Source organism: Myxocyprinus asiaticus, chromosome 28 (assembly GCF_019703515.2).
Source record: "Myxocyprinus asiaticus isolate MX2 ecotype Aquarium Trade chromosome 28, UBuf_Myxa_2, whole genome shotgun sequence".
Lineage (NCBI taxonomy): Eukaryota > Metazoa > Chordata > Actinopteri > Cypriniformes > Catostomidae > Myxocyprinus > Myxocyprinus asiaticus.
This window is the reverse complement of record NC_059371.1, coordinates 2,300,906-2,372,994: the sequence shown is the minus strand read 5'-3', so window position 1 is coordinate 2,372,994 and position 72,089 is coordinate 2,300,906. Positions and strand designations below refer to the sequence as shown.

Here is a 72,089-nt window from a genome sequence, read left to right as displayed (position 1 = left end):
TTCCCTGCCATGTCGGGAGCACGGTGTCTGAATCCTGACTTCGTGTCTGGTTCGGTTTCGGTCTGTGTCGGGATCTGGACACTCGTACTCCATGTCTGTCTGTTATTGACGTGGGTGCATCACACTTATGTCATCTTGGCACATGCACACACATCAATAATTTGTCTGTCTCGCAGTGGTGTGCACCAAAGAATAGCAGACTGAGCAGGAGATAGCCCCGATGGCTAGTAAAGTGTCTACTAATCAGTTCTAGATTGACGACAGACCATTCCAGCTTTAAATTAAAACGTTGAATACAAAAACCTGCTTTGGCTGAAAATGTCTTGTGATGTTCATAAAGGGTGAAACAGAGATTGTAGCTAAATAATTATCTACCTCAGAACGCCTCTCTGGAAAGGTCTCGCATATAGTGTCTCTATAAATGCAGAAAACAACATTAAACTCTGCCAGTGACAAACTCTTAGACAAGCTTGGGTTGCATTCTTTTAAAACCACAGAAATAACACCACAAACCACGATGTGCTTGTCTACAGTTCCTTAAAAGCAGAGCAAAATGTTCACCAAATTGATGTCATTACATGCAATAATCTGGTTTCTCAAACCTGGTGGAATAGCTGCTGCTAGTGCAATGAACAGAGCTCTGTTGACTGAGGCCGGAACCACTGTAGCCAGAGAATGATGTGGTGTGACGTCATATAAGGTGGCCTCCAGGTGATCTTGTGAGAGAGTAGAGGTGGAAATGTGGGTGGCAGCCAGGTTGTCCTGAAAGCCACAATTCTGCTGTCCAACTTGCTAATGGACTCTTGTAAATCCAGGAGCAAACAACATCAAAAAGTCTTCCAGATGTAAATACACACATCAAATAGATATCTGTGCAATGTAGGTGTGCTATAAGCCTAATTATAATTGTAATATCCATTCATCTGTATTTATTGTTATTACATATTCAAAACAGCATGATGTCATTTTGTTGTTCTGATTGGTTGGAGAAATGTTGTTGTTCTAGAGCAGTCATGAAGAGCGTGAGGCTGTAAAATGAGCGATGGCACTGGAAGTGCATGTCAGTTCACATCGCTCTGCCTCTGTTGGGTTCAAAGCCTCCAGGGACTAAAGCATTTTTTCACATAATTACAGCAAACCTGCCTGACGAGCTCTCTGTGCTGAAAAAGATGAATTTGAGTTTCTTTCCATTGTACATGAGAGAATCCACTCAAAACACAATTGTTTAATGGATGTTTGTAAGCTATCTGTAGAGTTTTCAACAACACCAATTAATCTATATAACATCTATTTACTTATATAAAAAATGCCATGGGATTAACCACAAAAATAATACCATGGTGTTTTAAACATGTACCATGATAATAAAATCATATTTTTTGGACATCTACCATCTACTAATATCATGGTATTTTTAGTACCTTGTACCTTGGAATTCCATGTAAATATCATAGATGGTAATACAGAATTGTGATAATTTAATACCATGCTATGAATCAAAGTACAATGGTATTACTATCTAAAATCATCACTGTACCATGTTACTGTAACATCACAATAAATCAGCAGACATCAGCATAGCCAAAAAAGTGTACGAGTGATGTTCAAACATCTCAGGAATTAAAGATCCCCCTGATGTGAGCAGCAACACAGTGAATCTGTGATTCTGCCTTTTCAAGCTAATTTTGTTTTTTGTTTTTCAGTATCTGCATATTTGAAACAGCATACATTACTTATTCTAATGGACATACATTGGCTTACCAAAGCATCTGTGCTAGTTAGTAACTTAAGCCAAAAGTATACTTTACACTGTAACACTACATAAAAAGGATGCATATCGCTCTGTCCCTAGAGCAGTTTGGGACTCTCTGATCACTGTCTGGTTCATCTTCTTCCAACCTACAGACAGAAACTAAAATCAGCTAAACCTGTAGTTAAGACTGTTAAGAGATGGACCAAAGAAGCAGAGCTGGAAATACAAGCCTGCTTTGACTGCACTGATTGGAGTGTTTTTGAAGCTGCAGCCACCGACCTGGATGAGCTCACAGATACTGTGATATATATCAGTTTCTGTGAGGATTTGTGCATTCCTACTACGACTTACAGTATTTAACATAAAGCAATGACAAACCATGGTTTACAGCAAAACTCAGGCTGCTTCGTCAGGCCAAAGAGGTTACTTACAGAAGTGGGGATAATAAAATCTTGTATAATCAGGCCAAAAACACACTGACAAAGGAGATTAGAGATTAGGAGATTATCTGGAAAAACACTTTTCAGATAATGACCATGCATGTGTCGGAGTGGCCTGAAAGACATTACCAACTACAAGACACCATCCCCCAACACTGTAGGGAATCAACAACTGGCTGACAACCTGACAGTGTTCAGGTACTGCAGATTTGAAAAGCCCAGTCTCACACCCCGCACCCACTCTGACCTTCACTTCACACAAACACAAACACCTGCAACCCCCATCCTCCCCCTCTTACTACTCAAAATGCACTTAAGATCTGTGAAGAGGATGTGTGCCGGGTCTTCCAGAAACAGAATACAAGGAAAGCACAGGGCCCAGATGGTGTTTCACCCACTTGTCTAAAAGCCTGTGCTAACCAGCTGGCCCCCATCTTCACACATATTTTCAACACATCACTGGAGCAATGAGAAGTTCCCAGCTGCTTCAAATGCTCCACCATCATCCCTGTCCCAAAGAAACCCAAGATTGCAGGACTTAATGACTACAGACCTGTCACCCTGACGTCTGTGGTCATGAAGTCATTTGGGAGACTGGTGTTGGACCACCTGAAGGACATCACTGGACCCTTTCTGGATCACTTGCAGTTTGCCTATTGAGCTAACAGGTCGGTGGATTATGCAGTCAATATGAGACTGCATTACATACTGCAACATCTAGACAGATTTGAAAAGCCCAGACTTATGCAGGGATCCTATTTATGGACTTCACTTTGGCTTTCAACACCATCATCCCTGCTCTCCTATGGAATAAATTACTATACACAAACGACTGCACTGCCAAGGACCCCTCTGTCAAGCTCCTGGAGTTTGCAGACAACACTACAGTCATCGGCCTCATCCAAGATGATGACAAGTCTGCTTACAGAAGGGAGGTTGAATGGCTGGCTCACTGGTGCAGTCAAAACAACCTGGAGCTGAACATGCTCGAAACAGTGGAGATGATAGTGGACATTAGGAGGAACACCCCATCATCAACCCCGCTCACCATTCTAAACAGCACTGTGGCAGCTCCTTAAATTCCGCTCCTTTAATTCTTCATCAGCCTGCAAGTTTTCTGAGGCATATAATTACTCTATGCTAGCTCAAACTACAGAGTTTTCACAATTTAGTCTGGGGATAGATGAGTTGGTGTCCTGTTTTAACTGTGTGTGCAGTGATATCTTGGGCTATATTGCTCCTTTTAAAACTGTAAATCCCAAAGTTAGATCTCAACCATGGCTCAATACGGACAGTCAGACACTTAGACAGAAATGGAGAAAAGCAGAGAGGAGGTGGCAAAAAGATAGGTTTCAGATATCTTATGATATGTTTGAAGTATATATGATTTCTTACCAACATTATGTCAAAGCAGCTAAGCTCAATATTTTTCAGAATTCTCATAGGTCATAAAGTTTTATTTCGAACAATAAATACAGTTCTAAATCCTACTCTTGCCACATTTCCTGATGAATCAATGTGAACATTTTTCTTTTTTCAAATGAACATTGTTCCTTTTTTTTTTTTAAGGAGAAAATCGATACTATTAGATCTAGCATCCCCACTTTTAATCTTGGTCTCAGCCATGATCAAGCTCTTCTTGGTTCCTCTAGTTCTGCCTATCTTGGTAAGTTAGTGCCTGGCACTCTCTCTTATCTGGTGTCCATTGTCCAACATCTGAAGCCTCCTTACTGTTCTCTAGATGTTATTCCCCCTCGCTTTTTGAGACAGGTTTTTGATGTCGTTGGTTCAAGTCTTTTGTCAATAGTGAACAATAGCTTAATAAATGGTAAAGTCCCGTCTTATTTTAAGCATGCCGTGGTGCAACCCCTTCTTAAAAAGTCTAGTCTGGACCCTTCTGTTTTAGATAATTACAGGCCGATTTCGAAATTACCTTTTTTATCGAAAATTCTGGAGAAGGTTGTGTATAATCAGATTTCTACATTTTAAAATGACAATAAGATCTTTGATAAATTTCAGTCAGGTTTTAGACCAAAACATAGTACTGAATCTGCACTTCTTAAAGCAGGGGTTGGCAACCTTTTTCACATGGAGTGCCATTTTTTATTTTCCTGGTCAATGGCTGTGCCAACCCCAAATGAATATTAATATGAATGGAATATAAATATGAATGAATAGTTGAATATGCACATGATTGTATTGCCACAATGGAGAGTATTGGGGCAGTTTTAACTGTTCATGAGATGGATAGCCTGAGGGAAAAAAATGTTCCTGTGCCTGATGGTTCTGGTGCTCAGAGCTCTGTAGCATTGGCCAGAAGGCAACAGCTCAAAAAGTTAGTGGGCAGGGTGAGTGGGGTCCAGAGTGCTTTTTGCAGCCTTTTTTCCTCAATCTGGAAGGGTACAGTTCTTGAAGGGAGGGCAGGGGGCAACCAATAATCCTCTCAGCAGTCCAGTTTGGTGAGCTATGAAATCAGATATCAGAAGACTACAAAGACTACAAAGAAGACTACCAAACCAGACAATTATTGAAGTGCAGAGGACAGACTCAATGACTGCTGAGTAGAACTGTAACAGCAGCGCCTGTGGCAGGTTGAACTTCCTCAACTGGCAAAGTACAATACTAGGCGAGAAGGAAGGTCAATATTAGGTCAAAAATGGCAATAAAGAAACAGCTTTCTATAGAAACTCGTCAGTCAATCATTGTTTTGAGGAATGAAGGCTATACAATGCTTGAAATTGCAAAAGAACTGAAGATTTCATACAAAGGTGTACACTACAGTCTTCAAAGACAAAGGACAACTGACTCTAACAAGGACAGAAAAAGACGTGAAGGCCAGATGTACAACTAAACAAGAGGATAAGTACATCAGAGTGTCTAGTTTGAGAAATAGATGCCTCACATGTCCTCAGCTGACAGCTTCATTGAATTCTACCCGCTCAACACCAGTTTCATGTACAACAGTAAAGAGAAGACTCAGGGGTGCAGGCCTTATGGGAAGAATTGCAAAGAAAAAGCCACTTTTGAAACAGAAGAACAAAAAGAAAAGGTTAGAGTGGGCAAAGAAACACAGACACTGGACAACAGATAATTAGAAAAGAGTGTTATGGATCTTAACCCCATTGAGCTTTTGTGGGATCAGCTAGACTGTAAGGTGTGTGAGAAGTGCCCGACAAGACAGCCACATCTATGGCAAGTGCTACAGGAAGTGTGGGGTGAAATGTCACCTGAGTATCTGGACAAACTGACAGTTAGAATGTCAAGGATCTGCAAAGCTGTCATTGCTCCACATGGAGGATTTTTTGATGAGAACTCTTTGAAGTAGTTTAAGTTCTGAATTTTTTTTCAAAATTGTAATAGTAATTTTTCACGTTATTAATGTTCTGGCAATACATTGTGATCAGTTGAATGTGACTTTGGTGAATAAAAGTACCAATTTCTTTCCATAAGAGCAAAATCTATAAATTATTTCAAACTTTCTCACAAAATGAGAGTAGGAAAAGTAAACATATTTGAGCTGATGCAAAAATGTTTGATGGGAAATGGAGCTTGTCCGTGAGTCGGAATTATGTGGCAGTAATCTCACGTTCTTCTCTCAGTTGAGACATCCAGGATAAGCACACAATCGCACCATTGTGAGTAAACAAACAGATACTAGGGATGGGATGATAAGGTTATCTCACGATTCAGTTTGATATACAATATGAGGTATATGATTCAATATTATCTTGATTCAATATGATAACACTTAAATGACAAAGTATGGCAGAAAATTTTAGTTATTTTTTTGAAAAATGTTTGCGCAAAATGCACATTAAATTATTAATTATTATTAAAATATTTGTCATCAAAATAAAGTTCTTTAATACACAATATAAATCTTCAGTGTTTAAATAATAAGAGTTTCTCATATAAGCCTTCAAAAATAGTGTACTACTTTCAGGCTGATCAGGTGCAGAACAAGCAATACAACTGAACAGAACCTGTCCTGAAAAATATGTGACAGTGTATATATGTATATTATAAATTTGTTTGTCTTGATTATTATAATCAAATTTTAACTTTTAAAAAATATATAAATTCTACTTTCTATCAGTTAATATTATTTCTTGAAATTGTTTATATAATAATGATACGAGTGGCCAATGTTTGAAGTAATGTGGTCAATTTAGTAATAACATTAAGTTTACATTTATTTGTATAACACGCGCTATAATGATACTGTCTCTTTAAGAGTTTAACTCGCATCTCACAAGCTGGGATTCCATCCAACTATTTTTATGCACATTTTGAAATTGCGCATAAGAAATCCTTAATAGATAAATTAGTTTAAAATTTAATGCGCTAGGAGGAGGTGGATTTTCTAGAGTTTCACATTAGTTAAAATGCACATTAAGGTGATGGAAAGAGTTTATTTGCAAAACAATGATGTGTTTTGAACATTCGTGCATGCATGGGCGCCTGCAGGATTTCATCTGCGAAATCTGCCTTGTCCAACTTTATATCTAAGGGAGTCTGGGGGCATGCTGCCCGGGAGATTTTTTTTGCATAAACAACACCAAAGCATTAAAATCTGGTGACTTTGAGAAAGCATATTTTTTTTCTCGAGTTCATGTAACTATTGGCTAAAGCATTTCTTCCAGTAACCGTTCAGAACAGACGTGTTCTCGTGCTAAAAAACAAAACACACCACAATGAATAGAGCAGAACGCAGGTGTCTCGAGACGTGTTTTTATCAGTTGAAGTTCTTTTTTTTTTTTTTTTTTTTTTTTAACTTAAAGCGGCTTCTAAAAATGCAGCGTTCCCGTGAGAGAACCTAAAAACAGTGAAACGTGACGCAGTTGTCAAAAGACATCCATCCAGCGAATGTTTACATGGAAAACGATTGAAAAACAGTGTGAGCGGACGTTCAGTGTCAGTTTGAACAGCCCCTTGATCACATCACATCACTATCTGAAGTTACCTCTCAAAAAAAGACAGCCTCTTGTCTCAGTTGATTGTAGGTAAATTTCCACTGTATTCGTAAATACCCTGATACTGTTTTACTGTGCGAGACACCGCTCCAAATGATTTTGTGAGAGAGCGGACCAAACGAATTGTACTGAATCACGAATCGATTCAGACAGTTTTGTAAGCCTTTTTGGCCAATTCACTGAAAAGAACCGACTCAAAAGAATAATTCATTCGCAAATTGGTCATCGCTAATTCTTTTAAACAGCCATGGGGCACACTTCATGATTGATGAAATATTCCGAGAGTAAATATTTCTCATGTCAGTCGGAGCGCTCATGGTACGCACAGTGCGTACGGCCATACAGCTGCAGGTGCCACTGCGTGCATGCAATAGCTTGATGTGACTGGCCCACCGAAAGGTACGACCTTGGCACACAGTTCTTTGAACACAGCGCTTGACTTTCGGAAGTGTTTAACCCACAGCTGGTTGATAAAGTGGGTCCTCACAATCCGGCAGGTATGCAGAGACTGGCGACGTGTGCGAATCGCTGCTATTTCAACCCCATTATATCAAATATTACACTTATTCTGTGAAGTCTCCTGGCAGCATTTAATAAAACAAGGTACAATTGTTCCAATCCTGCAACTCTCCACGAAGCAAAGGACGTCAGTCAGATTTTCCATCATGACAAGGCAATCTCCCTCAAGTTAATGCGCATTACATAGTGGATGGAAACGCACAACGATTCGTATTTTCTTAAGTAGAATTTTTTTTAATGTGCTTAAAAAACTTAAAAAATGTCGATGGAAACCCAGGTACTGACTCATACAGGTGTTGAGGTTATTTTATTAACGAGAAATAAGTCTCTTTCTTTCTTTTTTCTTTTTGCGTATCCATGCTATTTGTGATCAAAATTAATATTTATTTTTACTTTTTTATCTGACTGTAAAGAACAGAAAGGATGTTAATAGACACATTATTCAACAAAAGTGGAGTGCGGGATCTCCTCTTTGATGGACACACATAACACGGAAGAAATGGTTAGTTTTAATCTCACGCACTTTTTAACAAACGAGGCGATTTTCCAGGTATTCCAGTACGTCAATTTTTAAGAGCTTAATTCAACACTTTAAGCACTTCACCTTGTGCGAACCCTGTAAACGGTGTAGGAAAAAAGTGCAGTAGGGGTAAAATCAAGCAATAGAGAGATTATGATTTTTGATATTTATAAATATCGATCGTTTTGCCTCGATATGGATCGACATTTTTTTTTTGTTTTTTTTTTGGTTCACGATATATCAAAATTCAATAAATTGTCCCATCCCTAACAGATACAAATACAGATCTAAATCAAAACCAACGAGTTTCTGAACAGCGTTCCTCCTACTCAGTTGTAAACACTGCTGCTGTTATTAGCTGAATGGGAGACTAAACACTATTGAATTGTGGCAAGACTCACGCTGCACCTGCAAGCCATTCGCGCATCATAAGCCAATCAACTATTTAGCCCTTTTCCGTGAATCGCACCTGCAAAATCCTAAAACTTTATTTCCAGGTTTAATTTATATTTTGAATAGACTCAGATTTTGAACCCACGATGTGGGTTTATATTTTCTCTTTTAATCGTTTAATGTAATTTTGAGTGTGACCATGGTTTAAGGAGGGTGTATGTGTAAATATGAGGGCTTAAATACTTGGACATGGGAGAACAAACCAATGAACAAACAGAACTTTAAACAAGATAATCAAACGAAGAACCAATGAAAACAAGACACATGTACATGGAGGGAAAACAGGACATCACATGACTAGGGAACACATGACATGAAACAGGAACTAGAATTACAAAATAAAATATATGATATACATGAACACACACATTAAACATTACAGTCAAACATGCAACCTGACTGAAGCAAAGCGGGCACATTTACTCACACGATCAACAGAAAGTGAAGCACTTGCATGCGCTGCACAAGTCTGTTGGGTATACTGCAGTCTCGTCACATTTTAACTCTCTCACCGTTGCTGGCGTGCCAGTGATTATCCCTCCATATGCCATAGGTTGCCGACCTCTGGTGTATAGTATCAAAATAATGTTTGTACATAATTTATGATGTTTACATTGCAAAATTATTCTTAATAATAATTAAGTGATGTACAGCAGGCGTCTGCAACCTTTTTGACATGAAGTGCCATTTTTCATTTTCCTTCTTAATCACTGTGCCATATCCCCTCCAAAAGAGACAGACAGACCCTCTCCATGTCAAAGAATTGTTTTTTTATAAGGTTACTGGTATGGCTGGTGTCTTGCTGTTTGTTTCAAAATTACTGTTCATTACTGTTCATTTGCTTCTGTTAACTAACTGTTGATATTTATCAACCTACATCTTCTGAACTATTTGACAAATCAAAATGATTTTTATATCTTTTTGTCATGAGGGTCTCAAACTTTTGGGCAAGTAAGACCAATATTCTAGGAGTTCAAAAAAGTTTTTGTGTGTGTGTGTGTGTAAAACTCAAAATGGCAGAAAAACGTACAAGTGCTTAATATAGCGCCAACTAGGGTCAGATAGGTGTGTGGTGTGTGTGTGTGGGGGGGGGGGGGGGGGTACTTGAATAGATTTGGTAATTGAGAAAGTATCCTGGAACAACATAGTGCAAGTTCCTTGACACCACCGACATCAAGGTCCATCAACATCACCTCACCTACAACACGTACCATTACCAAAATTAAGCAGCAAACCACATATCGTCGTGTAAAAACACGTATCTCCACTTTTGGCAATTTAGAATTTTTACCATTTATGGAATGTGCCAAATGACCTCTTCCTACTGTTTGAATTGAGCATCAAAATGACCAATGAAAAGATGTTTAATCAGGCTATCTGTTTAACAAATATATCCACTGGCCTTGAGACGTGTCCATCAAAACCGCATATGTCCCGCCCTCAACTGTCCGGCTCAAGTGAAGAGAAGAGATTGCCTACATCGCACTGGCTCTGTGATTGCTCTGACAACCAAAGCCATTCATGCATGCACAATGTCAGGTGGCTTTAAAAAGTAGACTATACCAGCTATATACGGTTGCCAGATTACCATCTTCACGAAACCGCGAGTGAAAGCTAATTGTGACAGACAATTTTTGCGTTGGACCTGGAAAACGCATCTCGAAACCAAACTTTTCCATGTTCTTGAAAAATTTATTTTTCATCAGACACTGACGATATGCTATGTTTAATTTTGTGCAAGTGAGAGAATCGGCTCTCTCTTTGCTCACTGAAAAGACCAGCATACACTGCATTTTTGGGTGCTGATCACCATCATGTGATGCTGGTTTGCTGGTGTCCACACTAGGTTTCTTAACTAGCTTGACCAGCAAGAGTTTCTTTGTCAACCAGCTTTATCAGAAAGGCCATGCTAGTTGACCAGCATTTTTGCACCAAAGCAGCATTAACCAGCATAAACCAGACTGAAGTAACATGAAGAGCAACATGTAAAGAACTTAAAATGAAAGACACATCACACATGTGTGGTGTAGTGGTTAAATCTCAGGGCCAGTGAGTGGAAGGTGGCTGGTTTAAGGCCCACAAGGCTTGATAAATGCACGTCACAGTTATGTTAATGATCAAGACACTGAACCTCAGGTCACTCCAAGGTGATTGTCCTCATAATAACTGTATAACACTTTGGATAAAAGCATCTGCTAAATTATTACTTGCATAATTTTGACTTAAAAGAGATGAGACTTTCAAGACAATGTGCAGTTGTGTTGTTTTTACTGGGTAAAAATAAACAGCGTTATAATTGTAGTGTGAATGGGTTAATGACATGAATCCAAAAGCTGTCTATGTAACATCCTGCTGCTGTTTTTATGGCATGCAAATTTGTTTCTCTTTCAGGCAGGGGCATAGCACAGAATGTCTTGGTTACTGATGTAACCTCTGTTCCCTGATGGAGGGAACGAGACATTGTGTCGATGTAGTGACACTAGGGGTTCACTCTTGAGAGCCCCAATCACCTTTGCTTTATTCAGAAAAGGCCAATGAAAATTGGCGAGTGGAATTTGCATGCCACTCTCAGCCCTGGACATACGGGTATAAAAGGAGATGGCATGCACCACTCATTCAGAGTTGTGCTGAGGAGCCAAGAGAGAGTCCCAGCCATGTCAGCGGTCGGTTCAGCGCCACGGCAGGAGGGACACAACGTCTTGTTCCCTCCATCAGGGAACAGAGGTTACATCGGTAACCAAGACGTTCCCTGTCTGTCACTCACTCGACGTTGTGTCGATGTAGTGACACTAGGGATTCCTATATGAAACGCCGCAGGCACTGAACCATGTCACGAGGTACAGAGGAGCGGAAAGCTGGTGCGTGCCTCCCAGTGAGTTAGCTAAGGCATCTCCCTCGTTCCGATAAGGGTGGGAGGAGGCACTTACCCGAGGAAGCTACAGGCGGTGGCCTTTCCTGATTTTTGTATTAAGCAATTTTCCGCCGAGCACCTGCTAGAATAGCGCTGGGGAAGTGCTCTTCCCTCTCCAGGAGGGAGATCACTATGGAGACCACATCCTACCGAAGGGAGGTTAATATGTGGAGAATACCTCACATGGACTTACCGACGGGGAAGTTCAAATATGGAATGATGCCACTGGGGAGGACCTTATCTACGGTGAGGGTACACAGCAACAGTGGCCGAGGCAGAGCTCTGACGAGGGGAAACCGAACAGTAGGAACTCATCATACAGGATTACCAAGGGGGAAAATCACCTCATATGGAGCACTGAGCCCAAGTACGCGGGCTCACCTGAAAAGGGGCATACCATGAGTACTGGGCCTAGTGGCGTTACTCCTCCACCAAATTCGCCACCGAATAGTGCTTAAGGAATTAAAGAGGCATCCAGTGTTCACCAGTTGCGGGGAACTGTTGTGGACAAGATAGCGCACATTATCACCTTAAAAGGGGAAAGGCGCAAATACAAGCGATACACCCGACCGGCTGCCCGGCCTACCTGTTTTTACCCTGTAACACTCGGGTCGAAACTGGTTCTATGCGCAGGTTGTAGAACCTCGCAAAGGTATTAGGTGTAGCCCAACCCGCTGCTCTGCATATGTCTGTTAGAGAGGTGCCCCTCACCAGTGCCAAAGTGGATGCAACACCTCTAGTGGAGTGCGCCCGGACTCCCAAAAGGCACAGCAGGTTTTGTGATTGGTAAGCCAGAGAAATGGCATCCACAATCCAATGGGCCAACCTCTGTTTGGAGACAGCTTTCCCCTTCTGCTGCCCTCCAAAGCAGACAAAGAGCTGCTCCAAACATCTAAAGCTCTGTGTGCGATCCAGATAGATGCGCAGGGCATGAACTGGACACAGCAATGACAAGGCCGTGTCTTCCTCCTCTGAAGGGAGCGCTTGCAGTTTCACTACCTGATCCCAGAAGGGAGTGGTGGGAACTTTGGGCACATAACTGGGCCAGGGTCTCAAGATCACATGAGAGTGTGCCAGCCTGAACTCCAGGCAGTTGCTGCGCCTGCAGGTCCCAAACCCTCTTGATAGAAGTGAGCGCCACTAGGAGGGCCATCTTCAGCGACAAAAAGTAAAGCGACAAAGTGCTTTAGCTTGGCCTGCTCCAAAGGCTCAAAGGGGCCTCTCTGTAAGGCAGGTAGGACCACAGAGAGATCCCAAGAAGGAATCAGGCGTGGCCTAGGGGGATTCAATCTCCTCATGCCTTTGAGGAACCTGGTGATCAGATCGTGCTGCCGTGAGGGTCTCCCATCCAGTGTATCATGATACGCTGCTATAGCAGCCACGTACACCTTCAGGGTAGAGAGAGACAGCCATCTCTCCAGCCCCTCCTGTAGGAAGGACAACACAGACCCGACTGCACATCTCCATGGATCTTCCCTGCGGGAAGAACACCAATTTGCAAAGAGATGCCACTTCGGAGCGTACAGCCGCCTCATGGAGGGGGCTGTGGCCTGAGTGATCGTGTCTATCACCGCTGGCGGAAGGCCTGCTAGGTCCTCCATGTCCTGTCCAGGAGCCAGACGTGGAGATTCCAGAGGTCTGGCCGTGGGTGCCGGAGCATGCCCTGCCCCTCAGTGAGAAGGTCCTGCCTCAGGGGAATGCGCCAGGGAGGGGCTACTGCCAGGAGCATCAGGTCTGAGAACCAAGTCCGGTTGGGCCAGTACGGCGCAACCATCAGGACTTGTTACCCGTCCTCCATGACTTTGCACAACATCTGTGCAACAAGGCTCACTGGGTGAAACGCATACTTGTGCAGCCCCCGAGGCCAGCTGTGCGCCAAGGCATCTGTGCTGAGAGGAGCCTCGGACAGGGAGTACCAAAGGGGGCAATGAGAGGACTCTCGGGAGGTGAACAGGTCCACCTGCGCCTCCCCGAATATCTCCCAAATTAGCTGGACTGGGCGGGGGTGGATTCTCCAATCTCCGCGGAGCTTTACCTGCCATGAGAGCGCATCTGTGGCACGGTTGAAGACGCCCGGGAGGTGAGTGGCTCGCAGAGACTTCTACGTCTGCTGACTCCAAAGGAGGAGGCGGCGGGCGAGTTGCAACATGCAATGTGAGCGTACACCGCCCTGGCCGTTTATGTATGCCACGGTCGTTGTGCTCTCCGTCCGGACCAACACGTGCTTGCCCTGAATCAAATGCCAAAGCCTCTGCAGGGCCAGCGATACTGCCATCAACTCTAGGCAGTTGATGTGCCATTGCAGGCGGGGCCCTGCCCTGCCATGGCAGGATGTGTTTGATGGCATCCATCTGCTTCTTCACCATCGAGAACTGATGGGCGAATTCCTCGACAGTGTCGCCAAAGAGCCCCCCTTGGGTGATGGGCGAGAAAGTGGACCTTCTCTGCATCACGCATCTCCGCAAGGTTGAGCCACAGGTACTGCTCTTGGACCACCAAGGTGGACAATGTCTGGGACAAGGCATGCGCCGTGACTTTACTCGCCCGTAGAGTGAGGTCTGTCACAGTACGCAGTTCCTGCATAAGCCCTGGGTCAGTCCTACCCTCGTGCAGGTCTTTAAGTGCCTTGGCCTGGTGGACCTGCAGGATAGCCATGGCGTGCAGGGAGTGCAGGTCGGAGGCGGCCTGACCCTCGACGTTGTAAGCCTTCACCACTAGTGACGAAGAAAACGTACACACCTTGGAAGGGAGCCTTGGTCGGTTCCTCCAGGTGGCTGCGCCCTGCTGGCATAAATGCACCGCTACAGCATGCTCTAACTGGGGAATCTCTACGTATTCCTTAGCCGTTCCGCAGTTGAGGGTAGTTAGGGTGGACGAGCTAGCGAAATGTGTACGGGCAGAGAAAAGTGCCTTCCACAACTTCATGAGCTCCTCGTGCACTTCCGGTACAAAGGGCGCCAGGGCGGGGCGCGGCCATGAGTCATACTCTGAGCCCAGAAACCAATCATCCAGCCACGAACGCTCAGGGCAAGGCAGAGGATTCCACTCAAGCCTGATGTTCGTGGCCGCCCAGGCAAGCACGGCTGCCAACTCAGCGTCCACCTCATCCTGAGCTCTACTGCCCGAGAGCGGGAGCTCAGAAGATTCATCCACTTCCAAAAGCAGAAGCCCACCCTCCAATGCTGCGACCGATAACTCATCCTCGTCGCGAGCCCCAGAGTGGCTCTCTGCTTCACAAAGAAGGAAGAGGGCATATTCTCGCAGTGAGAACATGACCCCTCTACAAAAGCTGCCATGGCATGCTGGCGACTCAAGCACTCAAGACAGATTTCGTGGCCATCCGGTGGGGAGAGATAACGGCCACACCCAGTAGCACAAAGGCGAAAGGACATCTTTAAAAAGATGCCAATCGTTTGTGCGAGCTCTTTTAGAGAAAATATACTCTTTTGATATATACTCTTTTAAAACCTGTGGACTCTGCCGCCGAAGCGCCCAGAGGAAGCACAGCACTCGATCATGCGAAGGTGACCACTGATATGCGCCGTAAATTCCAGCAGCAGAAGGTAAGGTGACAGGACAAACACACATGCGCTCGGCTCTGAAGAACAAGTCTGAATGAGTGGTGCATGCCATCTCCTTTTATACCCGTATGTCCGGGACGGAGAGTGGCATGCAAATTCCACTCGCCAATTTTCATTGGCCTTTTCTGAATAAAGCAAAGGAGATTGGGGCTCTCGAGAGCGAACCCCTAGTGTCACTACATTGACACAACGTCGAGTGAGTGACAGACAGGGAATCCTGGGCCCTATGCAAAGACAGTGTGTGGGGGCCCCTTTCCCATCATCCCATGATCCATGCTATTTATAGCACTTTTATTTTTTTCAAATAATAGTGTACAAAAATACGCGTAGCACTCGCTGGTAGAGTAATCACTGGGGAATTACTGATGTAATATAATATTATTAGAAATATAATGCTTCTTCAGGAATTCTGTTTGCCAGTTTGAGAACAATTGAATACCTCTGCTGATTTGTCAACCTCTGCGATCATCGGTTACCTCTTGTGTAGGTACAGAGCACTCTACACGCATGATGAACACAGGATTGATATTACCCTGAGCCATAAATGACATGTCTGATATGTATGCTACAATCAGGTTAATGTGCATAGTATACTGAATACTATAAGTGGTAGTATTAATGGCACTTGTGCTAATACTTTAGTCTTTCATGATTGTGATTGTTATTATTGATATTATCACACTATGTAAATTAACCTTAGAATGCATATGTAATACATGGTGTGTACTTGGCATTCATAAAGATGGCCAATTTATATTTTTACAGTCCAGGCCAGATGTCCTTTCTGTTGAAAATGATACAAGTGTGTTGGATGCTTAAACAACCTATAGTTGCCTAACTTCACTCTGGGCTTACCTTGACATACATCCTCAGCAACATTAATAGGAGCAGTAGGATCTTGTGATGGGCCTGCTGCTTCACTCTCTGTGACTGTTTCTGGAAACGAGTGTTTAAGGTGTTTAATCATTTTTCATTTGTATATTTTTATTATTTTTTTCAATTTATTATTCTGCCATCTTAATGTTATGACCAAGTTTGCTCATATTAATATTTTGATGCAAGATCCACGCAATCAGTCTCTATCTACGAACATCGTTTACATATTGTTTTCCATATTTGCTAACATTTTATCTCTAAAGATTTGTCTCAAGCTCGCACACTTTACGTGTTACTTCGGTGTTTACAGTGAGATAAGAACATATATCACCGGCTTGGAATGTTGTTTCTCATCTCAGATGTAGCGAAATGCAGACTACCACGCAGCATCTATTTACACAACATACAGGCATATTATGTCGCCTCTAACTATTATTTTCTCACCTGCTCTCTTTGGAAAGAAATTTGTTAGGAGTTGTTTCCCCTCACTTTGTTTCTTTTTCTTCTCCTCCCTCTCTTTTCTTTTCTGGTATCCCGATTTTTGTTCGGACATTGTGCGCGTCGCGACTCGAAAAATCCCAACACTCAGATGTCTGCTTCTCTCTGTTCTCCCTCACAGCCAATTGCCGTTTGGCAATGCTTCTAGACAACCAAAGCATGTACACAGTGTGCCTGAGCTTGTCAAACGGATGAGGAACAAACAGAGAAGTAGCACAGATACGGTATATGCACAATTTCACAATTGTGAAATAATAATAGTAATAATAATTTTGGGATCTTTGAGGGCCCCTCACAGGCCAGGGCCCTATGTACTCAGTCACACTTTTCCCCCCACTTATGATGCCCCAGCTTTCAGGTTTCGATTGTCACAACAGCAAGACTTCACCTGTCCAGTCCCTTTAAGAAAACATCACTCTTCTTCACTTTTACCTGAAAATTAACATCAGACATCTTGCAGCGATTCAGATTGTCTTGCTAATATAGACCTATTTATTATTACTATTTGTCATAACATGTGAGTTGCACTGAAAGTTTCTCACACATGGCCAAAGCATACCATTTTTAAAAGCTCTTTTACAACAGATCACATATAAAAACAGATCTCATTTGTTAGTAAATGCTCAGAAGGATTTTTACATTATTACAGTCTTTATACTCATACAGTCATTATGTGACCTACTATAAAGATGTAAATGACAGAGGCATGAACCAGTCTGTTAATTAGATCAATCAATCAACATATACAATATCAAAATCTGTAGTTTCAGTGAAAAGAAACTAAAAGAGCTGTTTGCTTCACAATATTTTTATAAAGATGTTGCTTTGAAAATGTTTCTGCTGTTGGCTCTTTTGCATCAAGTTCCCTTCTGGAGTGAGTCCCATTTCCTTGCATTGTGTGCAACGCACACGCCCCAGGTCACCTGAATTGCCGGGCCGACATGCTCTTATGTCAGGGAGTCAGACTGGTGGAGTTGAGAGTTCAGAGGATTTGGGAGGTATTTGGGGAAGCTGAGGGGGACCTGTTTGCCTCCCATGAGACTCCACACTGTTGCCTTTGGTACTCCATTACTGAAGCTCTGCTGGGCTTGGATGCCCTAGCCTCCAAAATGCAAATATGCGTTCCCTCGTATATCAAATGTTGTGCAAGGTTTGGGAAGACAAGGAAAGTGTGCTGTTGGTTGTACCGTAGTGGCTCAACCACCCTTAGTTTTCGGAGCTGTTAGAGCTGTTGGATGCTCCTCCCTGGTAAATTTTAAACAGCTCTTTAGCCGCTTTCCCACCATCGGACCGAACAGTTCTCATTGCAAAATCTTACCATTCCGTGCCGATCCGGGCCAGCTGGCGTGGTTAAGGTTTCTTTCTCCACTGTGGTATGAAACAGATCCGTCTTTTGGTGATGCCGTGAGAGGTAAACATTGGTTTTACTCTGCTAACACACAGCAAAGACACTGACCATGTCGCAAAAAGGAAAGTAAAGAGAAAATGCGAGAGGTTTACCATCATTTGCTGAGGATTGTGTTTACCACCGGACACGAACATGCAGAAAGGTAAAAGTTCCCAGACTAGCTTAAAATGATATTGTAAAGGTTCTAACAGGAAGGAAGCGGGTTGGCAGTCCAGGTAAATCAGGTTTTATTCAAGCGTTCAGCTTCACAGACAAACTATAGGCTTTTCAGCTTCATAAATAAAGAGCAGGCTTTCAGCTTCACGCACCACTAAACAGGCTTTCAGATTTCTCGATGGTGCTGTACTTAGTCTCTCTCAAATAGAGCTTACAACTAATATACAACACAGGGAGCTCCACCCCCTCCACCTCCTGCAAGATCATGGCCCCCAACCCCCTCTCTGATGCATCTTTCTGTAAAATATAGGGCAGAGAGAAGTTAGGAGCATGTAAAAGCGGCCCACCACAGAGTGCAGATTTCACTCTCGTGAAAGCCTGTTGGCACACCTCCATCCACTGGACTGGATCTGGTGCCCTCTTTTTAGTGAGATCAGTCAAGGGGCTGGTGACATCAGAAAAATTAGGAACAAACCTTCTGTAATAGCCAGCCCCATGAATTGTCTCACCTCCTTTTTGGACTTGGGACGTGGGCAGGCCACTATCGCTGCGGTCTTATCAATCTGGGGACATACCTGCCCATGACCCAAGTGGAAGCCCATATACCGTACTTCCACCTGCCCAATTGCGCACTTTTTCGGGTTTGCCGTGAGCCCTGCCCACCTCAGTGACATCAGGATGGCTCTCAGTTGCTGCATATGCCTCTGCCAATCATTACTGTATATAATGATATCATCTAAGTAGGCAGCGGCATACGCAGCATGTGGCCGGAGGATCTTATCCATGATGCACTGGAATGTGGCGGTAGCCCCAAACAAACCGAACGGAAGAGTGATGAATTGGTGTAATCCAAATGGTGTAGAAAAGGCAGTTTTTTCTCGGGATTATGGAGTTAAGGGGATCTACCAATATCCCTTTTAAATCTAGTGTCGAATAAAATTGAGCCGCACCCAACCGATCGAGCAATTCGTAAATTTGGGGCATTGGGTATGTGTCAAATTTAGACACCGCATTGACTTTCCGGTAATCAACACAAAAGTGGACTGACCCGTCACTCTTAGGTACAAGAATAACCGGGCTTGCCCAATCGCTGTGCGATTCTTCTATTACCCCCATCTCGAGCATTGCCTCTAATTCATTTCAATTAATCACTTTTTTCTTGTGTTCGGGTACGCGGTATGGCCGAATATGCACTACCACTCCCGGTGGGGTCTTGATATGGTGTTGTATGAGGTTAGTCCGACCGGGAAGAGTCCGCAAACTCTTTTTGCAACCTGTCCACCTCTGTGAGTTGGGACGGTGAGAGGTGGTCTCCACAAGGGACCGGGGTGAATGGATCAGCTTTGAACTTCACCTCTGGCCCGAGCTCCACCCTGTCCAGAACTACCATCACCATGGACATGGGGACCACCTCTCTCCATAATTTAAGGAGGTTGAGGTGGTAAATTTGATGTGCCCTGCCTCTATCTGTTCATTTAACTTCATAATCAAGATCCCTGACTTGCCGTGTAACCTCAAAGGGTCCTTGCCACTTGGCGAGTAATTTGGAGCTCGATGTGGGGAGTAATACAAGTAATTTGTTTCCCAGTGCAAATTCCCATAGCTGGGCACCCCTATTATACAGCTGGCTTTGTGTCTCTTGAGCTTGGAGCAAGTTCTGTTGTGACAACTGACCCAGTGTGTGTATCTTTGTCGAAGACCAAGGACATATTGAATTTCATTTTTGCTCTGGGAAGGTCTTTCCTCCCATGCCTCCCATATGACGTCAGGCACCCCTCGGGGCCGGCATCCATATAGGAACGCGAAGGGGGAAAACCCCGTAGAGGCTTGCGGGACTTCCCTGACTGCAAATAATAGGGGGTCCAGCCATTTGTCCCAATTTCTAGCGTCCTCATGTATGAACTTACGAATCATATTTTTAAGGGTTCGATTAAATCGTTCCACCAGCCCGTCAGTTTGCGGGTGATAAACGCTGGTGCGAATCGATTTAATCCCCAGCAATTCATAAAGTTTGCGTAGTGTTCATGACATAAACGTTGTGCCTTGGTCGGTGAGGATTTTTTTCGGAAAGATAATTTTGAAGAGTGCCTCCGCAACCCCGCATGCTTAGATGTTGTGTAAAGGCACTGCTTCCGGATATCGTGTTGCATAATCCACCAGGACTAATACAAACGGTATCCGCATGCTGACCATTCTAATGGCCCGACGAGGTCCTTTCCACTTCTTTAGAAGGGGACCTCGACTAATGGTAATGGGTGCAATGGCGCTCTTGAGGTGGCCGGTGGATTCATCAACTGACATTCACGGCATGCTGCACACCATCTGCGTACATCCCCACTAATGTCCAGCCAATAAAAGCGGGCCATTAAACGGTGTAGTGTTCTCTCCGGTCCTAAGTGACCCACCATAGGATTGTGGTGAGCAGCCTGGAAAAGTGTTTCCCAACAGCTCCTCGGGACTAATAGCTGGGTTGTATTTTCATGGGTTTGAGTGTCCTGCATCACTTGATACAACCAGTCCCTAATAATTGAAAAGTATGGGTATGTGAGGGTGACATCTGGCTGGAGCTGCTGGCCATTGATTACTTTCACTTGGTCAAAGGCGTGCCTAAGGGTTTCATCACACGACTCCTCTAGAGGGAAGTCCCCCTCCGGGAATTCCCTGAGGGCGGGAATACCATAGGATTCCCCTCCTGTGTCATTCTGACGCTGAGCAGACGTTGACGGCCCTGGCTCCGCCTCCCCAGCCATCGCGTCACACATCACACACTGTTTTTTCGCAATGCTTTCAATAATCTTTTAAACCCCGGCCAATTTGTTCCCAAAATCAGCAGATGGGTGAGGCGGGAATTAACCGTGGCCTCCACTCTATGTTTTACACCCCGAAATTGAATAATGGTTGTCACTACCAAGCAGTCCGCAGCTGGCAGTTGTTGCGCCACGAGTTGGGCCTCCCCAGAAAGCAGCGGCAGCAAGTGGAGGACCCACTGGGCTTGAGGCCAGCCAGAGGCGGTGGATGAGTGCTCAAAGAGGACCAGGAACACCTCTGGGTCGTCTTGAGGGCCCATCTTCATCAGGAGGAGGTGCAGCTTCATCACTGCCTCTGGGGTTGCGGCGGAGGATCCGCCTGGATTTAACCAGCTCTGTAGAGCCTGCCGATCCTCAGACTGGAAATGACGCTCCTGGGCGAGCAGGGCTTGGTGATGGGTCTCCTGGATGCTTGCCAGGGCGCAGATGACTTCGCCCAGTGGTGAGGTGTCCATGGCGACCAGTCTTCTTCCTTCGATGTCCCGGGTTTCGGCACCAGTGTAAAGGTTCTAACAGGAAGGAAGTGGGAAGTGGGTTGGCAGTCCAGGTAAATCAGCTTTTATTCAAGCGTTCAGCTTCATAAACAAAGAGCAGGCTTTTCAGCTTCACGCACCACTATAATTATAATTTTATTTATTTATCACACGTTATACATTTGCACATATACAGTGAAATTCTTTTTTTCACATATCCCAGCTAAGCTGGGGTCAAAGTGCAGGGTCAGCCATAATATGGCACCCCTGGAACAGATAGGGTCAAGGGCCTTGCTCAAGGGCCCAACAGTGGCATCTTGGCAGTGCTGGGGCTTGAACCTCCAACCTTCTGATCAGTAACCCAGAGCCTTAACCACTGTAGAGATGCTGTATATGTTTGCCACACAATTGATATCTCACTGTCAAGGGACTGAGAGATGTCTCCTCCTCCCTTTAGTCAAAAAATTCTGATGAAAAGGCACTGTGCAAGTACCATCTGCCTATAAGGTGGTGTTATTCTAAAAGGCTTCAGAGATCATCATTCCTGGGAGGAGTTCCCATAGTGACAGCTACTAATGCAGCATCTCATTCCCTCCTTTCAGGGAACCAATGCCATAACCATGCCATGTTTTCTTTCTTCCATGGTACACAGAAGAGTTTCCAACTATTAAGTCAAGTCAACTTATTTTTATTTGTATAGCACTTTTTAAAATACACTTTGTTTCAAAGCTGCTTTATAGAAAATTATGCTGTAAAAATATTTGGCTTTAGGTCCCCAAAGAGCAAGCCAAAGGAGACTGTGGCAAGGTAACCCAAAACTCCATGAAATGTTAATTATTGTAAAAAAAAAAAAAAAAAACTTGGGGAAAACGTCATGGTTACCGGTGTAACCTCAGTTCCCCGATGGAGGGAACGAGACATTGTGTCGATGTAGTGACACTAGGGGTCACTCTTGGGAGCCCGAGACACCTCTGGTCTTTGATAAAAGGCCAATGAAAATTGGCGAGTGGTATTTGCATGCCACTCCCCCAGACATACGGGTATAAAAGGAGCTGGTATGCAACCACTCATTCAAGTTTTATGCTGAGGAGCCGATATAAGGTCCGGCCATTTCAGCGGGTAGTTCAGCGTTGTGGCAGGAGGGACACAACGTCTCGTTCCCTCCATCAGGGAACGGAGGTTACACCAGTAACCATGACGTTCCCTATCTGTCACTCATTCGACGTTGTGTCGATGTAGTGACACTAGGGGTCCCTATACAAAATGCCACAACTGGCTGAACTGTGTTACGTGAACTGGTGGTGTATGGTGGGCAGACAGCTGTGTGCCTCATAGCCAGCACACCAGGTCGACACGTAACCTCCCCCAACATAGTTATTAGTGTCGAACGGCCCTTTTTGGGGACAAGTCGACTACCCAAGGATAGAGACAGGCTTAACCCAGTCATGGCCTCTTTTCCCCTTCTGTATTTCCACTCCCTAAAAAAGAATCGGGATTATCTGACTGGGCCGCCAGGTGTAGTCGGGGGGTGTCCCTCCCAAGGGGAAGACACCGCAGAGACCACACCTCGCCCAAAGAGAGGGGGGATATTTAAGTGGAAGAATACATCACACGGTCATTCCAACCATGTGGAAAGCCATCGAGGTAGATCCTGCCCAATGGGGGAGGAGTTACTACAAACATGGAGACTGGGGCAGAGGGGCTCTGCCCAAGGAAGATGCAGTTTGCCAGCAGGGAAACAAACTAGCGGAAGATATATATTGCATGGGGTTAGCCTTACAGGGAACCGCCACATGCGGAGCACCTACCCCAGAACAGCGCTCTTAGTTAGCGCGTGTACTGGGCCGGCAGCGAGTCTCTCTGAAAACTCGACTGCCACAGGGCTCGGAGGAAGTCAACCAGGGAACAAAGTTTGTGAACACTACTGGGAATTAATGGCGCACGTCTTCAGCTCCAAGGGAAGTGGAAGGCGCTATGTGCAAGCGATACACCCGGCCAGCTATCCCGGGCTTATCCGCTGTGTTGCGTGCCACTACCTGGGACGAAACTGGTTCCACCCGGAGGTTGTAGAACCTTGCACAGGTGTTGGGTGTTGCCCAGCCTGCTGCTCTGCAAATGTCTGTTAGAGAGGCACCCCTGGCCAGGGCCCAGGGAGCTGCTACACCCCTGGTAGAATGGGCTGGTAGCCCTACCAGGGGCGGCATGTCCTAGGTGACAAATTGCCATAGTTATGGCATCAATGAACCATTGGGCGATCCTCTGCTTAGAGACAATGCTTCCTTTCTGCTGTGCACCAAAGCAGACAAAGAGCTGCTCAGAGATTCTAAAGCTCTGCATGTGATCCAAATAAATGCGTAAAGCGTGCACCGGACACAGCAACGACAGGGCTGGGTCTGCCTCCTCCTGGGGCAGCACTTGCAGGTTCACCACCTGGTCCCTAAAGGGGTGGTGGGAACCTTGGGCACATAACCCGGTCAGGGCCTCAGGATCATGTGAGAGTAACCGGACCGAACTCCAGGCACGTTTCACTGACAGAGAATGCTTGAAGGTCACCTACCCTTTTGATGGAAGTGAGCGCAGTCAGGAGGGCAGTCTTCAAGGAGAGTGCCTTAAGCTCGGCTGACTGCAAAGGCTCAAAGGGGGCTCTCTGTAGACCCTGAAGAACTACAGAGGTCCGATGAGGGAACATGGCATGGTCTGGAGGGATTCAGCCTCCTGGCACCTCTTAGGAACCTGATGATCAGGTCGTGCTTCCCTAAGGACTTACCGTAGACTGCGTCGTGGTGTGCTGCTATGGCGGCAATGTACACCTTCAAGGTGGAAGGGGACAGCCTCCCTTCCAACCTCTCCTGGAGGAAGGAAAGCACTGATCTGACTGTGCATCTCTGGGGGTCTTCCCGACGGGAAGAACACCACTTAGCGAACAGACACCACTTAAAGGCCTACAGGCACCTCGTAGAGGGGGCCCTAGCCTGAGTGATCGTGTCCACCACCACAGATGGTAGACCGCTTAGGTCTTCCGCGTCCCGTCCAGGGGCCAGACATGGAGATTCCAGAGGTCTGGGCGTGGGTGCCTGATGGAGCCCCGTCCCTGAGATAGAAGGTCCTTCCTCAGGGGAATTTGCCAGGGGGGAGCTGTCACGAGGAGCGTGAGGTCCGAGCACCACGTCTGGGCGGGCCAGTAGGGTGCTACCAGGATGACCTCCCTGACCTTGCACAGGGTCTGCGCAAGCAGGCTCACTGGGGGAAGCGCATATTTGTGCATTCCAGGGGGCCAGCTGTGTACCAGCGCGTCTATGCCGAGGGGGGCCTCGGTCAGGGCGTACCAGAGCGGGCAGTGGGGAGGATTCTTGGGAGGCGAACAGGTGCACCTGTGCCTGTCGAATCGACTCCAAATCAGCTGGACCACCTGAGGGTGGAGTCTCCACTCTCCCCTGAGGTTAACCTGTCATGACAGCACATCCGCTGTAGTGTTGAGGTTGCCCGGGATGTGAGTGGCTTGCAGCAATTTGAAGTGCTGCTGACTCCAAAGGAGGAGACGGCGGGTGAGTTGTGACATACAACCACCTTGGCGGTTGACATGCTACTGTTGTCGTGTTGTCTGTCTGAACTAACACGTGCTTGCCCTGGATCAATGGCCGAAACCTCCGCAGGGCGAGCATAATTGCCAACAACTCGAGGCAGTTGATGTTCCAATGCAGTCGCGGACCTGTCCAGAGGCTGGCGGCTGCATGCTCGTTGCAAACAGCGCCCCAGCCTGTTTTGGAGGCGTCTGTTGTGACCGCGACGTGCCTGGAGACCAGTTCTAGAGGAACACCTGCCCGTAGAAATGAGAGGTCGGTCCAAGGGCTGAAAAGACGGTGACAGACCGGCATGATGACCACGCGACGTGTCCCGTGGCGCCATGCCCATCTCGGGACTCGAGTCTGGAGCCAGTGCTGAAGCAGCCTCATATGCATCAACCCGAGCGGGGTGGCCACCACCGAGGATGCCATATGCCCCAGGAGCCTCTGAAAAAGTTTCAGTGGAACCGATGTTTTCTTTTTGAATGCCTTCAAACAGGCCAGCTCTGACTGGGTGCGCTCATTCGTAAGGTGAGCCGTCAAGGAGACTGAGTCCAACTCCAAACCGAGAAAAGAGATGCTCTGATTCGGGAGGAGCTTGCTCTTTTCCTAGTTGACCCGAAGCCCTAGTCGGCTGAGGTGTGAGAGCACCAGGTCCCTGTGTGTGCACAACATGTCTCAAGAATGAGCTAGGATTAGCCAGTCATCGAGATAGTTGAGAACGCAAATGCCCACCTCCCTTAACGGGGCAAGGGCAGTCTCTGCGACCTTCGTAAAGACGCGAGGAGACAGGGACAGGCCGAAAGGGAGGACTTTGTACTGATACGCCTGACTCTCGGCCGCAAACTGCAGGAAGGGTCTGTGTCGAGGAAGGATAGAGACATGAAGTATGCATCCTTCAGGTCTACCGCCGCGAACCAATCTTGATGCCGAACGCTTGCCAGAATGCGTTTTCGCGTCAGCATCTTGAACGGGAGTCTGTGTAAAATCTAGTTCAGAGCTCACAGGTCCAAGATTGGCCACAACCCAACGCCTTTTTTCGGTATGATGAAGTAGGGGCTGAAAAACCCCTTCTTCATCTCGGCAGGAAGGATCTATATTCTATCACGCCCTTCCGTAGGAGGGTAGCAATCTCCGCACAAGGTAGCAGCGTTTTCGTCTTTCACCACGGTGAAGTGGCCGCTGGAGCGCCAAACCTGCCAAATAGAGTGGTGGACGGTGGTCGTGATGATGGCCGTGCACACCGGATATGTGACCCAGGGAACAAGGAAACTGCTCTTGCTGAGCTCTTGAGTACTGCAGCCACTTGGGTATGCAGCGCAATTAAATGCAAAAGGTAACAAAAAGATGGAGATCTGCTTACCAGCTCCAGAGCCCTTGGCAATGAGTAGACGGGGTGCAGGATCTTGAGCCGCGCCGGGGCAGGATATGCCGGCTAGCATCCATCTACTGCTCTACCATTGAAAACTGCTGGGCAAAGTCCTCGACGGTGTCGCCGAATAGGCCCGCCTGGGAAATGAAGGCAGCAAGGAATCGTGTCTTGTCAGCCTCACCCATCTCGACCAGGTTGAGCCAAAGGTGGCACTCCTGGACCACTAGTGTGGCCATCGTCCACCCGAGAGACCGCGCCGTGACCTCCGTCGCTCGGAGAGCGAGGTCGGTTGCCGAGCGCAGTTCCTGCATCAATCCTGGGGTGGAACTATCCTCGTGCAGTTCCTTTAGCGCCTTGGCGGACTTGCAGGAGAGCCATGGCGTGCAGGGTGGAGGCGGCTTGTCCAGTGGCACTGTAGGCCTTGGCCATCAGAGACGACGTAAACCTACAGGCCTTGGATGGGGGCTTTGGGCACCCACGCCAGGTGGCGGCGCTCTGCGGGCATAGGTGCACCGGGACCGGGCAGTAAAAAGTGCCTCCCGCGACCTTGTCGCGAGCCCAGGAACCAATCACCGAGCTGCAAGGATTCAGGGAAGAGCAGTGAGTTCCACTTTAGCCAACGCTCGCGGCTACCCGGGAAAGCATGTCATCATCTCCATGTCAGCCTGTGACTGGGCAATCGACCCCGAAGGGAGGGGCCCAGCTGAGGCTTCCGACTGGATGAGCCCGCTCTCCGATGCTGCGCTCGAGAGCTCATCACATTCACGGGCTCCGAAGAAGAGGTCGAACTCGCCATGAGACGAGCCGGCGGACTCATCCGGAAGCCCGATTGGGGCAGACGAGTGTGCTGGGGAATGGGAGGTCCGCGGGGGGATACCCGGCGGAGGTGGTCCCATTGGGGTCCCCAAATCACCCCCAGTGCTAGCCGCGCTGGCCTCATACCCGTGGGTGAAAGGACCAGGCGGGAGCCTCTGGGGTGGCTTGCTTTCTTACGAAGGCGAGCCGCGATCGCAACGTTGCCATGGACATATTCTCGCAATGAGAACATGACCATCCACGAACGCTGTCTTCGCGTGAGCAGTGCCCAGACACGAAAGACAGTGATCGTGACCGTCAGAAGGTGAGAGATAACGAGCGCAACCAGGAATAACACACAATCGGAAAAGCATCTTTAAAAAGACACGTCTTTAAAAAGATGTTCCGTGTGTGCCGCTCTTTTAGAGAAATATATACTCTTTTAGAGGGGAAAAATGCTCTTTCAGAAAATATACTCTCTAGTTTTTCTGCCGAAGTGCCCAGGGGCGTTCTCTGCAGTGCACCAGTGCAGAGGAGGAAGAAGCGGCTGAAATGCGCCATCAGATCCAGCAGAGGTGAATGAACAGTGATATTCAGCTAAATGAGCATGACCGTTCGGCTCCGAAGAGAAAATCTGAATGAGTGGTTGCATACCAGCTCCTTTTATACCCGTATGTCCAGGGGAGTGGCATGCAAATACCACTCGCCAATTTTTATTGGCCTTTTATCAAAGACCAGAGGTGTCTCGGGCTCCCAAGAGTGACACCTAATGTCACTACATCGACACAACGTCGAGTGAGTGACAGAGAGGGAACTATGCTCAGCTAGAGGAGCCAGTTCCCCTCTGTACAGCATGAATATAATGGCAATATCAGTTAGCTATGTGTAATATACTGTAAGTAATATATTAATTCAGTAAACAGAGAAGATTTTTGGTGGGCAGTGTTTAAATCTAAAGGATATTGATTGAAATATAAGATTTATGATTAAGCATTTTAAGTCCATGCTGAATTGACTGCAGAAGTGCACATAGAATGTATTATTCACTAAAATCATAGATAGGTTTAGGTTTCGGTTCGGTATTATTCTTTATTTTTATGGTTATTGTTCCAAACCCCAAACCTAAATTTAAGCATAAAGTGTAACCCCTTACCCAAACTATAATAAAAGTTATGGTCTAGCCTGCTGTCTCCCTCCCGCAGCTATGTGTCGCTGAGCGATGACTACTAAAACAGTCTGTGCCAGCCAGACAGCAAGAGGCGCTTCAATGATTACTGTCTGCATCACTTCAGCCTACGACAATGGACTTCACAAAGGATGAGCTGCTGCCAACTCCAGCTGTACAACAAGGGATACTTCACTGGCCTAACTAATGACACTTAATCATTAATCTTACAGTTCAATCAATAACCTTCAGACACTAACAGTGAGTGGTTGAAAAAATTGAGGTTTGTAACAAGACATGGGAAGCATATTCCAGGTTACTGACATACATCGGCCATTTGTATTGCATAAATAAATGTAGAATGAGCAACCAAATTTGTTCCCTGACATTACCTTTCTTAAATTAATGTGTGGAATAGGAGGCTAGCTAAAATGTGATGCCTGTGTTGTACCAGTCTGAATTTCTGTTTGATTATTGGTTGGTCTATAAGTCGTAACATTTCACAAGAGCGAAGTCATAAGATATCTTATGATTTTACAATCTCGTACAAATTATTACAAGTTGTCACAAGACTGTGTTGTTATCCACTCTAAAGTGTTAATGGGATACAAAATTAGGTAAACACAACAGAAACTACATACAGTTATTTCAGAAAGTATGTAATGATATTTATGTCATATTGTACAAGGTATTCTGCCATCTGTGCTGATCTGAATGAACATTTGATCCAGAATGCTTTCAATGAAAACTTTGAACACTACACTAAAGTTTAGCTGCTACCTTAATTGAGCTATAGTTGAACGAGTACAGAACATTGAAAAAGATTATAAAATCTGGATTGGTGGGTTTTCCTGTCCAGCTTTAGGGTTTTGTGTATCTTGAGACAATGGCTTGAGAAGACAATGGTCTGCTAATGTTTCAGATGGTCGTTCTAGAGGAAGCACCTTTGGTTAATTAATGTCTTTATTGCACCATATACATCTCCTTGCAACAGGTCCATTCAGATGCTGTTCAACTCCTCGCTCTGTGTCCTCACTGGCTTTCTGGAATCCTCTGTCTTTAATGTAATGGGAGATCAGGTCTTTACAAAGTCTGTCATTTACAAAGGAGGGTTATGACACCAGTTACAGCACATAATGCCAGTGTACTACTTTCTATTCCCAAGACACCGTCAACAATGGAAGAGAGCAGCGCTGGTGTACTCTTTCCCATCCGAGAGGCAACTTGAAAAGACTCCTTTGAGACCTTCCCGCATTCAAAGAACAGCTAAAACCAAAATCAACTCCCTTGAATGGCAGAGATTGCTTCTTTAAGCCCGGAGAAACCCTGAAGAAGACAATACCCTTTCCGGGTAACTTTGGCTCTGTTTGACGTTGTCTTTGAATGCTGTTGTACCGCACAACTATTGCAATAACTCAAGCATTTAAGCTGCTTTGGTCATCAAAGCAGTTAGTTAGTGTGATTGCAGGTTAATATTCATTAGTGCTGTGTCACCAGGTATTCTGTCTTTTTAGTAAGATACAAAAGCTTTTATCTTTTATCCATTATGTCTTTTGTCTCAGATGATTTAACTCATTAACATGCCTACTAGTCAGCTGAGCTTGTGGAACACTGAGCATGACCTTTGACCTTGCACTGAACTCTCACTAATTGAGGTTGTATGCTGTCACTGAAATCAGGTTTTGACTTTTGATACTATGCCTCACATAAATCACGTTTAAATTGGACCTAAAATGTAAGTTAGTTAAAAGTTCTGTTATCTCATCATTAACCAGCTATCTTTTTAACATGATCACACGGGAAGTCGGAATGTTGCTTCCGAATGTTCCGATGTACCCTGTCATCTGCCCCATTATGCCAAGTTGCTGACAATCCCCATCTCCAATCAGACATTTTTACATGGATTCAATTGTGATGATCTTATCCTGTGGCATTACCGGAAGTGCATTTTGTCAGCTGTGTGGAAGACCTGGGTTCTCGTCCCAAACTGAATCCAGGAAGTAATTGTGTTTGTATAATAAGTGACAAGCATGTTTTCACTCTACTGACGGTTAGGTTTAAGGTTGGGGTTTGGGGGCAGAGTTAATAAAATGTGCATTTTCTCTTCACTGTATTGCATCCTTTACAACTAAAAATAACTTTTGCCGTCCCTCTGCGGGCATTTCACCTTATGTTCAAAAGCGATTCCTGCTTTGGCCACTGGAAGCAGTGCTTAGAATTGCGGTAAGCATAAACCTAGTTTAGAAAAGTCAACCTGCTGTTTCGGATCAGTCTGATCTTTTATTATGTTGGCTTGAGAAAGCTTCCATTCTGTTATTCTATCTACTGATCGATCGGCCTGTCTGTCTGTCTGTCCTATCAGCACTCTTGCTCGTGTGATATTGCTGAAAGTTATGCTATATCTTTGAAAGAATTCAAAGTGCAGGCATATATAACAATCAAATATACATTATATATATATATATAACTTTCAGCCAAGACTTTCTAAAATAGTTTGAACATAAAAAAAATGCAACAATTTTGCATTCTGCCTGATTAATTATATTACTCAGTAATCTATTAAATATGTCTCATCATTACATTATTAAGAGAGAAAACAAAATGTAACAGCATTTTCAAGGCATGTTTTTATGCTACAGCAGTGGCTCCAGTTATCACAGTTTAAAACGTCTCTGCAGACGTGAGCAAGGCTTGGCCTTCAGGCACTGTAACGTATGGCTTCTGCTGTCTCTCTCAGCTTTCCTCTTAGATTTCTGCACCTGTCTGGACCTGTTCTGAATGTATCATTGCAGAAAGCCATGAAACAATTTGAGATTAATCTGCCAGTTTAAATGGCTAAAGCATGCCATCACACTCATTATGACATCAATCTTTCCTCTAACTCACAAATACATTGACTTCAAACAAAATAAAAAACTGAGGAGGGTTTTGCAAACAATTTGTGTCTTCTAGTAAAAAAAAGGGAATTAAGATCTTACCTTATTAAGATTAATTAGGGTTGGCTCTGAATAATGATTATGAAGTTTCGTTAGTAATCCAATATATTGTTTGGTGAATTTACAGGTATCAGTGATAATGACCTTTTAATCTCATTACTCATGAAAAGTAATAGTTATAAAGTATCTATCACAGTACTTCTGAAATAATAGATTTTGGAGCGCTACTTGCTGAAAGGGCCTCGTTCCATTGAAAGGTGAAACACTGAAGGTGCTCTTCGGTTGGGTTTCCATCAATAGCAAAAAAAATTCATCTTATATCAGTCTTCCAAGCCTGATCAAAAAAATCAGCCAGTTTTTACTGTTACTGTCTATTAAAGCACTGTTGTCACTGTAAACATGTCTTTAATTTAACAACAGTTATCTGGACTAAGACTGTGTGCTGTTGTCACAACAGTGAGTGGATCTGCACATGTGGTCATTAAAACACAGCACATCAAAGACATACAGCTTGTTCAAAGGGAAATATTCATCTCCATCCAGCACTAACATACTAGACTTCACATCAGGAACAATTTGCTTCATCAAGATTATTGTTTTTATATTTAACCCTTCATAAGAGCTTTAAATTAATATGCTCAGAATGTTTCGTGATTTTGTGATATTAAACGTCTGCAATGAAGAACATGTGTGTGTCAATGTTAAGAGTTGATTCTTTATTCATTCCATGGGTACATCTCATGGAAACTGTCAAGAACATGTGCAGGGCATATTTCAACCCAAAATCTAAAGACAGAATTAAAATATTATATTTTGCAGAGAGAACATTTATGGTAGGACCATTATGATTTTAGTAAGATTCCATTGTGACATTGTTTTCATGACGGTTAAACATATTTCCCCACAAATTCCCATTACTGTAATATCACTGTAATGCAAAATAAAAACCTGTTCTCTGTACTGTACTGTAAACACATACATTTTACTTGTTATTACCTATGATTATTTCAATTGTAAAGTACACTTGTAAAGTTCAATTGTATATCAAATTGCTATCTATCAGTTTTAATAAATAAAAATAGATATGCAGTATATTAGGATCTTTTTACAGTACGCTTAACCCTGGGTAAAGCAACATTTCACATTATCTGGGTAAGGTCATATATGGCTTTAGAATAAGCCAGTCAACACAGGTGAATTTTTGCCCATTACCACAAATTCACATTAAATGTAAACACCTTTACCGGCATTCTTACTGGCTTATCCAGTGTGTGAAAAAAAGTGTTAAAGTGTTTTGTGAAAAAGCAGAGAATAATCAAATGATCTCAAAATCTCATGTAAACACGGGTTTCTTGTGTTGTCTGATTTTTTGTTGTCTGAAAAAGTTGATTTTTGGAAGTTATCAGAGTATTGCTGTGCATGTAAACCTGCTCAGTGACCGTCTGACTCTACATTATCCCACTTATTACATGGCTACTACATTTTTTAAATACAGGGACATGAAATATTGATCTGAGTTAAAAATTTGTATTAGATTACTTGTAGAAATTGCAGTGTGACGAAACACAATATAGCCCAGATGAGCGGTGATTATTTAGAAATATTTGACTGCTAAATGCTTTGATTGACCAATCAGAATCAAGTATTCCAGGGAGACATGTAATTACTAGGATTAAACCCAGAGTAAAGCATTGCCCCGCATATTTTCCTTGTGCCACCAGTTGGATGGTGAAACAACCAAGAGGGACCCCCAAGGATCGCATCCTAGTACCAGGCCTGAAGGTCACCCAGTATTACATTAATGCAGGGTTAAGAATGACCCTGTGCTACTAATTTCAAGTGTGAAAGCCCACTTGTGTCAGGACAGGATCAGTTTCATAAGAATCAGATTTATTTACACTATAGTAATGAGAATTTGTAATAAATGTGCAAACGTGCTTAATTGTCATGAAAATAATGCCATAATGCAAAACATCTAATTCTGAACTAGGCTTTATTTTCTTTGTGAGATTTTGGGGTGAAATGTGACCTTGATATGTTTTCATGAGATTCAGCCATGTTCTCTTGTGTCAGGAAAGCTCAAAGCCAAAAATGAAAAGAAAAAAGAAAGATGGGAAAATTATCCACAGTAAGTTTTTTTGTGTTTTCCACACTGAGATGCTTCAGACATGTGAAGTTTTCAGTAATCGTGGCTCAGGTGACATTAAGTGTACAGGGGTATATGAGGGACCACCATACCCCACAACAAACCACACAGCAAAAGATGAAAAAGTATCATATGGGACTCGCCGATTTTTACAAATCCCAGAACACATGCCAGAATTCATGCACAATCTTCAAAGGCAATTGTTACTAAAGTTCACTCACAAAACCATCTCCCCATATCTCAAACGCTCTTGCAAACCATAGACCTAAAGCGAAGTTTAAAAAAACGAAACAATATCTGCTGCACCTTCACACATCTATCTTAGTGTCTAGTCATTTTTCCTGTGGGGTTTATCAAGCTTTGAACCTTTTGGAAAGTTTACAAGCAAAGAAAAGTAGACATAAAACATTTGCAATCCATAACAGGAATTCAGCATTCACACGGGCTGGTGCTAGTGAAAACAGTTCAAATAGAATCACAGTGGAGTTTTTCTTTCTTTCAGAAGTTAAACACACACACACTCATGTTTTGAGATTCAGAGAACACATGCATGAAGACTAGAGAGAAACTGCCGTGCAATTTGCAGCGCTCTTCTGAGGTGCATGTGCATGTCTCAACCAGATGAAAAACAAACGTATGACTGATGGAATTATGTGTCGGGTGATTTATAGACAGGCAGCGGGTGCAAAACACTCTTTCCTTCCACCACTTCACTACATGCAATTACTGCTGTTATTATTACCTTCTGACTTCTGATTGTTTGTGGTTGTTCCCCTCAGTTGGAGTGAAAAATGGTCACATTGACATTTTCTGTCCTTTATAATCAACAAAGATCATACAAAGCTGCATACAGTTATAATAAACATTGTTGAATATCATAATTGTTTAATATTTAGTTCTGTCCTTGGTTAACACAGTATTGAAATTGACTATTTTACAAAAGTAAACACAATGTCTCTAAAATCAAATGCATAGAACTAACAATCTGCCAAATTATTAACATGACATGAAAAAAAAATGACGATTTTGTAAATGCATCAACAAAAGTAGAAGAGTGGTTTACCTGTAACATAATTAGGGTCATTGATTCATCTGAGGTGATAAAAATGAGAAATCTTTTAAAAATCTTTTTGAAAACACATGTATCTGGTTAATAAAAATGCAATCTTTGTGTCCATGTAGGTTTACAATTTCTTGAAAGCATTTATAGCATTTTCAAAAAAAAAAAAAAGATTAAATTACTTGTCATGTGGTGTAACCATCAAATAAAAGTTTTAAAATACTTACTTTGCACCTTTAATACACGAGAGTGTAACTTGATCTTAATTAAAAAAATTATGTTTTTTTGTTGTTGTTTTTGTTTTTTACAAATATCATACATTTTTTAGTCAAAAATATCAAGATGTTTTCTCAGGGTTACACCATATGACCTGAACAAAATGTGCCTTTTCATTAAAATGTAAAAAAAAAAAAAAAAAAAAAAATATATATATATATATATATAATGATATGACAGAGTAATTTAAAAAGTCATTTCATAAAAATAAACATAAATGTTTACTTCACAAAACCATGAAGGTCTAAAGGGATCTCCCCTGTTTTGTTTTTAGTCACTTTGATTTGGAGGTTAAAAAAAGTTTTTTTTTAAATATTAATAATATTTGAAAACAAAGAGGTTTCACTACTTACAACTACTGTCTCTGGACGGTTACTCCACATGACATTTTTTACTTTAAGAAAAAAATGACCTTGAACTCAGTAAAAGAAAAAAGGTTCATTGTCATAGTAGAGGTGTATTTAAGTAATTCATGTTTTGTGAATTGCATTTATAATAGTTATTTGAATAATTTAAGATCTAGACAAAAAATAAATAAAATGCACGTCACGTCATTGACCCTTTAGCGTAGTCTGGGTCGAATTTGATTTTACCTTGTGTAGTTTTGTTCATGGTTTTTGAGGATGAGGGCATGTCACACAACCTGTCCATGTTGTAAAAATATCAGATCTCTTTAATGTTTCTCCTAGACAGCACTGAGATTACATGGAGCAAATGTAGATACACTGCGTGCTTTTGCAATGTCTGCTTTAGCAATCAAATAGTGATGTTTATATAGAAACACAGCTGAGAACTTAATTCTGAGGATCTAAGTGATCACTATGTACTGTGATCTCTGGAAAATGCTCTCATGACAAAACAGAAGCTTACTGTTTGATGAAAGGATGGGGGGATCTCGACATGCTCTCTGTCTTCAAAATGAAGTAATGTATTTGCCAAATCCAGCCGTTGACTTCACAAATTCAGGGTTGCTTATGTTGTATAGTTTTGTAATTTAATTTGTTAATACTCAGATTTTTCACAGAGATGTCTAAATTCGAATGATCTACCGTATGAACATACTGTGCAGTTCTTTGTAAGGGTATTTTTCACATAAAGATTATTTAAATACGACAGTTATAGTGACCAGTGGGCACATATCTCCATCTAGAAAATCTAGAATAATCTTTCATTATTATTTATTTTAAAAAAAAGAAAAAAAAAGAGTGAAACGTTTTTGTTTTAAAATGCTAATAACTGCCATTTTTTGCCATGTGACAAAAACTTTTTATGAAAATAACATTGTTTTTTGCTATTAACATTTTTATTGATTCTTATGTGAAATATGGAATAAACAGAACATATACCCACAGAATCAACTTAACTCTCATTATATCACCCTCCCCAAGCCCACTCTGTCCCTCAACAAATATCCCTGTGGTCAAAGCCTAAATTGCACCATGCACACATATAAGCAAACAAACAAAAAAAATATATTTGAGAACATAAAAATATAAAAATCAACAAACAAAGAGAAAAGAAATAATTCCACAAAGAACAGAATTTACAATTACCACCACAATTCTGTTTCTCTCCACATGGTCCTCACTGAGAGCCCTCCAGAAAGGCCAAATACCTGTCCCATTTCTTACTGCATGTGTCTATTTTGCCAAGTTGTTTATATGACATCTATTCAAATGCCGCCACCCTACCCACATTGGTGAACCATTCTTGAAATGAGGGAGTGCCAACTGACTTCCATCCTCTAAGAATTATCTGTCTGACAATCATTACACTAGTTTGGACCCAGCTTTTTGTATATTTGTTACCTACTTTAATGACCACCCCATCACCCAATATACATAGTCTGGGGCAGAATGAAATTTGAGTATCTAAAACCTCAAAGATAAATTTCTGGAATCTTACCCAGAATTCTTGAATCTTAGCGCAGAACCACAGAACATGGGCTATGTCTCCATCCTCCAACTGACATCGCCAGCAGGTAGGTGTGTCTTTTAAACCAAGCCTAAACAATCTAGAGGGAGTCCAGTAGAAATGATGCAAAATCTTAAACTGGATAAGACGTACCCTAGACATAGCTTTAATATTTTTTTAAATCCTTTCCCACTCCCCATCCTCCAATACCAAGTTCAAATCTTTTCCCCATATAATCTCTTAAGAGCTGTTAAGGCCCCATCACCAAGACTCTGAATCAACGAGGAATAATACACTGACGCTTCATGCCTCTTTTCAAAGGCTGTGAGCACCGAACAGAGGGAGTCTGCTGCTTTAGGTGGCTGTGTACTACCACTAAAAATAGTACAAAGTAGATGGCACACCTGTAAATACCTGAAAAATTGAGACCTAGAAATCCCAAATTGCTGGGTTATATTTTCAAATGATCTCAAAGCTCTGTTATCATAAAGGTCACCAAGTGTAGCAGTACCCCTCTCAATCCATTCTTTCCAGCAAAAGGGGGACTTGTTAATACATAATTTATGGTTCAGCCATATACTTTAGAAAACATTTAGTTAAGTATAAAAAAAAACATACTGAATGTAAGTGTGAAATAATGGGATGCATTTTTACTTCTCTTGGCAATTTAATAGAAAGACTTTGCAATGGTGAAATTGGGGCAAGGACCGCTTGTTCAATGTTGTACCAGGGAGGGGCTCTCTCAGGTGGAAGAGACCAATGGGCCAGGTGTCTGAGACTAAAAGCATAGTAATAAAACAAAAATTTGGGGAGACTAAGCCTACTTTGTCAACTGGTCTATGTAACTGACTGAAATGCAACTGAGGTCATTTACCATTCCAAATAATAGACTTAGATATTCTATCAAATTGTTTAAAATAAGAAAAAGGAACTTCAAGAGGGAGAGACTGTAGTAGATAATTGAATTTGAGGATACAATTCATTTTTATATCATTGACCTTCCCTGCCATAGACAGATGAAGTTGAAGCCCACCTATCCACATCACACGAGAACCTTTTCATTAATGGATCTCAAACTAAATCTCTCAAATTTGCTGGAAATAAAATTCCTAAATACCTAATGCCTTGCTTGGGCCATTGGAAGGCACCAGGTTGGAAAGCTGTGACAGGGCAATATGCTGTCAGAGCAAGAGCTTCCGATTTAGACCAATTCACCCTAAATCCTGAAAATTTGGAGAAAGAATTAATAATTCTATGGATGCTAGTCATAGATCGGAGGGTTGGAGACAAATAATAATATATCATCTACGTAGAGTAGAAGTTTATGCACCACACCTCCTGCTACAATGCCAGGAAAATCATCCTTTTCTTATTGCAGGTGCTAATGGTTCCAGGGCAAGACAGAACAATAAAGGGGAGAGTGGACAGCCTTGCCCGGTTCCCTTACCAAAAAGCTTTCTCTTTTTCTTTTTGAAAAACCAAAAATCTACCTTCTGTGACAAAATAGTTTTGTACCTATACTTTAGCTGAGTCAACTCTCTAAGACCATTGGATGACATTCGGCGCTTCAGCTCTGTTTGAGCACTTTTAATACTCTTTTCCAATTCTATGAATTTCTGTGCTTTGATCTTTTTAATGAATGAGGCATATTGTATGATCCGCCCACTAAGAACTGCCTTAATTGCCTCCCATGCCATGCCCACAGAGGACACTGAGGACCAATTGGTTTCTACATAAGCATTAACTTCGCTCTTTAACACTTGTTGAAATGTTGGGTCCTGTATATCTATATGATTTCCTTTGGCAACATCTCTAAACACATCAAAGCATGATCTGAAACTAAAATGTTCCCAATTGAGCAGTCAGTGGCAAATGGAATAAGCGACTTAGATATGAAAAATATCTATTCTAGAGTAAATCTTATGAACTGATGAAAAAAGGTGTTCCTCCCAGATGGGTTCAGAAGACCAAGATTTTTACACATCCTCTTTAGTGTCAAGGACCGGATCCATTAAAATATTGTCTCCACCCAAAACCATATTATGAAGGATCCCAACAGCTTGTAGCTTACCCTCAAGATCTATAAAAAAGATTTTTACACATCCTCTGTAGTGTCAACATTGCTCTTAAGGGTCTACACACCTTTGCATCACTATGATCAAGGACCGGATCCATTAAAATATTGTCTCCACCCAAAACCATATCATGAAGGATCCCAGCAGCTTGTAGCTTACCCTCATGGTCTATAAAAAAGTTCTGATCATCAGCGTTGGGTTCATAAATATTAGCCAAAATAAGATTTTCCCCCTGTATTTCAGCCAAAACAATAATAATTCTTCCGAAATGATCTTTTTTTGTAAATGCTTACTTATCAGTGTGATGACTGCCCTGCTCTTACTCGAAGCTGCACTACAAAACACATGCCCACCCCATGCTCTGCCAAGTTTTTCAGCTTCCTGTGAAGAAAGGTACGTTTCTTGAAGTAACACTTTTTAAATTTTTTATGCTTAAGAAAAGATACAACTTTCCTTCTTTTTATAGGGTGCCCCAGCCCATTAAAATTCCACTTGGAGAGAAACATTTTACCTATATTAAAGTGTGACATATTGACATGTAAAAATAAATTGTGTACCCAAGGCTAAATTATATAGACCAATATCCAACACTGATATAACCATAACCAAAGACTTTCTAGCAAGTCTGTCGGCCATCTTTGGAATGCACTCGGGTATTTCCAGTCATGCCAGTGCAGCTCCTATCTACTTGAATGGGGGAACACCGAAATCTCAAAAACGGTTGGTCAAGATAACAATCAAAGAACATATTTCAAATCTAGAATCATAAACTGTGATTCTTTACCTCATTTTACACTAAAAAAAGACATTTTCCCAGCTTGTATAGCTAATGCACATGCATGTTCTAAAGTTGATTGACAGGTGATGTCTGTATCTGTAAGATGATTGGCTCTTTTAACTGTAAGGCGGGACTTCCTTTCTACATCTGTTGACCGTTGGGTGCACAGAGCTCCTTGGTTGAGCGTTCCAATTTCTCCCATTCATTTGAATAGAAGTGGCCCATCTCTGCTAAATAATCTCTGCTATAACATCCTTAACCCACAGAGCAGAAAAAAAGTGTGCTTCAACCTCATGCATAACATTCCCAACTGGTGTCCATTGCTCGGAAATCCGACGAGACTTTCCACTATTGCTAAAAGATTGTTCAAGTCCGGTGATTTTTACATATATCTGTATATATATTCTATTTTTGTTTGTTTGTTTGTTTGTTTTGTTGTTGTTTTCCCCCCTTTATTCTTAACATAAACCGTGCCATTAAATTGTACATAAATATATTCAATAAAAAATAAATAAATAAAATAAAAAATAGGCCCCAGTAAACAATAACATCAAGCCCACAACATGAGCAAATGAGCTCTACAGCAAGTTAACAAAGGGAGAAAAAAATAGAAAGGAAAAAAAAAGAGTCAGGCAGGAGTCATTGGGTAGACAACAGAACAACAAACCCTCTCAGGCTGCATCAGTAAAATGCACGATGTGTAGTCTGTATTGTTGATCGAGTGCAGTCAAAGTTACCCACTCACTCCATTGATTTAATGAAGGCCATAGCTTGTCGTGGACATGTTAAAGTCTTACGTCCATACTTGCCATCAATTCTCAGCTTACCTTCTGTTGGTGCAGCAATTTTTTGTACTCTTTGAATCCGTTCCGCGTCACTTGAGTCGATCTAGCAAAGTCTGGAAAAACCATGATGTTGTGGTCCTCCCAGCACAACTTGCTTTTATCCCTTGCCGCTCATAGAACAAAGTCTCTGTCAGCCGACCACAAGAATCTTGCCAGGATAGTTCGGGGTCTGTCACCTGCTGTGGGAAGCTGACCGTAACCTATGTGGGCGTGCTCTATCTCGAGCCAGCATCCACTGTGTCGATCAAATTCTGAACAAGCCTGTCCAAAAACTTCACCATATCCTGACCTTCCTTTCCCTCAGGGATTCCAACAAAACGTCTTGGTTACTGATGTAACCTCTGTTCCCTGATGGAGGGAACGAAACGTTGTGTCGATATAGTGACACTAGGGGTTCGATCTTGAGAGCCCCAACCACCTTTGCTTAAAATAGAAAAGGCCAATGAAAATTGGCTAAGTGGAATTTGCATGCCACTCTCCGCCCTGGACATACGGGTATAAAAGGAGATGGTGTACATCACTCATTCAGATTTATGCTGAGGAGCCGATAGAGAGTCCCAGCCATGTCAGCAGCTGGTTCAGCGCCGCGGCAGGAGGGACATAACGTCTCCTTCCCTCCATCAGGGAACAGAGGTTACATCAGTAACCAAGATGTTCCCTGTCTGTCACTCACTCAAAGTTGTGTCGATGTAGTGACACTAGGGTTTCCTATAGGAAATGCCACAGGTGTTGAACCGTGTCACGAGGCACGGAAGAGTGGACACGGGCAAGCTGCTGCGTGCCTCGCAGCGAGCGCTCAAACATGTCGTGACCTTCCAGCGAGTTAGGTAAGGTGTCTCCCTAGTCCCATTAAGGGGGGAGAGGGCACTTACCCAAGTAGGCTACCGGTGGTGCCTTTCTTAATTTGCTGTTAAGCAATCTCCCGCCGAGCATTTTCTAGAATAGTGCTGGGAAGTGCTCTTCCCTCTCCAGGAAGGAGAGCACTACAGAGATCACATCCTGCCGGAGGGAGGTTAACATGTGGAGCATACCTCACATGGACCTACCAACGGGGAAGTACACATATGGAATGATACCACAGGAGGACCCTATCTACAGAGAGGGTACGCAGCACAGTGGCTGAGACAGAGAAAGCTCTGACGAGGGGAAACACAGGTTTTACCTAAGAGGGAAACCGAACAGTGGAAACTTATCATACGGGATTACCAAAGGGGAATCACCACACATGGAGCACTGAGCCCAAGCACGGGCTCACCTGAAAAGGGGAATACCATGAGTACTGGGCATGGTGGCATTACTCCTCCGCTAAGTTCATCACCGGACAGTGCTAAAGAATTAAAGAGGTGTCCGGAGTTCACCAGTATGGGGAACTGTTGTGGATAAAAAGCGCACATTATCACCTTTGAAAAAGGGGAAAGGTGCTATGCAAGCAGTACACCCAACCGGCCGCCCGGTCTACCTGCTTTTACCGCGTAACACTCGGGTCAAAACCGGGTCTATGCATAGGTTATAAAACCTCGCAAAGGTATTGGGCGTAGCCCAACCCACAGCTCTGCATATGCCTGCTAGAGAGGGCCCCCTTGCCAGTGCCCAGGAGGACGCAATGCCTCTAGCGGAGTGCACCCGGACTCCCAAGTGGCACGGCAAGTTCTGAGACTGGTATGCGAGAGAAATGGCATCCACAATCTAATGGGCCAACCTCTTCTTGGAAACAGCTTTCCCCTTCTGCTGTCTTCCAAAACAGACAAAGAGCTGCTCCGAGTGTCTAAACCTCTGCGTGTGGTCCAGATAGATGCGCAGGGTGTGAACTGGACACAGAAACGACAAGGCCGGGTCTTCCTCCTCTGAAGGGAGTGCATGCAGGTTCACCACCTTGTCCCAAAAAGGAGTGGTGGGAACTTTGGGCACGTAACCGGACCAGGGTCGCAAGATCATGTGAGAATGTGCCAGCCCAAACTCCAGGCATTCGCTGGTAACAGAGAGTGCCTGCAGGTCCCCAACCCTCTTGATGGAAGTGAGCACCACCAGGAGGGCCGTTTTCAGAGACAGAGTGCTGAGCTCGGCCTGCTCCAGGGGCTCAAACGGGGCTCTCTGTAGGGCAGGTGGGACCACAGAGAGATCCCAAGATGGGATCAGGTGCGGTCTAGGAGGATTAAATCTCCTCACGCCTTTGAGGAACCTGTTGATCAGGTCGCGCTGTCGTGAGGGATTGCCGTCCAGTGTATCTTGGTGAGCTGCTATGGCAGCCATGTACACTTTCAGGGTAGAGGGAGACAGCCGTCTCTCCAGCCCTTCCTGAAGAAAAGACAGCACAGACCCGACGGCGCATCTCTGTGGGTCTTCCCCACGGGAAGAACACCAGTTAGTGAAAAGATGCCACTTCAAGGCATATAGCCACCTCATAGAGGGGGCCCTGGCCTGAGTGATCGTGTCTACCACCGCTGGTGGAAGACCTGCTAGATCTTCCACGTCCTGTCCAGGAGCCAGACGTGGAGATTTCAGAGGTTCGGCCGCGGGTGCTGGAGCGTGCCTTGCCCCTGAGTGAGAAGGTCCTGCCTCAGGGGAATGCGCCAGGGAGGTGCGACTGCCAGGAGCATCAGATCCGAGAACCAAGTCTGGTTGAGCCAGTACGGCGCAATGAACAGGACTTTTTGCTCATCCTCCCTGACTTTGCACAGAGTCTGTGCAATGAGGCTCACAGGAGGAAACGCATACTTGCGTAGCCCCCGAGGCCAGCTGTGCACCAAGGCAACCGCTAAATGGTAGAGGGCGCCCAGAAGGTGAGTGGCTCACAGAAACTTCAAGGTCTGCTGAATCCAAAGGAGGAGGCAGCGGGCGAGTTGCGACATGCGACGCGAGCGTACGTCGCCTTGGCAGTTTATGTATGCTACGGTCGCTGTGTAGTCAGTTCGGACCAACACATGCTTGCCCTGAATCAATGGCCAGAGCCTCCTCAGGGCCAGCGATACTGCCAGCAACACTAAGCAGTTGATGTTTGCCAATGGAGTCGGGGCCCCGTCCAGAGCCCAGACACTGCCTGCCGATTGCACACGGCACCCCAGCCCGAGGCATCCATCGTGACCACGATGCGCCTTGAGACCTGCTCTAGGGGAACACCTGTCCATAGAAATGCCAGGTCCGACCAAGGGCTGAAAGTCTGACGGCACTGTGGCATGATGGTCACACACCGGGTGACGTGGTGCCATGCCCACCTCAGAAGATTCGTCCGCTTCTGATAGCAGAAGCCCACCCTCCGATGCCGTGACTGAAAGCTCATCCTCCCTGAGGCAGACCACCTGCATCACTCGACAGCTTGTCCAGACAGAATGAGCGTGCTGGGGGATGGGAGGTCCGCGGGGGCTGAGCCGGCGGAAACGCTCCTGTGCTTGCCGACCCGGCCGGCTGAGCATCAGCCCAGGACGGACCAGGTTGGGGAGCAGCCGCGGTGGATCCTTGCTTCATGAAGAAGGAAGTGAGCCACGACCGCAACGTTCTCATGGGCATGTTCTCGCAATGAGAACATAACCCTTCCACGAAAGCCGCCTCAGCGTGCTGGCGCCCAGACACTCGAGGCAGATTTCATGGGTATCCAGAGGGGAGAGATAACGGCCACATCCAGTAGGGCAAATGTGGAAGGACAGCTTTAAAAAGACACCAAGCGTTTGCGTGAAACTCTTTTAGAAGTAAATATACTCTTTCTAATATACTCTTTTAGCACCTGCAGACTCAGGCTGGCAAAGCGCCCAGGGGAAACACAGCACTCAATCGTGTGAGGGTGACTGCTGATATGCACCGTAAGAATCCAGCAACGTAGCAAAGGGTGAGAGGACGAACACACTAATAAGGGGTTTTGTACACTGACCACTAAAGATGCTAGTTGTATTTCTGAGTTTAAAAATGCTGTAGACATGGCATCATGAAAATCTTCTAATCAATAGTTCTTCCTAAAGTTGTGTACTTGTATGCCAGTTGATTTTAAAACATTTACAGTCACCAAAAACACTCACAGGTGGAAAAATAATGGTAGAGACTTGCCTGCAGACTTCAATGGTTTAATGTTGTGGTGTGTACAATGATTCATTTGGTTGAACTTAAGTAAGTTCGAGAACTTCTGTTGCATCATTGGACATTAAGTGGGCAGAAATGCATCTTTCCATTGGTGAATTTCATGCTCAACATACAGTATAAGAGTGTTAAGGCAACAAACACTCTGCACAATGAGTAAATGCAAAGCATTTGACAAGGCTTCTATAAAACTATGTGAGAAGAACACCAATCTTTGATTCCCTGCATTGATTGTCATTCAGAAGTCTTTAATTTTATATTAATATTTCAACTGTTCAATGCCATGTAAACTTACTGATGTATAAAATGGCATGCCAACACCATCTGATCTTGAAAGCAGTACTTTGTATTATTTTTCATTGCGGTCTTTTCAAGTGTATAGGTTTTTCCTTTTTAGAGACTGTAAAGACACATCAGCACTTAAGGCAAGTCTGACTTTCTCTGGGTGGCTGGCCGACATTTTGTAACAGTCAATGGAGTTGTTTAGCAACTAGCAGCAAAGCTTTGAATGAAAGAAATGTCAGAGTGATGAATCACCTGACAGCTGCTGCTCTGCCCACTAAAGCAAGTCATCACCAGTACACTCACTGAGGTCCTCAATTACTACTATTAACTGAAACCCAGAATTACTGTCCAGAATTGAGCGCTTGTGCATATTACTGTTGTGTAATGTTTATTTAGCCTGATAAGCTATGTGTGTTTAAATGCTCAGGCACATGAGGAACGTTTAAAACACAGACTAAATAACATCACATGTTTGCACAATCTAAGTTTGATTTTAATAACTAACATCCACTTTCCAACTTTGTCACCAACAAATTACAGTTATTGCATAATGCAACAGGAATGCACTTTTCTGAGTTTTCATACATGACATCATAAATAAAACATTCATATAAAAATACTCTTTCACAAAATATACTCTCTTACCAATATTTTCAGTGTAAATTCTGTGTCTGGATTTATCACTATTCCAGTTACAAAAAGCTTGTGGTCAGTAGTTTCTCAATATTACAGCAAATGTGATTATTCCAGACTAGCAGCAAACAGGGAATTTCTCGAAGAAAGAAACATCACTTGTTTTCTCATAAAAATGCATCATGTAAACTAATAAAACCTATTATTTCAGTAGATACATTAGAGTTCAGTGTAAATCTTTTTTGTCAGAATTTCTGAATAAATTCAGCTTTCAAAAACATGCGGAGCTGCTTTCTTTGAATTACAGTTATCAATAGGCTTTTTAATAAATAAATTCCTCCAAACAACTGATTTGATTTAACAACACTGCGCAATAGTGACCGCTCGCTTTTTCAGACGTCTTGGTTTCCAAAGTATTTTTTCCATTCATTTTCTCCATGAGAATTTAAAGAAATTCTTCAATAAAGAGATCCAAGTAATTATGAACCAAACCAACCTGCTCAAAGGCGAATCACAACATTAAAAACTTTTATGTGAAGCAAAGAAGTATTTAAAAATCAGACAAAAAGAAAATACTACTAATGGGATGAACTACTCATCCCAATAAGCATTGTGAATGATGTAATCAAATCAGAAACAATGGTACCAAATTAAACTCATCGACTCATTGAATATAACTATAAACAATATAGATTTAAGTTTATTGGAAAATACTCAAATATATGCAAATATAGTATATAAGTAGTTTTAAGAGAGTTAAAAGAGATAGAATTGATTATGTCATTCACAATGCTTTATGGGAGTTCACTGCCATAGTATTTTTGTCTTATTTTCCAGTAAAATATCTAAACATCCCTAAAACATGAAAAAATCACTTTAGAAGCAGAATGACAGAAGATATTAAGTCCTGTCTTTTCAAAGAAATAATAATAAAGTGGGGTAATTTCTCTGAAAACAAGACAAATATGTCATTTTGCATCTCAAGTAAATTTATCTTGTTTTAAAGGAATATTCCGGGTTCAATACAAGTTACATCCTGTCTACACCGGACACGAGCGGCGCATCACGCCAAAAGTGAATAGATCCCATTATAATCAATGAAGCTGTCCACACTGGAAGTGTCCATCGTGCCGACAGTAAACTGATGTTCTGTTCCATTGCAACATGATCACACGGGAGGTCAGCATGTTGTTTCCAATACTCCCAGTACCCTAGGATCGGCCACATTATGCCGACTCACTGACAAGCGGCATCGCCTATCAGACATGTTTGCATTTGTCCAGCGTGTTTACCTTCCCCTGTGGCACGACTGGGTGCACGTCACATCAGCAGAGTGGGAAAGTAATCGCGTTCGCATAATCAGTGACTAGCGGGATTTGGAGGTTGCACATTAAATTTTTACTACACTTAAGGTTACAATTTAGGTTTTGGGGTTTGGGGGGGGGGGGGGGTACAGTTTATAAAACATGTATTCCTCTTCACTGTATTACATTCTGTACAGTTAAAACAATTCGATTTTGGCATCCCTCCATGGACATTTCACCCGGTAAATGGAGCTCACACATGCCCATGCACCCAACAAGACTTACTGCTTTGGCTACTGGGGGCAGTGTTTCGAATTTCGGAAAGCACAGACCAATTTTAGCTAAAGAAAAGCCAACCTACTTTTTCCAATTTCACCAGTTTCACTGTGAGATCAGTCTGTCCTGCCAACAAGACAAATAGACAGTTTAAAATTTTGCTTTCGACGCGTCCAGTGTAGACAGCCTCAAGACATTTAAAACGTAGTCAATGGACATGCCCGGTGTAACCAAATCAATCAATACCATTACCACAAAAACATTTATTTTGACTCGTCCATCCTTTTCCCAAAAAAAAAGTAAAATCAAGGTTACAGTGATTTTTACAATGGGAGTGAATGGCGCCAATTTTTGGAGGGTTTAAACAGAAATTTGAAGCTTATAATTTTATAAAAGCTCACATTAATTCTTCTGTTAAAACTCATGCATTATTTGAGCTGTAAAAGTGTTTAAATCATTTTACGTTTTTAGGTAGTTTGAGTTTACGGCATTACGTCGTCGTGGCAACGAAGTTGTAAAATTGGATATAACTGTACACAGAAAAGGTTAGTAAGCAATTTTATCACACTAAAATCATGTTAACATGCATATTGTTTATCTCTTGTGACTATACTTTTGAAACAGTGAGTATTTTAACATTTACGGATTGGCCCCATTGAATTCCATTGTAAGTGCCTCACTGGAACCTCGATTTTTGCTTTATGCCACAGATGCTGTCAATTGAGCTTAACTTGTATTGAACCTGTAATATTCCTTTAAGAATGAAAACAAGACAAAAATACTAAGAATAAGATTTTTGCAGTGTTCTTTTTCAGCAATTCATATTGTCATGGTAACAGGAACTTCTCTGATTGGTGAATCTCTCTTTAGGATTATGGGTAGTGTAGTTCTCCAGGAAATCAACAACTTTTTTTTTTTTTATTGGCTAGGTGCACAAGATGGCACCTATGATCTTTCGCTACACGAATGTGTGCATGTATACGTCTGGTCATATGAGCGCTCACTGAAACGGAGTGAGATCCACGGTGCAATCGCGGTGTTAGCAGGCCTTTATTGTTGCTTAAATAAGAAACTTCCAAAGCAGACTTGTTAGAGACTTGGTTGAGACCAGCATGGGTCTATCAGCGACAGGAGATAACATTCACTTTACATTGTTGTGTGCCTCAACCAGCAGCGATGAGCTGAAAACGGTATGAAGAAAATAGTGTTAAAATTGTAGGTAACACTTTACAGCAAGTTTCTGTAAGTCAACATGCAATAGCTAATGTGACATATCAATTAACAATACTTTTACAGCATTTATTAACATTTAGATTAATGTTCATTTCTATCTATGTATACATTAACATGGGGCATATGAACAAAATGGTAATTAACAATGTACAATAGTATATTTAAATGAAACATTAACCTAGAATAATGCTGAAATGTTTTTTCATTGTTGTTCATTATACCAAATGCATTAACAAATGTTTAAGAATTGAACCTTATTGTAAAGTGTTACCAAAAAGTTGCATGTGTAATCAGACGTAAGACGCAAACAGAAATTGCAGCTTTATAAAATGCATTGGTTGTTGTCCAGCAGAGGATTCATATGACCTTATTTACCCTGCAGGTGTATATCCAACTTCAAATTGTTTATCTTACCAAATCTGTATACAAGCCTAGCATTATTTATTCATGTTCACAGAAACTATGAGTTACTGTTGTTTCTTATGTTTATTATCATTTCATATTCATCAGTGTAACTGCATACATACTGTAACATGTCGAAATGTTGTTTATTGTTTTACTCTAACTGTTGAGAGAAATTTGTTGTGTTATTTGATTGGGTTGTAGTGTCTTGCATTGATAGCTGTTCCTGAATGTTTTATGTATGTATGTGTGCACGGAGGAGACTGTGGGCAGAAGGAGTTCACCGTTGTTTTAAGTGTGCTTCTACTTCTCTTAAACAATTACAGAGTGTACGGCGTCTCTGGAGTGGTGCCCGGTGAAACCGGAAGTGGTTATGCCCACACTCTGTAAACCAGAAATCAAACATGGCGTCTTATGCAACTAGCCAATTAAGTTGACTTGTGGCTTCAACAGAAGCATATGTCAACACCTAACCTCAGAGCTCATGGCAGATCTGTCTTGAAAGGTTTACATTAACGCTAAAAAGAATTATGGAGAAAATGAATAGAATTTTTACCTTCTGAATACCTGCTGATGTGCTCTATTGGAGTATTTGTTAAATATCTTTGAATATCGTGTGTCTGAGTTTCATTGCATTTCTACCAAGACATCCTTGTCGCAATAGCTCCATTGGTAAATTCAAGGTGCAGGTATCTGTTATCAGTCTTAAAGCATGTACAGCAAGAGAGCCTTACTTTATTCCAGATAGCCTCAGGATTTTCCAGACTGGAATAATGCTCTAGATTTAGAGTAGACAGATGGAAACTGATATGTGTAGCCTCACAAATGATTTACATGCTTCAGTTCCATGTTCTTTCTCATAATTAATTCTTTCTTCAGAGTAAAGCTTTGACAATCTTGATGATATTCCATTAAAGTAAAGAAAGCATGTCTTAGTTAGGTCTTGTGCAAAACAACTTAACAACAAAGGTAAAGCAGTCCATAAACTTTGCTCATTTACACGTGTACACCTCTGTCCTCTCGCTACAAGTGTTGCACTTGACATAACAGCACCAAAGAAACTTGCAGTTGCACTGCCACACACGTGAATACTGATGCGTGTTGTATCCTCGGCCGCAGCACATGAGATCACAGCCGTTTGGATGATGCATCAGCGTTTTATTGCAAATCCGGCCCTGAGTCCCAACGCTGCCCGTCACAGGATCTGCTTCGCAGTAATTGGGCGATTTCTCGATGTACACCAGGTCCGTGTCCATAGGCTTGCGGTAGGAGTAGGGCTTTTTGATTTTGAGGAAGGTGGGCCGTTTGTGGCGGGTGGCTTTCACTGGCTCCACATGGACAGCATTGGTGTATTTATCTTTGAGGATGAAGCCAAGCTGGCGGAACTTGGGAAGAGTCGTCCAGCAGGTTCTGGTGGTGCATGATCCAGATACACCATGACATTTACACTCCAAACGCATGTTCCTTTCCAAGACCTGGACAACATGAAGAGTATGAGTAATCAGCGGCTGAATTAATCAGATGTCTCATCATTGTGAATGTCAGTACATCAACATATTGACGACACTCTACATGTTTACATTTTTCACAATGTATGGCTCAGGTCCCTAGTTGACTTAGCAAACATCACTATTCAACAACTAAATGTACAGTATTCAAAAACTGTATTGTCCTTATACAATGTTGTTTTCCCCAATCAGAATGGCCTCACAAATCTCTCAATGTCCCAGCGACAAATACCAAGAGCTTTTGCTATCTGTTCATCAGAGATGGGCACCATCAGCCAAAGTCATTACATTAGCTGGCATAAATTAGGAATGGGAGGGGTTTTTTCAGACAGAGCACTCTTTTAGTGCTGCCAAGACAAAACCTGCAGCTAGAATGAACCTGTAAGGCAAGTCAGTTCACCAAGAGGCAATTTAGCTCCTCATAGAAGACGGCATGAACGTGGTCCTACAGAAAAAAAAGGCTGCTTCAACTAGCTGCACAATGTCAGTGTAGAAGCCCTGGGTGAGAGAGAAGTGTTTACGTCTTTAATTAAACGTGGAACAATCCAGAGCTGAGATGGAGGCTTCTTTACCCCTCATTAAGTTGGACTAGGAGAGCGAGTAATTATTCTGGTTACTTTCTGTTTGGCAAAGTCTTACATACACAGCTGAAATGGACACATGTTGTGGTAAAAGGAGTTTGCCAAAACTGACATTTCTATCATTATTAATGTGGTTTCAAATCTGCATGGTGTTCCATACCACAAGAGTTCACAGTGACCACATCTTTCCATACGACTTAAATCTACATGTTCACTTTCACTTCAACATTCTGGTGTGGAAGTGACTTTCACTTTCACGTTCAGCCACCTACTGGTTGGGGCTGGTCAAAGATGGAGATTGATAGTAAAAAAGGACTTAAATATTGATTTGTTTCTCACCCACACCTATTATATCGCTTCTGAAGACATTAATTTAACCACTGGAGTCGTATGGATTACTTTTATGCCTCTATTATGTCCTTTTTGGAACTTCTGAGTTCTGGTCACCATTTACTTGCATTGAATGAACCTACAGAGCTGAAATATTTTTCTAAAAATCTTCATTTGTGTTCTTCAGGAGAAAGAAAGTCATACACATCTGGGATGGCATGAGGGTGAGTTAATTATGAGAGAATTTTAATTTTTGGGTGAACTATCCCTTTAAGTCATTATCTCATTATTTTGAGTTATTATATAATTATTTTAAGTTAGTATTTTATTATTTTAATTTATTATGTCCCTGTTATTATCTTATTATTTTAAAGAGGTCATGTCATGCATTTTTTGTTCTTCCTTGAGGTTAACTTGTAAATTTGGTAAAGTTTTTTGCACACACAAAACGTACTTCTGCTTAAAACACGCCCACTGTTATGATTGGCTAACATCTTTTCAGAGCAAACGCCCCCTCCGCCAACACTCATGGAACCTTCAAGAATAAAAGAATGAAACATGCATGCGATTAACAATATCACCTGAAAGCACTCAGTCCAGGCAATCATTTATAGCTATATGTCCCAATTTATTTGACACAATCAAATTACAACAGTGTCGGCACACTTTTATTAGGCATACAACATTTGGTGATGATAAAATAATGCTACATAAACAGTCCTGAATAACACGCTGTGAATGTGAAGGGTTAATAAATCTTATCCAGCTGTAGGGCTATAAGTGATGGTCGGCCCTCGGATATACCTGTCCCATGTCACCGCTTCAATTGTTGTTCACCGGGTAAGGTAGATTCCCCCTCGATCGATTCGCCGGTCGACCGGTGCATGGGCATCCAAACACATTCATTGCAACCAAAATGCTGGACTTCCTAGCTTACACATGGCAGCTGGCAGTCTTACACCCTGTCTTCACCAGACGAGTGCGGCGAGTCGCATCAAAAGCAATAGAACCCATTTTAATCAATGCTGCTGTCTACACTGGAAGCGTCTGTTGCGGTGCATTGCACCGACAGTAAACGGGTGTCGCATTCCATTTTGCACTGCACACGCTGGCGCTACTCCTGCCAACAACATAAATTAACAGTTTAGAACGTTTGTGTCGATGCATCCAGTATAGACAGCCTCAAGCCGTTGCGTTGCGTCATGTTAACGGACTAGCCCAGTGTAGACAGGGTGTTACAAGTGTATACTTCATTGTCTTTCATTGCACTCTGTTCTTCTTATATACTGTACTGTAATAAAAATCATTTAATCTCATATCAGTATTTTGTGAGCAATATTGAATTTCTGTGGCAAGTAACCATGTAATAAGCATGATGCACTCCGTGTTGGAGTTCTGACCATGGTTTATTTTGCGATAAAAACGGCTGAATAACTCTACATATTAAACACAGACAGATGAAACAGTAGTATAAAATCTGTTACTCACCAGCATTACGGTGGTGTAAATCCTGTTAAATTTATGGTGAAAAACTGGCAGCTGGAGTTGCCAGAAATTCACTGTAAAAAATACGGTATAAATGTTAATTGGTTTACGATACACTTTAAAGAAACTGTTAAATTTACGGTAAAAACTGGCAGCTGTGGTTTTTACTGGCTGAAGCCCAGTTAATTTACTGGCTGAAGCCCACATGGCGGCCTACCCAGAAGCCGATGAGCAGTCCAGATCTCGCTCTCTCCTTCCTGCTCCTGCTTCCCCTCTTGTCCCTCCCTCTCCTCCCTCTCGCCCTATACCCGCTCCCCGGAAACAGGGAGTAGTTCCACCTAAACCGCCGCCCTGCCTCCACGGGCTGCACTATGCACCAGCCCCCTCCCCTACCCCTCTCCGTCGCCCTTCCCTGTTGGAGTTGCGGGGAGCCGAGACACGTCCAAGACCGGTGTCCAGTAATGGAGATGGAGACGTGGATCCGGGTCCCCGACACGCCACAGACTGCCCCCAATCAAACAGGGACGTACCGCATACCACGGTTAATTCCCGCCTCACCCTGTAAACCGAAATCCCGATGTGTGACGCGACGACTGGGGAGATGGAGCCGGGGCCATCAACGTCTGCTCAGCATCAGGATGACGCAGGAGGGGAATCCTCCGGCACTCCCACCCTGAGGGATTTCCTGGAGGGAGATTTCCCTCTAAAGCAGTCACATGACGAAACCCTTAGGCACGCATTTGACCAAATGAGAGTAATCAGTGGCCAGCAGCTCCAGCCTGATGTCACCCTCACATATCCGTATTTTTTGATTATTAGGGACTGGTTGTATCGAGTGACGCAGGACACTCAAACCCATGAGAATTCAACCCAGTTATTAGTCCCGAGGAGCCGTCGGGAAACACTTGTCCAGGCAGCTCACCATAATCCTATGGCGGGTCACCTAGGGCAAGAAAGAACACTGCACCGGTTAATGGCCCGCTTTATTGGCCGGGCGTTCGCGGGGATGTGCGCAGATGGTGGCATTGGTGAATCCACCGGCCACCCCAAGAGCACCATTGCACCCATTACCGTTAATCGAGGCCCCCTTTGAAAGAATTGGTATGGACCTCGTTGGGCCATTAGAGCAGTCAGCACATGGATATTGGTTTGTATTAATCCTGGTGGATTATGCAACACGATACCCGGAAGCAGTGCCTTTATGCAACATCTCAGCATGCAGTGTTGCGGAGGCACTCTTCAAAATGATTTCCTGGGTGGGGGTTCCGAAGGAAATCCTCACCGATCAAGGCACAACCTTTATGTCACTTACACTGTGCGAACTTTATGAATTGCTGGGGATTAAATCGATTTGCACAACATTTATCACCCACAAACTGACGGGCTGGTTGAACGATTTAATCAAACCCTGAAAAATATGATTCTTAAGTTCATACATGAGGATGCTAGAAACTGGGAAAAATGGCTGGAATCCCCATTATTTGCAGTAAGAGAGGTCCCGCAAGCCTCCATGGAGTTTTCCCCCTTCGAGCTCCTGTATGGACGTCAGCCCTGCGGGGTGACTGACATCATACAGGAAACGTGGGAGGAAGGACCTTCCCAAAATAAAAATGAAATTCAATATGTCCTTGATCTTCGAGCAAAGCTACACACACTGGGTCAGTTGTCATATGAAAATTTGCTCCAAGCTCAAGAGAGACAAAGTCGGCTCTATAATAGGGGTGCCCAGCTACGGGAATTTGCACCGGGAGACAAAGTACTTGTATTACTACCCACGTCAAGCTCAAAATTATTCACCAAATGGCAAGGGCCCTTTGAGGTTACACAGCAAGTCGGGGATCTCGATTATGAGGTTAGACGAATGGATAGAGGCGGAGCACGTCAAATTTACCACCTCAACTTCCTTAAATTATGGAGAGAGGCGGCCCCCATGTCCATGGCGATGGTAGTCCCGGAGAGGGTGGAGCTCGGGCTGGAGGTGAAGTTCAAAGCCGATCCATTCACCCTGGTCCCTTGAGGAGACCACCTCTCACCGTCCCAGCTCGCGGGGGTGGCCAAGTTGCAAAAGGAATTTGTGGACGTGTTCTCTCCTCTTCCCGGTCGTACGAACCTCATACAACACCACATTGAGACCCCACATTGAGTGGTAGTGCGTAGTCAGCCGTACCACTTGACCAAACATAAGAAAAAAGCGATTCGGGACAAATTAGAGGCAATGCTCAAGATGGGGGTAATAGAAGAATCGCACAGCAATTGGGCCAGCCCGGTTGTTCTTGTACCTAAGAGAGACGGGTCAGTCTGGTTCTGTGTAGATTACTGGAAAGTCAGCGCAGTGTCTAAATTTGATCCATACCCAGTGCCCTGAATTGACGAACTGCTCGATCGGTTGGGTGCGGCTCAATTTTATTCGACACTGAATTTAACAAAGGGGTATTGGCAGATCCCCTTAACTTCATTATCCCAAGAAAAAACTACATTTTCCACACCGTTCGGATTACACCAATTCGTCACTCTTCTGTTCGGTTTGTTCGGGGCTCCTGCCACGTTCCAGCGCCTCACGGATAAGATTCTCAGGCTGCACGCCGCATACGCCGCTGCCTATTTGGATGACATTATTATATACAGTAACGACTGGCAGAGGCATATTCAGCATCTAAGAGCCGTTCTGAGGTCGCTGAGGCAGGCAGGACTCACGGCAAACCTGAAAAAGTGCGCAATTGGACGGGTGGAAGTACGGTATCTGGGCTTCCACTTGAGTCATGGGTAGGTACGGCCCCAAATTGATAAGACCGCAGTGATAGTGGCCTGCCCCTGTCCCAAGACCAAAAAGGAGGTAAGACAGTTTATGGGGCTACCTGGCTACTACCGAAGGTTTGTGCCTTGTTTCTCTTATGTCACCAGCCCCTTGACTGATCTCACTAAAAAGTGGGCACCAGATCCGGTCCAGTGGACGGAGGTGTGCCAACAGGCTTTCACGAGAGTGAAATCTGCACTCTGTGGCGGGCCGCTTTTACATGCTCCTTACTTCTCTCTCCCCTTCATTTTGCAGACGCATGCATCAGAGAGGGGGTTGGGGCCCGTGCTCTCGCAGGAGGTGGAGGGGGTGGAGTGGCCCATGCTGTACGTTAGTCACAAGCTCTCTTTGAGGGAGACTAAGTACAGCGGGCCTGAGTCGGGCAGTGGGGGTATGTGGAGTGGGACGTGGTCGTGTGTCTGTCAGTGGGGAGAGAGGAAGCGGTAAGGACCATCACCTGGTGATTGCTGATATTAAACACCTGTGTCTTGTTTCAGTGATGGCGGAAATGGGCTTTAAAAGGCCGCCGGAGAGGCAGACCAAGAGAGAGAGTCCAAGGCTCACACACCCTGAAGCTGAATGCTGGAAAGCTATTTATTGTTGTCTTACGTTGTACTGTTTATTGTTAGTAGTGAAGCTGTATGTGCAAAACAATAGAGACTGGCTGAAAAGCAGATTTTGAATTTGAGTTGTGAGAATAAAATCTGATTTACCTGGACTGCAACCCCGGCTCCCGCTTCCTCTTTTGGAACCCTGTTACACATCTTGCCCAAAAATGGTTTTTCCTCATTCCTAATGTTGGGATGGTTAACGCTGGTTTTCCACAACCAGGAACACAATAACATCTGGGGACTTTACTCCACATCTTAATCTTTTTATTGGTTAAAAGCAAACTACCATAACAATAGTACCACTTTCTGTGTTGAAGTACCTCAGCCACTTTATCAGTTCACTGTGACGATTGGCATGTTGTGGAGGCGGGGCTATTCAAATGAGCACCTTTCCTACATCACTATGAGCCGATTTCAAAATAAGTCGTTTTGCAGGGTGGAAACATAAATGTTCTTTATGGGCTAGAAAAGAAGTTTTGATTTTTTAAACTTACAGTATGTTCTTATAGGATCTATATGTTTTTATAGGACAATGACCACTTATATGTCAAAATATCAAGGAAAAATGTATACTTCATGTCCCCTTTATTTAGAATGTCATTATTTTATGTTAATATCACTATTTTGAGTATTTAATAATTTTTAGATATTATTTCATTATTTTGAGTTAATGGGCCCTTTTTAAAGAGCTCTAGCACTAAGCGCAGTGCTATGCTTTAAGTCATAAGCAAAAAGTCAGTGGGCATGGCCATGAAGTTTTGGTATTTTCGACTAAGTCTAGGCTCAAGTGGGTTTGGCAAAATTGCAAGTGTAACGCACTACTAACAAGTGTAATGGGCTGGATTAAGTGCAATTTAATTCTGAGATTCTTCTCTGGTTATTGCACTGTCTGTGTTCAATTATATAGTTAATTCCATCAAGCACCAGTGATATAAACCAAGACAGCACATTAACAAGAAGTTGGTAGTGTAAATGGACTGTATGCAATGAATTGGAAGAATAGAAATATGGATATGCTCCTTTTATATGCTTAGAAAATGTGGTTCTCATCAGAATTTAGATGTATGATCAGTTAAATTACAGAGAATGTATTAATAATAATTTTCATCTACTGACATTTGATTTATAAACCAACCTGAGCGAGATGTTTAATTCCTGACCAAAGAAGTGATGATTTTATAGTGGAGCTCGACTCTAAGTTGACCACATTTATATCCACATTAAGCTAATTATCTGGTTAATCCTTTATTCAAATTTTTTTTAAATGCTGCATAGAGGTTTAAATACTTCACAGAGTGTAAATCTATTCAGAATATTCCTGCACACGGAGGATAAAAAAAATTAAATAATGCAAAAAAAATTTCGCTTTTCATTTCTAGAAATATATAGAGGCTTGACTTGCAGTTTATTCCACTGCATTTCACTAATTCTGCACATGTAATTTAACAAATTAATTATGTCCTCCACAAAAATATGCGAACACAAAATAAGCCTTGAGTGTATCATAAAACTTTCAGTATTTTCATCCCAGCATCTCATTGAGTTGAGTTTGTATCTCATTATTTTGAGTATCTCATTATTTTTAGATATTACTTCATTATTTTGAGTTAGTATCTCATTATTTTTATATATTACTTCATTATTTTGAGTTAGTATTTCATTATTTTGAAATCGACTATCTCAAAATAATGACTTGTGTTCTGGATTTTTGATTTAACATGGTGAAAGTGAAAAGGCCTTTTAGGAGTTTCGGTGGTTTAAGCATTGAAAGTTGAGACACAAGCACAACATCAAAGATTAAACGTTATCACCAGAGGTATAGAGATAGGGGAGTGAATTTGTACAGTGCTCAGTGTGTTCATCCTGATCTGATTTGTAATCAAACTCTACCACTTATTCTACTTTTACTCCTAAAAGCTTCCTATTATTGCAGTGCCAGTTGAGTCTTGGCTGGGATGCCAGATTGTTGATGGCCACAAAACACAGTGCCATAGTTACTAAATCCTTCCCAGAACTTGACTTTCACTTGATCCATTTAGTGTAACCAAACATCACTTCACTGATAAATAATACCTCTTAGGGGCCTGGGTAGCTCAGTGGTAAAAGACGCTGGCTACCACCCCTGGAGTTCGCTAGTTCGCTAGTTCAAATCCCAGGGCATGCTGAGTGACTCCAGCCAGGTCTCCTAAGCAACCAAATTGGCCTGGTTGCTAGGGAGGGTAGAGTCATGTGGGGTAACCTCCTCGTGGTCGCTATAATGTGGTTCGTTCTCAGTGGGGCATGTGGTGAGTTGAGCGCGGATGTCGCGGTGGATGACGTGAAGCCTCCACACGTGCTATGTCTCCGTGGCAATGCGCTCAACAAGCCACGTGATAAGATGTACGGGTTGATGGTCTCGGACGCGGAGTCAACTGGGATTCATCCTCCGCCACCCGGATTGAGGCGAATCACTATGTGACCACAAGGCGCACTGGGAATTGGGCATTCCAAATTGGGTGAAAAAGGGCAAAAAATAAAATAAATAAAAATAAATAATACCTCTTAAAGAAATAGTTCACCTTAAAATGAAAACTCTGTCAAAACTGTGTAACTTTGATATGAATGACACTAAAGGCCATTAGTTCTCTGTCTCATAACCAAATGTGACACAGTTAGTTTGACCATGTTTTGAGAGCTACAGTAGAGGGGAATATTTTCATTGAATAATGAGACATTTGTGTCTGTTTCTCACACAAAGTTATCGTATGCAGTATTGGGGAGTAGTTAACTAAAAGTAGCAACGCTAATTACTTGGTGTTTAAATATTAAAACATACGGAATTATGACAATTAGAATGTAGAAAGCTACTGGAGAAAGCCAAGTCCACTTCAAGCTACATGACTAAAGTAACTTGCTTCATATAAGCTACTTCATATTATTTATAACTATAAAATAATTAAAAGAATCAGTTGCAATTTGATCTGATGCTTATTTATTAGAAAACAAAAACATCTATATATACTGTATACAGGGCATCCAGAAAGTATTCACAGCGCTTCACTTTTTCCACATTTTGTTATGTTACAGCCTTATTCCAAAATGGATTAAATTTATTATTTTCCTCAAAATTCTACAAACAATACCCCATAATAACAACGTAAAAGAAGTTTGTTTGAAATCTTTGCAAATTTATTAAAAATAAAAAACAAATAAAATCGCATGTACATAAGTATTCACAGCCTTTGCTCAATACTTTGTTGAAGCACCTTTGGCACCAATTACAGCTTCAAGTCTTTTTGAGTATGATGCTACAAGCTTGGCACACCTATTTTTGGGCAGTTTCTCCCATTCTTCTTTGCAGGACCTCTCAAGCTCCATCAGGTTGTATGGGGAGCGTCGGTGCACAGCCATTTCCAGATCTCTCCAGAGATGTTCAATCGGGTTCAAGTCTGGGCTCTGGCTGGGCCACTCAAGGACATTCACAGAGTTGTCCCGTAGCCACTCCTTTGTTATCTTGGCTGTGTGCTTAGGGTCATTGTCCTGTTGCAAGATGAACCTTCGCCCCAGTCTGAGGTGCAGAGCGCTCTGGAGCAGGTTTTCATCAAGGATGTCTCTGTACATTGCTGCATTCATCTTTCCCTCGATCCTGACTAGTCTCCCAGTTCCTGCCGCTGAAAAACATCCCCACAGCATGATGCTGCCACCACCATGCTTCACTGTAGGGACGGTATTGGCAAGGTGACGAGCAGTGCCTGGTTTCCTCCAGACATGACGCTTGCCATTCAATCTTTGTTTCTCATGGTCTGAGAGTCCTTCAGGTGCCTTTTGGCAAACTCCAGGCGGGCTGTCATGTGCCTTTTACTGAGGAGTGTCTTCCGTCTGGCCACTCTACCATACAGGCCTGATTGGTGGAGTGCTGCAGAGATGGTTTCTCTTCTGGAAGGTTCTCCTCTCTCCACAGAGAAACGCTGGAGCTCTGTCAGAGTGACCATCAGGTTCTTGGTCACCTCCCTGACTAAGGCCCTTCTCCCCCGATTGCTCAGTTTGGCCAGGTGGCCAGCTCTAGGAAGAGTCCTGGTGGTTCCAAACTTCTTCCATTTATGGATGATGGAGGCCACTGTGCTCATTGGGACCTTCAATGCTGCAGAAATGTTTCTGTACCAGATCTGTGCCTCGATACAGTCCTGTCTCAGAGGTCTACAGGCAATTCCTTGGACTTCATGGCTTGGTTTGTGCTCTGACATGCACTGTTAACTGTGGGACCTTATATAGACAGGTGTGTGCCTTTCCAAATCGTGTCCAATCAACTGAATTTACCACAGGTGGACTCCAATCAAGTTGTAGAAACATCTCAAGGATGATCAGTGGAAACAGGATGCACCTGAGCTCAATTTTGAGTGTCATGGCAAAGGCTGTGAATATTTATGTACATGTGATTTTTTTCGTTTTTTATTTTTAATAAATTTGCAAAGATTTCAAACAAACTTCTTTCACGTTGTCATTATGGGGTATTGTTTGTAGAATTTTGAGGAAAATAATGAATTTAATCAATTTTGGAATAAGGCTGTATCATAACAAAATGTTATTAATGTTATAAATTTCCGAATGCACTGTATATATATATATATATATATATATATATATATATATAGATTATACAGACCTGGTGAGTCGGTTCTTTTGGATGGTTAATTTAAATGAGCTAATACACATAAATGATTCACTGATTCACTTGAGCCCCATGCATCCTATAAGAGACTTTGCCTTCTTTTGTAAAGCAATATATTTAGTGTTTTGCTGCTGTTTATCACTATATTTTGATTCAGTTATATACAGTTGAAGTCAGAAGTTTACAATCACCTTAGCCAAATACATTTAAACTCAGTTATTCACAATTCCTGACATTTAATCATAGAAAATATTCCCTGTCTTAGGTAAGTTAGGATCACTACTTTATTTTAAGAATGTGAAATGTCTCCAGCCAGGTTTCCTAAGCAACCATATTGGCCTGGTTGCTAGGGAGGGTAGAGTCACATGGGGTAACCTCCTTGTGGTTGCTATAATGTGGTTCTCGCTCTCGGTGGGGCGCGTGGTGAGTTGTGCCTGGATGCCGCAGAGAATAGCATGAAGCCTCCACACACTATGTCTCTGCGGTAACGTGCTCAACAAGCCACGTGATAAGATACGCGGATTGACGGTCTCAGACGCGGAGGCAACTGAGATTCGTCCTCCGCCACCCGGATTGAGGCAAGTCACTACGCCACACGAGGACTTAGAGCACATTGGGAAATTGGCATTCCAAATTGGGGAGAAAAGGGGAGAAAATTAAAAAAAAAAAGAAGAAAAAAAAGAATGTGAAATGTCAGGATAATAGTAGAGAGAATGATTTATTTCAGCTTTTAATTCTTTCATCACATTCCCAGTGGGTCAGAAGTTTACATACACTTTGTTAGTATTTGGTAGCATTCCCTTAAATTGTTTAACTTGGGTCAAATGTTTTGGGTATCCTTCCACATGCTTCTCACAATAAGTTGCAGGAATTTTGGCCCATTCCTCCAGACAGAACTGGTGTAACTAAGTCAGGGTTGTAGGCCTCTTTTTCAGTTCTACCCACAAATTTTCTATCGGATTGAGGTCAGGGCTTTGTGATGACCACTCCAATACCTTGACTTTGTTGCCCTTAAGCCATTTTGCCACAACTTTGGAGGTATGCTTGGGTTCATTGTCCATTTGGAAGACCCATTTGCGACCATTTGGGACATGTCTTGAGATGTTGCTTCAATATATCCACATAATTTTCCTTCCTCATGATGCCATCTATTTTGTGAAGTGCACCAGTCCCTCCTGCAGTACAGCACCCCCACAACATGATGCTGCCACCCCCATGCTTCACGGTTGGGATGGTGTAATTTGGCTTGCAAGCCTCACCCTTTTTCCTCCAAACAAAACGATGGTTATTATGGTCAAACAGTTAAATTTTTTGTTTCATCAGACCAGAGGACATTTCTCCAAAAAATAAGATCTTTGTCCCCATGTGCACTTGCAAACTGTCTGGTTTTTTTATGGCGGTTTTGGAGCAGTGGCTTCTTCCTTGCTGAGCAGCCTTTCAGGTTATGTGGATATAGATACGTGTCTACCTGTTTCCTCCAGCATCTTCACAAGGTCCTTTGCTGTTGTTCTGGGATTGATTTGCACGTTTCGCACCAAATTACGTTCATCTCTAGGAGACGGAATGCGTCTCCTTCCTGAGCGATATGATGGATGTGTGATCCCATGGTGTTTATACTTGCGTACTACTTTTTGTACAGATGAATGTGGTACATTCAAGCGTTTGAAAATTGCTTCCAAGGACGAACCAGACTTGTCCACAATTTTTTTTTCTGAGTCTTGGCTGATTTCTTTTGATTTTCCCATGATGTCAAGTAAAGAGGCACTGAGTTTGAAGGGAGGCCTTAAATACACCCACAGGTAACCCCTTTAATTCAGTACACCTCCTAGCAGAAGCTATTTGGCTAATTGGCTAATGGCTTGCCATTATTTTCTGGAATTTTCCAAGCTGCTTAAAGGCACAGTTAACTTAGTGTATGTAAATTCTGACCCACTGGAACTGTGATATAGCCAATTAAAAGTGAAACAATCTGTCTGTAAACAATTGTTGGAAAAATTACTCGTGTTATGCACAAAGTAGATGTCCTAAACGACTTGCCAAAACTATAGTTTGCTATTATGAAATCTGTGGAGTGGTTAAAAAATAAGTTTTAATGACTTCAACCTAAGTGTATGTAAACTTCTGACTTTGACTGTACTGTAAAATAGAGTGTATATTAGGTATCAGTTTATGTTCAATTTATTGTTGAACCCTATTTATTTAACCCTAATGAAAATTATTGCAGTAAGCATGATTGTACTAAGCATATTTTTTGGTGGATACCATGGTTTAAATATATAACTATGATGTGATATTATCGAATTCTGCAATCAGAACAATAATAAATATCCTCCAATTGTTATGTCTAAAAAATATTTTCTTCTTTAAAGCTACACTTTGTAACTTTTTTCCCTCTAGCGGTTGAAGCATAGAACTGCAAGTTACTTGCAGAGGAACACTGTTTTGGTAATTATGTGTGTTGGGCTTCAGCTCTGCTCTTCTGCGCAGATGAAAGCGAATGTCACTAACAACATCAAAACTCTCCCCCTCTCCTCAAAAAAAACTAAAATAAGTAACGAAAGGAAGAAAAATACGGATATCCAAAAAATATGTCTTATTAGCAGGTAAGCAGCATATCTTCCGCTGTTGTTTTGACTTACTGAAAACAATTGTTTCTAAATAAATAGCGTTACAAAAGTTAGGCAACGCTGACATTAGACAATGATTGCTAATCATATCAGATAAAGTCATATGATGGAAACTATTATAACTTGGCTAGCAGGCAAATAGACTAAGGTAGTAACTGGTTTAGAGATTGCCGTTGTTACCAGCATAACGTTATTTTTTTTCCATTGTTCTTCCTTGAAAATGAAATCAAGCACTGCAGTATCACAATCCATAATAAAATGCCCCATTTGAGTGGCAAGCGCTATCTAACAAACTACCACGCTAAGAGAGCTACTTGGCTAACTATCGGTCCAATAAGATCTCTTACCTGTCGAGCAAAAAAAAGCCATCTCTTGGTCGGTTTTAAATCCTTTCATATCTCAGAGTTGTCACCATCGCCAAGCCGATGTTGTTTTGTGTTTTATTATTATGGGCTCTGTCGGTTTAAATAGCTTCAATGCAGTTAGTACTTTTTGTTTGTAGTGTGTAGTGTAGCTAACTACTTTTTTGAAAGAGTAGCTTGACTGTAGTTTATCTACTTAAAGTTATGAGTAGTTTCAGAAACTACAGATTCAAAGTAGCTTTACCAACACTGACCGTATGACTATAGAAGACATGAAATATCTAGACTACTTTATGGTGCCTTTTTTAAGCTTGACACTGGTCACTGTCAGTGAGCCCCTGGTCACTGTCTGCTTTCACTGTATAGAAAACAACAGCATGAACATTCTGCTAAATATCTCCTTTTGTATTACACAGAAGAAAGAAGATCATATGGATTTGGAATAATGAGGGTGAACTATTTGGTTGAACTATACCTTTAAGGGCAACTCTAGAAATTGTTTTTATCTGAATAATTTACTATAAACACAGCCAGACTTTGCCCTGAATAATCAAGTACGCACCTTTCGTCCGACTTCATTGTTATGTAGGTTCATAAGCGTCCTGGCACTGTGTTTAATCTCTCTAGCATCCACAAACACTTTGGAGAAGCCCAGGCCATGACGGATGTCCGCTGAGCAGCCACCCCATTTCCAGCCGTCTACATGACCATAGAAGCCCTGCTTCTCTTTGTCGCAGCTGCAGTCGCTGAGGTTGCCCTGCGTGCAGGCGGCTGTTATAGCATGGGCCACTCCTGCCGCGATGATGGCATATGTGAAAGCGGCTTCTTTACTTCCTGTTCACAGAGGAGAAAGATACAAATTATGCTTTAAAGGACACAACACAAAGACTTCATGACATAACATTTACATTACAGTAATGAGCAACCTGATCTCACTCAATCACGTTACTATATCTATTGTACATATTTGCTAAATTATTGAAAGTGGCTTGTTGTACGCTTCACAGCAGTTTCCTGATGAAATGAACACTAGAGGTGAAAAAAAAGATAAGATTTAGGGTAAGGAGGTCAGTTTTGTTGATTTCAAACTTAAGAGCATTAATCTTAAAAACCTAATTGCTTTTCGTGCAAAAACATTGGACATTTCAACTCAGAACTGCTGCTACGTCTAATGATCCACATACTGTCATTTTGCAAAAATGTCAAAACAGGTTTATAAATCCGTCAGATCCTGCCGGAAAGCGATGACGGCAGGGAAGAGGAGAATACTCCACTGGCAGGAAGGGACCTGAACTGGTAGTGATGGGGTGGAGGGGGGTGAAAACAAACAGCAACATAATGAGAGATGAACAACAGCTGGAGCTTATGAAGCAGAGGCTGGATTATGATTGGATGAGATACCTGATTTGATTGAAAGGCATGGAGCTACAGTGCATCCGGAAAGTATTCACAGCGCTTCACTTTTTCCACATTTTGTTATGTTACAGCCTTATTCCAAATTGATTAAATTAATTATCTGAGAGTCCTTCAGGTGCCTTTTGGCAAACTCCAGGTGGGCTGTCATGAGCCTTTTACTGAGGAGTGGCTTCTGTCTGGCCACTCTACCATACAGGCCTGATTGGTGGAGTGCTGCAGAGATGGTTGTTCTTCTGGAAGGTTCTCCTCTCTCCACAGAGAAATGCTGGAGCTCTGTCAGAGTGACCATCGGGTTCTTGGTCACCTCCCTGACTAAGGCCCTTCTCCCCCGATCGCTCAGTTTGGCCGGGCAGCCAGCTCTAGGAAGAGTCCTGGTGGTTCCAAACTTCTTCCATTTACGGAAGATGGAGGCCACTGTGCTCATTGGGACCTTCAATGCTGCAGAAATTTTTCTGTACCTTTTCCCAGATCTGTGCCTTGATACAATCCTATCTCGGAGGTCTACAGACAATTCCTTGGACTTCATGGCTTGGTTTGTGCTCTGACATGCACTGTTAACTGTGGGACCTTATATAGACAGGTGTGTGCCTTCCCAAATCATGTCCAATTAACTGAATTTACCACAGGTGGACTCCAGTCAAGTTGTAGAAACATCTCAAGGATGATCAGTGGAAACAAGATGCACCTGAGCTCAATTTTGAGTGTCATGGCAAAGACTATGAATACTTATGTACATGTGATTTGTTTTATTTGTTTTATTTTTTATTTTTTTTATACATTTGCAAAGATTTCAAACAAACTTCTTTCACGTTGTCATTATGGGGTATTTTTGTAGAATTTTGAGGAAAATAATTAATTTAATCCATTTTGGAATAAGGCTGTAACATAACAAAATGTGGAAAAAGTGAAGCACTGTGAATACTTTCCGGATGCACTGTACTAGGAGTCTGCCTGCGAGAACTACTGCTTATGCTTCCATTTCTCTCAGAAAGACTCATGTCAATGAGAATTGATCACTAAGTAGTGATAGAGTAATTTCCCTTGGCGCAAGCCCCGTCCCACGGTTCAGTGCTCAGATTTATCACTCGAACCGCCAGATCCTGCTGGAAAGCAATGACGGCAGGGGAGAGGGGCTCACCCCAAAAGGAAATTATAATTTCAACCATATCCCCCAAAGAAGAGGAGAACTAGTACGACTCTGAGCACAGACAAGATCTTCAGAAGCAGGAACAAATCTGAAAGAGAAATAATATGTAAAAGATTGAACATAATGCTGGATATGACACTGCGATTAGACCTCTACAAAATGAGCACTAAATGTACCATACCCTGAGAAGTGTAGACTGCTTTATGAAATGTTGAGCCTTGCGAGGAGAGAGAGAGAGAGAGAGAGAGAGAGAGAGAGAGAGAGAGAGCATTGTTTGTGCAATACCTTTGCAGAATGGTAAACACTGCTCTGTAGTGTGTCTGAGCCCTGAAAAGGGTGGCAATGTTGTGCAATACCCTTGAAAGGATAACAATGCTTATGACGCTGTTGGGCCCCGATAGGCGCTTGAGGAGTATGAGGGTGGGGGAGCATCATTTGTGTAATACCCTTGAAAAGGAGAACAATGCTTATGATGTTGTTGGGCACCGACAGGTGCTTGAGGAGTATGAGGGTGGGGGAGCATCATTTGTGCAAAACCCTTGAAAAGGATAACTATGCTTTTGAGGAGTATGAAGGTGGGGGAGCATTGTTTGTGCAATACCCTTGAAAAGGATAACAGTATGAAGGTGGGGGAGCATTGTTTGTGCAATAACCTTGAGAAGGATAACGATGCTTGATGTATTTGAGCTCCAAGTTGGGCGAGCATTCGGTTGTGCAATACTCTTGAAAAAGAGTAACCGATGTTTGATGTATATGAGCCCTGATTTGGGCAAGCATTTGGTTGTGCAATACCCTTGAAAAAAGTAAACAATGTTTGATGTATATGAGCCCCGAATTGGGCGAGCATGCAATACCCTTGAAAAGAGTAACCAATGCTTATGACACGTATGGAGGGGGGAATTGGTTGTGCAATACTCTTGAAAAGGGTAACCAATGTTTAGCTATGGTGAACAATGTTTGTGCAATACCCTGCAAAAATCAACAATGCCCTATCCAAAAGAAAAGTATAAAGCAGTATAACCAATAACAGTACAAATAAAACTGCACTGGCAATGTTACAAAAGACATAAAATATAAAAACACGTAGACATTATAGTACACACATGAATTACCCATGAAACACACTGCACTGGCTGTTGGGTGCTCTGTCACTTGTTTATGATTACGAATGTGTAATGTCAATATTTTCCAAGCAATCACTGGAATTTTATAGGTATATTGTAAGCTCACTTGAGCAGTTCTGCATTTTTTTTTTTTTTTGAGACCACACCCTGTGTAAAAAATCCTGTGAACCAAAATGCACAAACCAGAAATAACAACCGCCCCAAAGCGAAAGGTGTTGGCACTACCACGAACATACAAATCCAAGTTCCACTCATTGTCATTTTCACATAAATGGGAAAACAGCGTTACGGACGTGACATCTCTTCATTGGATGTAATAGTTGTGAAAGCAGAAATACATCATGCCAAAAATGCCTGAAACCTGTAGACGTCGACCCCCGAAACATTGTTATGATGTCCATCAAGGCTGTATGATGAATTAAAATAGATTAAAATTAGCATGTTTCCATGGTATGGTTGACATTTCCATGGAAATTCCCTGCTGCTTTAGTAATTCAGTGGTATAGTTGTACAATGCCCATCCTATGTGGCAGGAGGCATGCATGCAGTGACGAAGGTCCCCTTAAGGAGAACTGTGATAGACCCATCATGAATAGAAGGAAGAGTTACGATTAATGTGACAAAACAACAAGCCTAGCTGACAGATCTGCTTAGACAGATACATGAGACGGTAAAAAAACCCCAAAAAACACACAGCCACAGAAAACACTAATGAAATATGAACTATGATGAACATGTCTACGTTTAATAGAGATAAATGACTATGAATACTAGAGGTGCATACATAAATAAATGCATGAACACTAAACCTGATTGCTCAAATGCAGGAAATGTATTAGCATAGCATGCTGATGCTACTGATAGTAAACAACATGACTTTGTTACCTGGTGGGAAGGATGTGAGCTACATCCAACCGGAAAATGGAAGCACTGCCAATATAGTAAAAATGAGATATAATCGCTTGAAAAGCATTTACTGCTGCTGTATGATGAAAATAATGAGCAGTGAATGAAAAACAGGGGAACCTAAAACCCCATCAGCCACCAGCTAGATGTATGATAATTGTTTCCCCCAAAAGAAAAGAAACTGAGAACTTGCGTATCTTGAATGTGGGGACCAGCTGCGTTGCAGACATAAGCGTTTGTGGTTTGTGTGAGGAGCAACTGAAAGACAACTCTGATTAAAAGACATAATCATACCATACACTGAAGACTTATGCATAAATCAACGTGCATGCATGCTGATGCCCGATGCAGGAATTTCAACATGCAAACACTGTTGAAAACAGATGAGCAAAGAATGTGGAATAAGTTATCCCACGCGGGGCAGCGGCCGCAATATGCCAGGACACGCAATTTTCCCTGCAACATGAAAATCGGTGTTGGCCGACTAAACTTGTAAAAGTAAAACATTGTTGTAAAAACGATTTGGGAAGCAGTATCTTAAGATGAACAGAGAACATTGATAAGGCTTTAAACCTCGTCAGAACAATGAACGGAGACTTAGTTTATCTCTGAAGAGCTGCGCTGGTGAGTGGAAACATCAAGGTGAGTAAACTGAAGATGTATAATCCAATGTTAAATCGACTGTTTGCTTAGGAAGCAAGGAAAAGCATGTGAGATGGATGCGTTTCGATGTATAATTCAAAAGTTAGCGATTGTTTGCTTGAGAGCAAAGGCATAGCGTGTGTTCCGCTCATGTGCATGAAAACAAACAGCGACATAAAGAGAGATGAACAACAGCTGCAGTTTATGAAGCAGAGGCTGGATTATGATTGGATGAGATACCTGATTTGATTGAAAGGCATGGCGCACTAGGAGTCTCCCTGTGAAAACTACCGCTCACGCTTCCATTTCTTTAAAAAAACCCATCTACTAAAGGTATACTGACACTTTAAATAACCCAGAAACCAAAACACTGATTTAAATGTAACATTAAATTAATATTTTGGGTTCAAAAACAAGTTAAGCTCTTGTGGCATAATGCATTTGTGGTATAGTGTTGATTACCTAAATTATTCGACTCTTATTAGATTCGTCCCTCCTGTCTTTAAAAAAAGCACCAAAAAAAAAGGTTACAGTTAGGCACTTACAATGGAAGTGAATGGGGCTAATTTTTGGAGGGTTTAAAGGTAGAAATGTGAAGCTTATTATAATTTTAGAAAGCACTTAAATGAATTCTGTTAAAACTCATGTATTATTTGAGCTGTAAAGTTGTTTATATGTTTTTTTGCAGGATTACACGGTTTACAGCGCTATGTCCTCAAAGCAACGAAGTTGTACAATTGGATCTAAATTTACACAGAAAAGGTTAGTAAGTGATTTTATCATACTAAAATCATGTTAACACACACATTGTTTATGTCTTGTAGCTATACTTTTGAAGAATTTAGTATTTTAACGTTTATGGATTGGTCCCATTCACTTCCATTGTGCCTCACTGTAACCTCGATTTTTGCTTTTCTTCAAATAAAAGGAGGGGCAAGTTGAACTTTTTTTGTTTTAATCAACAGTATGCTACAAATGCTGTCCAATGAGTTTAACTTGTATTGAACACAGAATATTCCTTTAAAGCTTTTTCAATCTCCTAAGCACCATATAGGCTACAACACCAAAATGTTTCTTGATAGGAAGAGGGTTCTCTTTTGAATAGTGTTACAAAGAACCATTGAAGCTTTATTTTTAAGTATACCTCCCTCGCTTGTATCTTTAATGAAGGGTTGTAGATTCTCAGATGCTCTGGTGCGCATGTATGACCCCAGGGAAGAAACATGCGCTCATATATCTCATCTGACAGACATCTCAGGCATGTGGCACGGAAATCTTCACCTGTCTAATTTTATGAGAGCAAACTGTGTACTTTTATGAGAGCAAACTAGTAAAGGAGGTAACAGTTTTACCTCAGATTAAACAAACCGCATACTTCGTAACCACGTTGGTAAATACTTCTGCAACATTTTCATATTTCTTTTTAGACATGCTTGAGAAAATCTCCAACATACCCACTTTCAACTCTTTTCCGAAGACGGTCCTCTCGCCGAGCGCGGAGCAGTTCCAGCGGCCGCTTTTGAACTGAAACTGGCACTCGTTGATGCCCATCTGCGCGCCCTCTCCGATCACGATGATCGCGTCAGGCCGGCTCTGACAGATGATCCGCTGTCTGGGGGCCAGTCCGGGGATTTTGTTGCATATAATGCTCGCTCCCAGCGCCAATACAGTAGAGAACCCTCTAAAATTGACCAGAGAACAGCTTGTTAACCGTAAACTTACACAACTGAGCAAAACTGGAGGCCTGCCGTTGGTCAAAATATCTACTATGACTTTAATTAAAAAGAGATAGGCTATCTCATAATGCCCAACAGTATGCACCAACATCTCAGGACACGGAAGGTTCAGGTGCGTCCTTAGCTTTGTTTAAGCATAGCTGACTGGACACCGGCAAGCGCGCACCGGAGGCGCCCAATAGTGGCCCGGCTCGATCCATTCCAGTGAGCCCTGCGAAGTGCGCACCAGATTTTAATATGCAATTGTTACCTACGGATTTATGTCTACCTGATTCAGCAATTAAAAATGATTTTGCTGCTGTAACCCAGTGTAGTCAGTTTTATTCCGTAGTATTAAATAATTTATTTTTATTATTTTTTTATTATTATTATTTTATTATTATTATTATTATTATTATTATTATTATTATTATTATTATTATTATTATTTTGTCTTAACAAAACCACTAATGACTGATTCTCACGAAACCTGTCAAGAAATGTTCTGGTCATTTTACACCAAATTAATACAAAAATATATAAAATTATATTTTGCACAAATGAAATGTGAGATTGTTCTCATTTCCGTAACGTGACGTCGTTTTACTTTTACTATCCCAACTGTTTTTAAAGATACGTCGTTTTACTTTTACTATCCCAACTGTTTTTAAAGATAATTCTCATTACCAACACAGCCATTTTTCACAATTTTTAAAAAAAAAAGTTTTTTTTTTGTTTTGTTTTTGTTTTTATCAACGAAAATGAAAGGCAGGACCAACTGAACCTTTGTGATGTATGACAATTTCATACATCACAAATGGGGAACTGTTTAATTTAAAAAATGGGGAACTGTCATGAAAATAATGTCAAAATATAAAAAGTCTCAATGGCCCTTAAATATGCTTCATTTTCTAAATTTTCCTTTGATTTTGGAGTAAAACTGGACCAGGGCATTTTCTTGACAGGTTTTCGTGAGAATCACCCAAGTACATTTATTTGCTTCCCTTGCAAAATATTTGTACTGTGCGAAAAGCAGTACTTGCAAATGTAATGTCCTAGTAAAGTCTCTAAATACAGACTTGTAGGCTATTAAGAGATTGTGGGGTTTTTTTTTCTTCTTCTTTTTCTTTCTTTTTTTTTTTTTTTTTTACTATTCCAGTGTGAGGATAACATGAAGACATTATATGCTGTTCGTTACATTTATGCATTTTTCATCAGCTCACCCCATTTTCAAGTAGATTATTCCGAGACAGAGGAAAATGCGAAATATCCAGCGCCGTGTTTTTCGGTTCATAATGGTCCTGGTTCGTTTTCACTAAATGGTAACGAGAAACTGAACTTGCACTGTGAGTAGCCAGTCTGTTAGTAACTAAAGTCAATCTGAAGCAAATTTCCAGCAAGTGTAATTTTTCCCAGGACATGTAGATCCCGCTGTCCACTCGTTCAGGGTGTATCCAGACTGTGTTCAGTGTGCATTGTGGCGCAGGTAGAAGAGATGTGCCGCTGTCAGTCTCGTCGGTCGGTTGCACAGACTGTATATCTGGGCGTGTTCTGAAGAGCTTTTGAGCCCACCGCTGAATCTCATGTACATTACTGGAGCTGGATATTTTTTTTTTTTTTTTTTTTTTTTTTTGTTGTTGTTGTTGTTGTTGTTGTTTTTTCTTGATAAAATGGTTAGTTATAGGCTACAAGCTACTGTTAC

At 42.5% G+C, this 72,089-nt stretch overlaps 1 protein-coding gene across 4 annotated transcripts; it reads right to left on the bottom strand.

Moving 5' to 3' along the window:
- Positions 1-44,336: 44,336 nt before the first annotated feature.
- LOC127418935 (protein Wnt-7a) lies at positions 44,337-71,865 on the bottom strand. 4 transcript variants are annotated; one of them, XR_007893568.1, is made up of 6 exons: positions 71,611-71,865; positions 70,127-70,353; positions 64,000-64,271; positions 49,048-49,966; positions 48,776-48,875; positions 44,337-48,037 (listed from the first exon to the last, which is right to left on the bottom strand). XR_007893568.1 is itself a non-coding variant. In XM_051659867.1 (4 exons), exons 1-4 carry the CDS (start codon positions 71,679-71,681, stop codon positions 49,484-49,486), a joined length of 1,053 nt encoding a protein of 350 aa, XP_051515827.1. In that variant the 5' UTR covers positions 71,682-71,865; the 3' UTR covers positions 44,337-49,483. The 4 variants fall into 4 exon arrangements, 1 of the variants encoding a protein (XP_051515827.1); XR_007893566.1 differs by having other exon boundaries at positions 48,776-49,966; XR_007893567.1 differs by having other exon boundaries at positions 44,337-48,875.
- Between the last annotated feature and the right edge of the window lie 224 nt (positions 71,866-72,089).

What these genes read in the sequence shown, in the direction of transcription:
- LOC127418935 (XM_051659867.1), bottom strand. Translation starts at nt 71,681, where the DNA reads ATGAACCGAAAAACACGGCGCTGGATATTTCGCATTTTCCTCTGTCTC. An exon ending in ATAATCTACTTGAAAATGGG is followed by an intron (nt 70,354 to 71,610) that starts GTGAGCTGATGA and finishes GGTCAATTTTAG; the next exon opens with AGGGTTCTCTACTGTATTGG. An exon ending in CGGAAAAGAGTTGAAAGTGG is followed by an intron (nt 64,272 to 70,126) that starts GTATGTTGGAGA and finishes CTCTGTGAACAG; the next exon opens with GAAGTAAAGAAGCCGCTTTC.